The sequence below is a fragment of the Hevea brasiliensis genome, chromosome 14 (genome assembly GCF_030052815.1).
Source record: "Hevea brasiliensis isolate MT/VB/25A 57/8 chromosome 14, ASM3005281v1, whole genome shotgun sequence".
NCBI classification, from domain to species: Eukaryota; Viridiplantae; Streptophyta; class Magnoliopsida; order Malpighiales; family Euphorbiaceae; genus Hevea; species Hevea brasiliensis.
In genome coordinates, this window is record NC_079506.1 from 73,021,845 (window position 1) to 73,093,933 (window position 72,089).

Below are 72,089 nucleotides of genomic sequence, written 5' to 3' on the forward strand. Positions count from 1 at the left end.
TCCCTAGCAGCATGGTGTACGCAGGTTCAATATCCATCACTTGGAATGCGACGTTGAAAGTGCATGCTCCGATTTGAAGCAGCAAGTCGATGTCTCCCAGCACCTCCCTCCTTGTGCTGTCAAAGGCTCTTACCACCATGGCACTTTGGCGTATGTTTGATCGATCGACAGGTGGTTTTGCCAAGGTGGCATTAGGCAAGACATTAAGGGCAGATCCGTTGTTAATCAGAACTTTGGCGACTATGCACCCCTTGCATTTGACAGTCATGTGTAAAGCCTTGGTGTGCTTCAAGCCAACCGGGTCTATCTCCTCTTCCGAGAAAGTGACAAAACTGGATGCCTGAATTTGTCCTACTATTTTCTCGAATTGCCCCGGTGTGATATCAGGGTTTACAAAGGCTTGATCCAGAATCTTTTGTAGGGCTTGGCGATGCAATTCTGAGCTTAAGATTAATGACAGCAACGAAATTCTAGCGGGCGTTTTCCTCAGTTGCTTAACAACGTCATATTCACTTTGCTTCATTATCTGAAGCAACAACTCCTCTTCTCCACCCAATCCAGCAGGCTCTCCTTTCTTGACTTTCTCAACCTCCTCTTCTGTATTCTCTTGTGGCTCGCCCATTTTTACTTTTCCCTTTTTCTTTTCTTTCTCATCATTCCCGTAACATCTCCCACTTCGGGTTATAAATTCTACCTCTTGCTCAAGTGGGGAGGTGTTGCTGGTTGTGACAGGTTTGGGATTTGATTGGGGAGTAGCATTGCCGGAGGGTCCGGTATAGCCATCCCCAACCCCTAAGGGCTAGGAAATGGCCACTGAATAGACTGAAGAATGACTAAGATGAGGCATTTTTTCCCTCTCACTTACAAAGGAGACGAGAGCTCCCACTACTTTGATCTTTGTAATCCATTTTCAATATTAGAAAAAAAAATTCAACATGTAAATCATGCTCATTATTTTAGTTTTTGGTAATTTAAATTTATAAGTAATCCATTTTAATTATAAGGAAGCATTTGATGCAAGGTTAAAAAATTAAAAGTTAAGTGTTACTTCTATATAGGAATGAAATGAGTCGGGTATTGCAGGTACCTGACTCAAACGAATTCTAATAGAACAAGTTTAGATAGTATATAATCAGATTTAAGACGGGTTCAAGTTTGAGGAATAATACATGTGGTGGGTTCTGATTGGGTTTGGAATTTACATATTGAGTACTTATTATCCAAACTCGATTATATTAATAATTAATTAAATATAAAAGATATGTTTTTATAGTAATATACATATATTTTAAATAAATAGAATTTAAATATTTTATAGAATTATTAAATTTTTAAAATATAAATTATTGAGTAAAAATATTTTTTATGTGGATTACTAATTAAAATATAAAAAATTAAATGGGTTTAAATATTTTTTTGGTAATAATAATTGGTCTAAAATGGATTCAAGTAGTTAAGGATAAATTTTAATTGGGTTTAAAATGTATTCAGGTAATGTAAATATTAATTAAGTTCGAATTCAGGTAAAAAATTTTCTTGAGTACCTCACCCATTGTCATCCTTACTTCTATAAATTTTAAAGGAGTAACTATTAAAGGGAAAATAATTAATTGAATAAAAGTTGATGATGTTTGGTAGGAGAAAAAACTCAAAATGAAAGTATAAAAATATCTATCATCATATTTTATTAAAAAATATCTAAATTATTATTTTTTTGTTTATAAATAATTTAATTTTCAAAAAATTTATGAGCTCCATTTTTACTGTCGACCATGATAATATTACACTCAATAATTAGCTTTCAACTTATATACATGGGCAACTTGAAAAAATATTGATAAATGTGCAAAATATGACCTAATTAGTGGATTAATTATTTAAATAATATGTTTTTAAAAACTTTTTACAACTTTAACTTGAATTTAAAACTATTTATAAAATAATGTTTGTTTTAAAAAATGCTAATTGAAAAAGTATATTCAAGGTTCAAAAATTAAACAAAAATCTGCTAATTGAAGAAGTGCTTTCAATGGTAATTTTAGTTCTCATGTTAGGGTGTGTTGATGCTCACAAAATAACTAGTTAAAATGGTGTTATTAGGGGTTGTCAGATTACTTAAGAAAATACTATTTAAAATAACATTTTTTTAGCATGCATCAAAATATATCAAATCATAATAAATAAAAATGCAGACAATTTATTCTAGAATTAACACTTAATCTATAAAGATGTGATAAATGTTAACTTTTTCAAAAACTAAAGTAAACCTCTAATTAGCATCAAACAATAGTAATAATTAGTTAAAATTATAAAGGTAATAATTAGTTCTCATTAACTTTTGACCAAAGATCCTACTAAAGAAAAGGTCAATAAATATTTAGTTTTGATAAAAAAAAACCAATTATGCAATTTTTTAATTCATATTGTAATTTGTAAGTCTCAGGTTAAATAATTGGTCTAAGGTTCTGTTTGTATTAAACTTCACGACAAAAAATGATTTTCAGTGATTGCATAATTTAGATATTGTTAGAATAAGTGGTTAAGAAAAAAAAAAAAACTATTTTGTTATTAACATTTTTTAATAGTTATTTTGATAAAAATATTAAATAGGCTTCAATTTAGTTTTTTAATTTTTAAATAAATTTAAATATACTTTTTAAATAATTAATAATTTTTTTAGCAGCAAGGCAAATAAGTCTTATGCCTTTAATTTTTGAAGTAATGAATAATTAAGCTATATAATATTTTTTAAAATTTTAATTATTTCAAAAAGTAGAAAAATTAAGAATGAATCAGTTACGCTAGTTTTATAAAAAAATTGAGGAATGAAGTTTTATGTTTTAGTTTTTCAAAAAAAGAGTTAAAAAAATTAATTAAAAGATTTTTTTGTTTGGTCAAGAAATTTGATTAAAATTTGAAATATAATTGTTTATAAGTTATTTTTTATTAATTAAAATTAAATAATTATTTAAAAAATATTTATTTAAGACAAAATAATAAATAACTCACTAAAAATATCTAAAATAAAATAACTCATTAAAAATATTTAAAAATAAATAAAATTTAAAAAATATACTTTATAATTTATTTTTAAAATGCTAAAAAATATGAGCAAATTTTTAATTTTTAAATTAAAAATGATTTCTTATTTTTAACGGATAAATACATATTTTATATTTTATATTTTATATTTTTTCATAAAAAAATAAAAATAAAAATTTTATTTAAAAAAAAAAGAAAATAAAAAATACACAAAGCAGAGATGAAGGCAATGCTTTCTCCCGTTTTTTGGTAGAAAATGAAAACCAGACAACTGCACACAATTGAAACACAGATCGCTGTGGGAGAGAGAGAGAAGTCGAAGAGCAAGACCTGCCAAATCTCCTCCAGCACCTGCAAGCGTCGACTCCATTCTGTATAAATCAGATCGTGAATTCCAAAGAAAAGATTGATTGAAGAAGAAGAAGAAGCAGAAGCAAAATGCTGCGTTTGAGGGCATTCAGGCCGAGCAGTGAGAAGATAGTGAAGATTCAGTTGCATCCAACGCATCCATGGCTTGTTACTGCCGACGCCTCTGATCGCGTATCTGTTTGGAATTGGGAACACCGCCAGGTTTTTAGCTAAACCCTTCTCTTTCTTTAAAATTTTATGTTGATTTTATATGTAAATTTCTGACTTATGATTTTACGTGTATATAAAAAAGATAATATACGAGCTAAAAGCTGGTGGTGTTGATGAGAGGCGTTTGGTCGGGGCTAAGTTGGAGAAGCTTGCCGAGGGTGAATTAGGTTCTGATCTGCTTTTACTCTCTACTTCGCTCTACAGTTTGTTTGAATTTCGTTTTTGTTTGGTGAAAAGTGTGATTGATTTGTTTGGCATGCCGAGAAATGTTGGGATTCAAATTTTTATTTATTTATTTATTTATTTTTCTTAATTTTGCCTTTAGCAGATTCCAAAGGTAAACCCACAGAAGCCATGAGGGGAGGCAGGTAATTCCTCTTTTTATATTCTTCTTCTTCATTTATTTTTTATTTTTAAATTTATCTGTTGACCCTTTTTTTTTGTGGAAAAAGTGTTAAACAGGTTAACTTTTATGATGATGATATACGGTTTTGGCAACTTTGGTGTAACCGATCTGCAGCTGCTGAAGCTCCCTCTGCTGTAAATAATGTTACTTCAGCTTTTACTTCCCTGGCTCCATCAACTAAAGGAAGGCACTTTCTTGTCATTTGTTGTGAAAACAAAGCCATTTTTTTGGACCTGGTTACAATGCGTGGCCGTGATGTACTCAAGCAAGAGCTTGACAACAAGTCACTTTTGTGGCAAGTCCCACCTTGAGAAATCTCATTTTCTTGTGATATTTATTTCGCGTTCACACACACACAAAATTAATATACTTAACATGCTCTGAATTCTTATTTGCTACTACTTGCTGATACGTATGGCTCCTTACTTGAAAATCAAATATGGTAAATTCCATTTGCTAGCTATAAAGTTTTTCACTGTACGCAGCTATGCAAAAATATGGCATTTTCACTTTTTCTTATGTTACATATGATATAAGAAGTGTCTACAAAGGAAATCAGTGGTTGCAAATTTGTGTAGAACTCAAGTTTTACATGTCTAAGTGGATCATATTCATATCGCTTCAATAGATGTTGAATCTGCACTAGGAAAACAAGCGTTGAATACACATAAGGAAGTCTCTAAGAAGCGCCTATATCAATTATAGATAGGGTGTAGTTGTTGTAGTTGTTCCCTACATAAGTATCTATATCTATCTTTAATTCCTTTCTCTTTGCAAAGCAAAAGTCTATGATCCTTCAAATGAGCATGTTGAAATCATGGCCCAAGGACTGTAGATTAATAAACAAGTAGGCCTCCATGTTAGTCTGGGTGGAAATTGGGCTCCCCAACACCTTAAGCCATGTTAGTTTGGTTTGGTTTGGTTTGCCAACACTTATATGCCTGTTTATTTTCTTGTACATTGCCAATGTGAGCTTATTCTTGCAAGCCATATTCTAACAATTCCCCTCAAGTGAAAGTGAAACTGGGTTTGACTTGGATTTCACAAGCCCAGTTGTCACTTGGAATTGTATGGGTGGCCCATCTAACATGGGTTTTGGCTTTCCTCTTGGCTTTGTCCTCAAACTCTAGCTCACTGGGCTAGCTCATGGATTCACCTGAGTTTGTTTCAATTAGCTCAATTCACGGGTCTGGGTTGCTACGGCTCAACCCATTAAGCTTTTAGGCTGAAGCCTATTCCCTGATCTATGGTCGCTAGGTTGAAGCCTATTCTTCCCCATAGGTATGGGCCTAACTTTTGGACCAAGCTTGGGTGTCCAATTTGATTAATATATTTTTATGTCTTAAGTAGGCTGCGCCTTAAGGAAATGAATGTGCAAGAATGGGTCGATTTGTTGTCAAGTTTGGCTGGGCTTGTTCAAGCCTAAGGGGAAAAACTCTAGTTTAAACTTGGCAATTTTGTAGGATTGATTGGGTGGGGATTAAGGTTTATGAACAATTTTATGGGATTGGTTAGGTGAATCTTTAGGAGTATTTATTTGGCATGTGTAATATTGGGACACTAACAAGAAAATTGATAGAGCTTGTGGACACAATGAGTTTTAGGGGAGTTTATATTTTCCACATTTAGGAAATAAAATGGGTAGGAAGGAAAAGCTGGGAGGTTGGGAACACAATTTTGATAAGTAGGTAATGAAAATAGCATTAATGGTGTGTGGTTGTCATTAATAAGTTTTTTAAAGATGAAATGGTTTGGGCAAAGATGATGGGAAATGGATTATCTTGGTTAAGTTAGTCCTCCAAGAAGGGAATTAATTTTTTCAATCTTGTGCTCTATAGGTTGAATTGAACAAGGGAAGTAAATAGGAATTCTTAGAAAAAAAGGATGGAATTATTCAAGGGACACTTAATGGTGAAAGTTCCTTTGTTTGAGATAATAGAGCATAGGTTAACTTGTTAAAATATCTAATATCCAAAGTTGCACAATTTGTAATTATATGGATAAAGTTACTAAACTTTGGAATTGTGGATAGAGTAATAGAGCATAGGTTAGGTTAAGGTATGAAAATATCTAAAATCGCTTGGATTTATGCTAGCAAGTTCAAACACAGAGGTCATGAATGAATTAACTGAGCGTATATAAGAGGAAACACATTGGTGCTTTTTTTATTTTGTTGGTGACAGTTTTGGTAGATGAAACTCGACAATAATGTTAGACCTTATAATGTAGGTTTGAAGTTAGGAAGAATTAGAAGAAGCTGTGCAAAATGCTCACCCATGATGCTTAGGTATATTATATAACTAGATAGTGAGAATAAGGAGAATATCATATGACTAAAGTAGGATTATTGAAATGGGTGTTTAGATTGGAAAAATTTCATTAAGTTGAAGGTGAAGTATTATCATATTGCAATTGTGTAGGCTTATGGTGAATAGTTGAGTGTTGGGTGGTAGAAAAAAAATATGTTCACAAAAATGTCCATGATAGAAATGGTGATAATAAACTAGACTTGTGGAAATATGAGAAATGATTGGACACAATTGAATGCTTTTTTAGAAAGGTGAAAGTTGCACTAGTTGAAAATAAGTTGAGGAGGGGCAATTGAAATATTTGGTTATATTTAGTATATATTGACAAATGAACTTGAAAAAGATTCATCATATCAAGCTTACAAGGGTGAAGAAGACCAAAGTTGAATTCATATTAGAATTAAGATTTAATGCAACTCGATCGTTGAACCGCTAAACTGAGTGGAGTCGATGAAACAATCCACACAATAGTCTTAACTAGATTGGGATTAAAATTTAGTTGTCAGGGTTGTAATGTTAATCTAGTTTATTAAGTGATTTATTGGCATATTTTGGAAATGATCAAACGAGAATATAACTACTTGAGTTTTGAGCGTGAGAAAGTCATATGCTTTCCTCTCTATAAATTATTCTAAGGAACTCCACTGGTGTTGTTGCTAGTTATTCAAATTTTTCTTATTCTCTGTTGTTAGATTTAGACCTTAGTTTCTAGGGGTGGAGCTAGAAAAATCATTTAGGGGGGCCAAAACAAAAGATATCATTGAAATAGTTTTTTGTTCACATGATTGGGATCTTTTTCCTTTCTCTTCAAAAGTGAATCAATAGTTGTAGACTTCAACATTTTTTAACTTCATAGAAGAAATTTAAAATTAAAATCTTTGAATAATGAAATTGATGTCATTGAAATTAAAAAAGTATATTAATTTTAACAAAATATTAAACAAGTAACTAAATATGTAAATTAAAAATCTAAACCTATTCACTCAAAGGATAATCTCAACTTTCATCAGTTATTCTCCAAACATTAAATTCTTGTTATTTGTATGAGTGGATGTTGAAATGGAAATCTATAAATATATCAACTCACATGATGAGGGAAAGAAAAATAATAAACTCTTAATTTTTGTTCAATTGCATAATAATAAATAAAAAATAGTCTTATACGTGTGAAATTGAAAATCCTAATTTTAAAATAATAAGAATAAAAAAAATGAAGGATATTTAATTCGAGTAAAACAGATTTACCCATAGAATAAAAATAAGCAGAAATTCTAGATTGGAATTCAAGTGTGGATGGACCACTTTTCCTTTAAGAAACTGGAGATTGAAAGATGAGAGAAGAGAGAGGCCAAGAGAGTGTTCTTTGAAGGAGAAAAATTAGACCCAAAGACTTGATTTTAATGTTTCAAAATATGTATTATTAAGGTTTAAATGTTGCCCATTAATTTTTTTTGGGGGTGGCAATAAAAAAATGAAAAATTATTAATCAAATAGTACGTATATATAATAATTTTTTTTATGAAGTTTGGGGGAGGGGGGGGGGGGGGGAGGCAAGGCTCCCCTTTGCCCCCTTCCTTCGCCATTGTTCAACAATAGCAACGATAATTAAGCCTGAATCCTAAACTAGTTGGGGTTGGCTATATGAATTAGGGATGGCAACGGGTTAGGTATTTGTGGGTACTCGACTCGACCAAACCTTAATAAGATGGGTTTGGGTGATACATAATTGGATTTGAGATGAGTTTGGTTTTGAGTAATATTATTCGTGATGGGTACAGGTTTTGCATGTTGGTTATCCCTTACCTGAATCCGTTTATATAAATAATTAATTAATTATAAAATATATGTTTTTTTTTATAACAATGTTTATAAATTTTTATATTTTTTATTTTAAATCAAATAAAATTTAGTTATGTTATGGAATTATTAAATTTTAAAATATAATTATTAATAAAATATATTTTTATATATAAATTAAATGGGTTTGAGTATTTTTTGGGTAATAATAATCGAGTTTGGGATGGGGTCGGCTATTGAGAACATTAATCGGGTTCAGGTTTGAGTATAGTGATTTTTGTAGGTACCTTACTCGTTGGATCACTAATATGGATTCTTTTTCGTCATGCAGCTCTGTTTGAAGCCAATTCTTCTTCAATATCCAAAAATTGTAATATTTTACTTTCCTCCACTTCATTTTAAATCTCCCCTTTTCCATTTTTAGTCTTTCTCCACCGTTAGTTTCTAAATATTCAAACCCTAATCCTAAATGCCGTCACCAAAAGATTTCCCCATTACTCTTTGCAAGCTATTTTCTAAATTATTTAAGAGATCGTCCACATAGTTAAAAAGTATTGCCATAAATATTGTTTTAGCAATAGCTAGTTGCCTAATATCATGGCTCTTTTGTAGGATATTTGATATTTCCTTTTTTGCTTCTCCCCTAATGAATTTATTGTTTGTCTTGAATACAAGGCATGGATGTCCTTGCTTTTTTCCTTTGCACTCTTATCATGTTTGTTTTTATGTTTATAATATAATATGATGATTTTTGTTGTCCTTTCCTGTAGTATGGAATTTCTTTGTAGATCTACTGCTAGGGATGGTCCTTTGGTTGCTTTTGGTGGATCAGATGGTGTCATTAGAGTTCTTTCAATGATTACATGGAAGGTTTGTGGGTTTTTTCCCCCAAAAGGTTCTTCAGTGTTGTCATTATTGTTTCTTATGTTTTGTAATATTTGTTTTTCTGCAGCTTGTGCGTAGATATACTGGAGGTCATAAAGGATCCATTTCTTGTTTGATGACTTTCATGGCAGCTTCTGGTGAGGTACTTCTTTCGTTCTCACCTAGTATTTTCATTCAGCTAGCTTTAACATTAAACTTGGTTATCTGGTTTTGAATGTTTGTGCAACCTACTTGAATAGGGTGCTTTCTTGCTTTTCAAGGGATTTTGTAAAATTGATGAGTTGTTCCCTTTTTCTGTAATTTTTGTTCTTTGGTTAATTTTATTAATGATAAGTATCATAATGGGTAATTATTTTTCGTTGCAATAAGTGAAAATTTAGTATAAAAAGTTGAAAAGAATGTAGAGAAAATGGATCGGGTCTAACTCTACCCCAAAAGCGAGCTCCAGGGGAGAAGGTTTGCCTAAGTTTTATATATAGCTCAAATACTTTATTCCAAACTAAAGTGGGATAACATACCCCTCTCATGTTCAGGTATGAACATCTAGAGCCTGAAGTTTGTAGGCAAACACTCCTTCAACCACGTGGTTGCACTTGAGGGGGAGTGTTGGGAATTCAAGTCCCACATCGGGAATGAACAAAAATTAAAGGGGTGAATATAAAGTAGTTGAGTTGCGATATTGAATTGACTAGTCATTTTAATGTGTAAAGCAACTTAATCACATATATAAGCTCGAATTGAAATGAATTAATATGTAATTTGATAAGCAGTCTTTCCAAATTTAACATGGTTTTAGAGATTGGATTGGGTTATGGGTTTTAGCTGCCTATAAGTTTGTATAATTGGGCCCATATTGGGTTAAAGATACAAACTAATTGTCAAGTAATAACCATGTGGTTGCATGCACTTGAGGGGGGAGTGTTGGGATTATAAATCATGCATCGGGAAAGTATAAACATTATAAATGGTTAGTTGTAACATTGACTTAGCTAGTCATTTTGATGTGTAAAGCAATCTAATCAGTTATAAAAATCAGAAATAAAATGAATTAAATTGTAATTTGATGTGCAAAACAACATATATAGAATTAGTGCCCTTTTAGGTAACTCAACAATTTTTGCATGTTATCATATGATGTATGTTCTCGGAGTGTTTGAGATGGAAGTTTTAGAAAGATAATTATGCCCTAATATTGGCTCAACATCATGGCTACCTTATAAGCATCATTTGCTCGTGGATAGAGACATATTAATCTGCTAATGAGGGTCAGTTCAATAGTGTGCATTGAAAGTTCTCGCAAGACTTTATAAGGAGGTGTCAGATGGTATAGTAATGTTATATAAGTGTAGGCATTGGTTTTTGACATAGTTATTAAAGGCGTGTCTCGGGTACACCTCAAGCTCAAGGCTTACCAGGCTCGAAGCCTAGCGTCTTATGCGTCTAGGCGTGTGCATTTGTTTCAGGCACAAGGTTCTAGAGAGATATGCCTTCTTTATTTCAACCTTTAGTGACCACTTTAATTGGCAAAAAATACTACCACTTAAACTTGATATTTGTCAATTTATAAGAATTCTATATTGACACAATGGGAAGTTTCTAGAATTAGTATCACTAGTAATAACTAGTCATCAAAATCTCATAAAATCAGCACACCCAGCATCACAAATTTGCCAAAGGAAAAAGGAAAAGCATCACTTTTAAATTTTATGAATTAAATTTTTTTTTTTTTGCTTTTGCCGCTCATTGCGCTCAGGCGTGCGCCTATGTCTTGTTCCTTGGCGCCTTAATGCGTCTTGAGCCTTTAGCAACTATGGTTTTTGAAAGGGTATGATTTTGATTATCGCTAGAAATAGAGCTATACATGAGTCGCTTTGGGTGACAAAGTAGGTTTTCATAGTATTCAAACTGGAACCAACCAATTAAATTACAAAATTACATATATTCGGTTTTCACATTAAGCAGGTTAGGTTTGATTTGGATGGTTTTTACTATCTTTTAACGCTTTTTAGTCTTTTATAATTTAACTTTTATTAAACCTTTTTCATATATATATTATCATACATTAATTGAAAAATAAATATTAATTTAAAATGTATTGTTTAGTAAAAATAAATAAGAATAAAAAATAAAATATGGTTATTCACATGTTTCTTTAATACACACGCACATTCGGTTTGTGTTAAACTTTTATTATGTTAACCTAAACCCAAACTAAAAATTCGATTTATAATTATTTTCAAATTATAATCAACATTTAAATGTATAAAACCACTAATTTCATTTATGATTTATTCGGTTGATCGGTTTGATGGTTTCTTTATACGCCTCTAACTAGAAGTAAAAGGATATATGATGTAGAACACAACAATACACTTAAAGAGGATGAGAAACAATTCTCATATTTTGTAGTAGTTCTCAATATCAATTATCAAATTGTCAATAATAAAAGTCTACAAAACTACTAAAGGACATAGGTATTTATAATATAATTAATAATCTTACTAGTATTAGGATTTGGAATCCCATACAAGAAAATACTAATTAGAAATCCCATTTCAACTCAACTTCTTAAATAGCATAAAATACTATTTCCTAGATTTTTTCCTAAAATAAGCAGTCCTAAAATCTTTAGAAGACAATCTCGTATCATTCCCCCTTGGTTAAAACTAAGTCGATTCTGGAGAGTTGAATTGCAAATAAATCAAAGGGAGAAGGTTCCAAAGTTTGAAATTCCTCTTTAGTAATCCAAGTAGCATCATAATTATAATGTCCTTGCCACTTGACAAGAAATTTGCAGAAATCACCTTGAAAGGAAGCAACAAATTCATCATCAAACACAGTTTCAATGCCATCTTTCTGATGACGAAGAGATGGCAACTTTGGCACACGTTGACCTACATAAATGGTAGAAGGCTATGTGGGAGGCTCAAAAGTGTCTTGGTAAAGTGATAAATCCCCCACATAGAATACATCACTAATATTCATATAATTAGGCAAGTCAAGTATGTATTTGATCTTAGTTTTTGCAAAATGGAGAATGGGCAATAGCTTGAGCATGCAATTTCTTTAAGGATTTTATATGGCATCTTTAAGGGTGAACATAAAACATGACACAGTTACCAAATTTGAATTCTTTATTTGTGCGATGCACATTAGCAGCAACTTTATAATTTTTATTACATAAAATAATTTTTCATCCAATTTCAACATGCAAATCATAAATATATTGGGCAAAAGATTCAACAGGCTGTGAAATGCGAATTTCAAGTGGAGAGGAACAAGGTCAGTGGGGTGGCGAGGAGAACAATCAATAGAATGTTTAATATCTCTCATAGGTGATAACTCATTAGGCTTATGTCACAAAATTGACCTAGCAAGTGACTCACCGCAAGAAATTAGTCAAGATTAGATTCTGGAAAACCATGCTAAACTTCTTTACTTATCACAAATAAGCAATGCTTACTTTCCATCTTTACCTTTTCAAAAGCTCAATGACTTAAAATGTTGAGGTGCTTTGGAGTGGGAGGATTAAGGGAAGGCTTAGGCTTTAATGAGTTCCTTTTGAAAGGCTTGGGAGGTGTTAATGTGATTTTATTTCCTTTGAATTTGAACATGTGTTTTCCTTGCTACGGTTAATCACATCACGATCATAAAACCAAGGGTGATCTAAAAGGATATGAGCTATATCCATGGGTACTACATCATAATTAACCTCATCCTTACAATGACTAATTTAAATGGGTACAAGACATCTCTTAATGACAAGTACAGTCATGTTGTTCACCTAAGCAAATCGAAAAGGTTTAGGATGCGGCTACTGGCTTGGTTTTAAGGTTGAGTCTATCAATGGCCGATTTAGATATCACATTCATTATGCTTCCACTTACAAGACCTATCGCATCGCCACTCCTAATGAAAGTATGAAAAATGTTTGTATGCTTTCATTCGTCATCCATTATATTTGACTAGAGACATCAAACAGCATTGACATGCTCTTCAACTAAATCTAGCTCACCTCCATCCAAAAATGTTCTATAGGTCCTGTAATTTCTTCCTCATTGTTAGAGGAATCATTATGCTCATTCTCTCTCATGTTCGCATGCTTCCTCTAAAGCTAATGCACAATGTGAACATTGAGAAGCATTATGACCTCTATCTTGATAATGAAAACATTGCATGAAAGAGTTACTAACATGAGACCCACTAGATGCACCAACAAAATGAGAGAATTGGAAAAGACTAATATTTTACTCTTGTTAGTGAATTATTTTCTTTTACCGTTGCCATCTTTGGAATTAGATACTGATTTTGAAAAGGATTTGGATTGGTGTGGCCTTACGGATTGTGAAGCTACATGAAAAAAAAGAGGAGATTTTGTTGTACTTTTCTTTAAAGCCTTTTGATAGGTGTCCTTCATTGTATCAAGAGAATGATTCATCATTTCCCTTTTAATATTTGCTCTAAAGTCAACTCATTAACAAACCTATTAAGTTTAATAAAAGGGTCCTCCATCATATCACAGCTCAGTAAGAGTTCATCAAATTTATCCATGTAATTTGTCATAGTAGAATTTAGTTGCTTAAGATTTAACATTTCGTCTGCTAGACAAATATTCCTTTAGTTTTTGTTTCATGACCACCCATAGAGTAATGGGTGGTTCATTTAAATGCTCCTTGTTGTGTTGAATACTTTGGTCAATACTTCTTAGTAGCTCCAGTCAATTTCATTTTGGCAAAACAAATATAGAATTATCATTTAGCTAATTATAGAAGTATGCTTTATAATAGGATAATATATTCTTATTATGTTGGATAGTTTTATGTTATAAATTATGTTTGTAAGCAATGATTATCATTGTGTATGTGTTGAAACTATCACATAAATTTGATCAAATAATTAAATAATAAATGAAAGGTCAGGATATATTAATATAAAATGTTATAATTTGACAACTATAATTAGAGGAGTAAATTAACAAAAAATAAAAAAAAGAAAAAGAAAGAAAAGGGAGTGGGAAAAGAATGGATGGTGGAAGAAAAATATCTAGAAGAAGGTTTTATATGCACTTCTCATGGTAAATATAAAATAAAATCGTAAATTTTGAAGCTATAGGGTCTAACAACCCTTTAGAAAAAGAATCAATTGAACCGGTCTGTACGTATCAATTCACTCGATTCATTGTAGAATCGAATGATTCGGTCACGATTTAGGAACATTTGCGATTCACTCCATAGTTTCAAATCGCTGCAATAGGGAATTGAATCGAATCGAGTTGAAAATTATACGATTCTAACAATACTGTTCAGGAGCATTAAGTTTGACCTTCTTAGTGATATCAACATGTTACTCATAATCATGTCTAGGATTTTGGCTATGGCTTCTATTAGAGGCTCTACCATAAGGACTAGCGATCCCATAATGGTGGTCTTGTATATATTGAGTGTGTGGTGCTTCAAGAATAGGTTGTCCATACCCAAAATGTGCCTTATCATCCTTATGAAGAGGAGATTATCAATAGGTGGAAATCTCACATACTTTGGTGCTACATTACTTGTCTTATCAGATGCATTTTGTGTTCTTGGGGTGTAAACTACAGCTAGGGTAGACTCAACAGATTGAATTGAATCAAATGGTTGCCTAATTGACCCTTCTTCATCCATATGATGCTTATCCCAAGCTTTGTGAATTTGATTAATTTGTTTAGTGAGTTTTGCTACTTGTGTCATAAAACTTAAGTTTGTCAGGTTAGGAGTCTTTGTGTGGAGTGGAGGTATGGTGATTATTAGGGCTGTGTGGTTCTAGTTTTAGTTCGGTTCTTTGTAAGAATCAATACGAAAACCAAATTTCAATTCTTTCATTTTTTGGAATCAAAAGAGGAATCAAATTTCGGTTTTGGTTCCAATTTGGTTCTAAGTGCTTTTGGTTTTGGTTCGGTTCTAGTTTCGATTCTATTTTTGGTTCTAGTTTGGGCTCTGATTTGATTCAGTTATCTTTTCTTATACTTAAAATTGTAGTATTATTGTATTCCTTTTAAAAGAACAAAAACAATTATATATTTCATCATCAAAATATCAATAAAAATAATAATAGTAATATCAAAATAAAATATCAATGAAGTAACATAAATATAATAACTTACTCAAGTGAAATACTAAAATTAAACTAATAATTCTCATATAAAAATACAAGATAACAAATATTCATAATGTTGGCACTGAGTGGGGATAGCTCAGTGGGTCGGCATCTTGCCTAGATCCTTTGGACCCATGACGCTTAGGCTGTTACACTATAAGAGGTTAGAGTTGTGTTTCTGCTAAAAGTTTAAGCTTTTAGCACGGTGGTAAGTGCTTGATCCTACAATTGGTATCACAACCAAGGTAATGGGTTTGAATCCTTGGCAGGTGCTGGGGGTGGATTGTTGGCATTGAGTGGGGATAATTCAGTGAGCTAGCATCTTGCCCAAATCCCTTCAGTCTATGGTGCTTAGGCTACTATGCTATAAGGGGTTAGAATTGCACCTCTGCTAAAAGTTTAAACTTTTGGTATAGTGGTAAGCGCTTGATCTTACACATAATAAGTTATATAACATTTCCATGCAAATTATAAAATAACAGCAAATCAACGAGGATAATATGAGTTAGGATTAATGTAACCTAAACCAAAAGTACAAAACTATGTAACTTTGGCTTTAGATAAATTTTTTATTATATTTTCATTCAACTATTTAAAGTTAAAATTTTGTTGGACTATATACAATTTTTACTAATTTAAATTTTAATTCAGAATAATAAGTATTAAAAGTAAATTTAATTTTAATATAGTAAATGTTGTTTATAAAAATTTGTAAATTATAATTGAAACTTTTTTAAATTAAAATTAAGATAACTAATGTAATATTAAACTTAGTGAATTCAATTATAAGCACCGACTCTTAAATATTGTTTTGGCTCATATTCTCCACTATGATCACATGCCTCACAATATATTTTATTCGGATCGCACCATTGACATTTTGAGTGAGTCATAATTCAATCCCATGAAACAACACATACATAAATTAAGTCACTTCATAACATGTCTTAAAAAATATATTCTATTATTTTGTATATATTTTTCAATTATATTATTTTTAATAAGAAAGTATACTACATGATGAAAAGGTGATTTACTAAGATAATTAATGACTATAAAGTGATTTAATGTATTTATAATTAAAAATAATAAAAGTGATTTTTCGATTGCATATAATATATATAATTTTATTGAAATTATGTAATAAATCTAAAATATGTAAAACATAAATATGTAAAATCGATTTTTCGATTTCGTTTTGGTCTGGTCCCAATGTGGTCCAGAACCGAACCAAAACAGTAAAATAACTTTGGTTTGATTTGGTTATTTTCTTACAGTGAGGGTTCTTTAGTTTCGGTTCAATTCAAATCGGTTTAGATCCGCCAAGAATCGTACATAGCCCTAGTGTTTATTGTTGATCATGATGAACAATGAACGATGTTGAGAGACTAAAAATTGCCCAAACTAATGCAAATAACAAACTTGATGAAGACACACACACCAATAAAAATGTTAAATTCAATTTTAAGTGTCATGTCAAAGTTGTGAATGAATGGATTGATTGGCGAAATTGAGCAGATGTAAAATCAAAGGCAATAAATTGAATAAGGCTAGTGTTTGAGTAATTCATAGCAAATAATTTCTTGGACCTAGAACACTTTTTCAACCACCCAATATATATATATGAATTAAGTTTCAAGTAGAGAAGTGTACTTCATCGAAAACACAACTAAAAGGCAAAACTCTTACTATTCTTAAATATTTGCTTTTGCCAAAATGAATTTCAAAATTGGACGGGTGAAGGATTCTGCCAAAAATTTGTAGACGTTTGCTTGATGTGGCATTTGCGTGTTGCTTGATATGGCAGATGATGTGGCAGGCTCAAGAGTAGATGCACTCTTGCTTAGATATTTGGTTGAGAAACAATTCTCAAAATTTGTATTAATTTGCAATTGCCAAATTGTCATTAATAAAATCTACCAAAATAACTGGAGTACATAGGTATTTTTTATTGTAGAATTATTAATCCTACTAGTATTAGGATTTGGAATCTCAAACAAGAAAATACTATTTAGGAATAATATTACTTATATTTCTCCTAAAATAATTAATCCTAAAATCTCTAGAAGACAATCCTGCATCAATATTGTTTTGGTGGGAAATTGAGTCGGGGGATCTATGTTCTGAGAGGTTGTTCAATTTCTGACTTGCTGCCTTGTGAAGTGGACTTAGCACTTTGCCATGCTCTTGACGTGGTGATAGATAGGTGTGCGGGTAGTTATGCATCAGATGTTTTAATTGAAAATCAGACACGACAGACAAGATTGTTTGTTTGTGATCATAAGAAGTTAGTTTGTGTACATGTGAGAGATAGAGAAAGAACTTGTTTCAAGTGAGAGATTATATAGGTCTGAGTGGGAGAAAATAAAGCAAAATTTGTCTTGGGGATAAATTAAGGAGTTCAAGTTTTAGAGGGATACAGATGGAAAGTAGATGCATTGTGCCATCACACGGGGAGAGAGAGATTACTAATTTTAAATAACAGCTGTGTATCTTCTAACAGGATATTCATTGACTTATTGTTGGAGCATATTTTGTTTGAAAATCATCAACAAAACAAGGATCTTTATAATTTTATTTGACTTCAGAACTGAGTGTGTGTCCTCAAGTATTTGAATTTTGGGCCAGTTGGACCTTAGAAATGCAATTGTTGTGGGTATTTGACATCGAGCATGCATAGCGTATATATTGATGATATTTGGATGCTACTTGATTAGAAATGACTTTGACTAGTTTGTTGTGGATGAATTCAGTGCTGGTCATATCAATATTGTTGCAGATGGTAATGAGAAATTGAGATGGATCAATAGGGAGACTGATTCAATGCATCACAAAGAGAATTCCTGTGATATCAGATCACAATAAGGTTTTTGTAGTAGGCATCATACTTAGGATTAGGTTGCAAGTTTTCTAACATTTGTGCAGTAAGTTGAAGGTATAACTAAGCTGTCTAGATAGTTCATGAATCCAAGTTTAGTCATTGAAAAATTTCTACGAATTTATCTTGTGAAGGATTGTTTCATCGTATTCTTTCTACCATTTACGGGATCACTTTTCTATAACATGCTTCATTAGAAGTTTGGCCCCTATCGTATTGCATCTAACATGTTCTCCCTTTTTTTTGTTATTGTGAAATAATACATGCTTATCAATATGTACATGCATTACACATGCTTTTTACTTATATTTATCATAATGCTTTTTTAGTTTGCTTCTAATATTATGGGAATGTTCCTTGTGTATGCACATGCACGTGCATGTTCATGCTTATGTGAATTTGTCACTACTTGCTTTGTCTAATTTTATGCTTAAATTGGATTGTAGGCACTTCTTGTCTCAGGTGGTAGTGATGGTTTGCTTGTACATTGGAGTGCAGACCATGGTCAAGATTCACGAGAACTTGTGCCCAAGCTAAGCTTAAAGGTTGACCTCTTTCATCTTACCATGTGCTCCACTTTCATTATCTAATGAAGTAATTCATTCCTTGGTATGGATATTCATACATGTTTATCTTTCCACTATGTGAAAGCACTCATGCTACACTGATGTCAAGACATGTTAAAATGGCTTTTCTGTTTAATTTCTCATGGTACTTTAAAAGTTGCAATAAATTTTACCTAAAATTTCTTTGCCAAGTCTTTTTGTGTATTGTAGTATATGTATGCATGCATCAATTTAATATTTTTCCAATTTATAGATGTGAAATTCATTCTGCTTCTTTATTTTGTGAAATTGAGGGCAAATTTTAATACTTTGTTTATATACCATACCTTTAGGCACATGATGGTGGGGTTGTGGCTGTTGAGCTTTCTCGAGTGATAGGAGGTGCTCCACAACTTATTACCATTGGTGCAGATAAGGCATTAGCTATATGGGACACAATTTCTTTCAAGGTATTGTATTTTGTGAAAGGACTTCATATTGATGGCTTTGACATTTATATTCTTTCATTTTATTATATACTTGATCTACTTTTTTCCTTCTTTAATCTTGATTATGTATGTGTCTCTGCATGCAGGAGTTGCGGCGTATTAAGCCTGTTCCAAAACTGGCTTGTCACAGTGTGGCCTCTTGGTGCCATCCTCGAGCTCCGAACCTTGATATATTAACTTGTGTCAAGGATTCTCATATATGGTATAATTTTGTCTCTTAACAATGTTAGTTGCAAGTTTTGTATTTCTTTATGGCTTTGGCCTGTGGGCAGTAGGGTATTGATGATTGGATTTGTGTGGTGGATGCCAAAATGTAAATTAGTTTGTAACTTCTTGCAGGGCTATTGAACACCCCACCTATTCAGCTCTCACAAGACCATTATGTGAGCTTTCTTCGCTCATCCCTCCTCAAGTTCTTGCACCAAACAAGAAACTTAGAGTATGTAATTAATTTCAGTCTTTTTTTTCTTGTCTTATAGCTTTAGTTCGGCATGCAACATCTCTTGATACTAGCACAACAAAGCCTCCCAGTTATTATGATTAGTGGTTGGAGAGATAAGAAAGATTCTTTTCCCAAGAAGTAGCTTTATTTTAGATTTAGTTATTTTGCTTTTCTCTTATTCTTGACTCTCCTACCCCCTTTTCCCCAAAAATAAAAAGAAAAAAGAGATTTGTTCTTGGTCTACTATGAATTCAACACTCATCATCATGGATTTAAATTGCAATTGTGGCTGTGTTCCTAGTTGCAGTCACGGATAACAAAAATAAGCATGTAATGGCTGTAATGTAATGGTAATGGCTTAGCTATGCAAAATTTTTTGGGTAAATTACAACGTAGTCCCTCAAGGTTTGATGCATGTTGAGAATTTCGGATCCAGGAGTTGAATCATCAAACTGACAGGGTTACAAGCTGAACTAGACTTGAAATTGAGCTCCCCATCATCAAAATGGCCTAAGCCATTTTGATTTAGTTTACCAACACTCATGTCCTTTGATTTTCTTGTACATTGCTGATGTGCAGCTTGTTTTTACAAGTCATATTCTAATGCTCCCTTCAAATGCAACTGGGTTCAATTCAAGTTCACGGGGCCAATTGTCACTTGGCATTACATGGGGTGGCCCATCTTACTGCCCTCAAGGAGCTAGCCTATGGATATAGACCTGGCCAATGGCCGATTCTAAGCTAGAATCGGCCTGGTTTCAAACAGTTTGGAATGGTTTTGGTTCATTGGCCGTTTCGGTCCTATTCTTGGCCTGTTTTAAAGTAGTTGCAGTTTTGGTTTTTGACAGTTACAATCTTGGTTGGACCCTAATTCAACACGGTTTGTTCCAGTTTCTGTACGAATTTGGAGTCAACATGAATTAAAAATTTAATACAAAATTACAACTAAAAACTAATGAAGTAAATGTGTGTGTGCGTGCGTGCGTGCGTGTGTGTGTGTGTGTGTGTGTGTGTGAATAAAAAATGAACATTAAATTTTATTGATATACTAATATTTATTGCGAAGAGTCAAAATAAAAATCGGAGAAAAATGAAACTATACAAATAGATGTGAAGAGAATATTTTTTTGTGTATTTTCTTGAATGAGATACAATGTATTTATTTACAAAGAATCCTATAATTAAGTATTCTAATTGGAAAGATATCCCAACAATTATGCTAATTAATTAAGAAAGAATATTATGTACATAATTATAGGATTGACTTTCTATAATACTCTCCCTCAAGTTGGAGCATAGATATTAATCATGCCCAACTTATTACAAATGTAGTTAACCCGAGCCTTATTCAAAGCTTTTGTGAAAATATCTCCTAATTCCTCCCCGGTTTTGACATGCTCTGTTGAGATGATCTTAAGTTGAATCTTTTCTCAAAGGAAATGACAATCAATTTTAATATGCTTAGTACGCTCATGAAACACTGGATTTAAGGCGATATTAAGAGCGGCTTGATTGTCATACCATAGTTTGGCAGGAGATGAGGTCTCAAGACCCACTTCTTCCAATAACTGACGTGTCCACATAACTTCACATACAGCTTGGGCCATAGCTCGATATTCTGATTCAGCACTTGAATGAGAAACTACAGTCTGTTTTTTACTTCTCTAAGGTACTAAGTTTCCTCCAACAAATACAATATCCTGTAATGGATCTTCTATCAATCTTTGAACCTGTCCCATCTGCATCTGAAAAGCACTCAATATTTAAGTGCCCATAATTGTTATATAAGAGGCCACGACCTGGAGCACCCTTCAAGTAACATAAAATAAGCCCCAAAGCTTTTCAGTGGGTACAGTAGGAGAGGACATTAATTGACTTACAATACCAACTGAATATGCAATATCTGGACAAGTTACTATGAGATAATTAAGTTTGCAACCAATCTCCTATACATCTCAGAGTCCTCAAATAGTTCATCTCCTGCTGTGAGCTGAAGATTGGGAGTCATTGGTGCACTGCATGGTTTGGCACCTAATTTACCTGTTTCCAAAGACATACTTCCTCTGAGATAAGAAGATGCCTTTTTTCCACCTTGAAACTTCAATGCTTAAAAAAATATTTCAATAAACCCAAATCTTTTGTTTGAAACTGAGTATGAAGAAATGACTTGAGTGAAGAAATGTCTGCAGAGTTATTTCCAGTAATGACAATATCATCAACATATATTATAAGTAAGATTAGTCCAGCTCTAGAATGTCTAAAAAATATCGAATGATTAGACTTGCTCTTTTGTGTACCAAACGGCTGAACTAGCTTATTGAACTTGCCAAACCAAGCTCGAGGACTCTGTTTTAAGCTATAAAGGGATTTTTGAAGCCTACAAACTTTGCCTAACTTCCTTTGAGCAACAAAACCTGGTGGTTGCTCCATAGAAACTTCCTCCTGGAGATCACCATGAAGGAAAGCATTTTGATATCCAACTGATGTAAAGGCTAATTATATCTAGCTGCTAAGGAAACAAATAAGCGAACAGAAGCTAGTTTAGCAATAGGAGAGAAAGTGTCAGAGTAGTCAGTTCCATAAGTCTGGGCATATCCTTTAGCTACAAGGCGAGCCTTGAGATGAGCCACAATACCATCAGGTTTCATTTTCACTATAAAAATCCATTTACATCCAATAGCTTTCTTATTTGGAGGCAGATGAATCAATTTTGAAGTACCATTAGTATCTAAAGCCACAATTTCTTCTTCCATTGCGGCACGCTGGCCAGAGTGGGACAATGCCTCAACAACAATTTAAGGAATGGAAATAGTGCCCCCACCCGTATATGGACTCCGAATCTAAAATCTCTGTTTTCAAAGTGGATTTTAATTTTTAAAAAATGGTTTTCTTTAATTTCCCTCAAAATTAAAGTGGCGTCTCATCATTTTTCCCACTTAGGTGACAATTCGCCCGGCTACCGCAAAACCCTTGCGACAGCTTGGCGACTCCACTGGGAATTTTTCACCTTAACCCTGGTTTAGAGGTCCAAAAGCATATTTAATTTTATGCTTATGTACATTAAAACAGTAATTAGGGGGCTTGACTTACAAAATTCGAAAGTCTTAATATATTGATTATTGTTATCATTTCTAACCATTTTGCTTCTTTTGGTTATCTTATTTGTTATAGCAATTTTCGTCTAAATTCCCCCCGGTACTGGAAAGAGGTAAATATGTCCCTTCACACACTAATCACTTACACGATGTCCTCACACACTTCAGCCCTATACCCGTGCTTTCTTACCCTTTTAGGAAATAGAAGGGAGTCATGTAGCAGTACCCGTGGGTTTTACCCTGTTAGTATCCGTGAAAGCTTTTGCTCAGATTGAAACTTGTTCCATCTACTGTGATACTCGTGGAATTCTCCCGTTAGTATCATGGTGGTGGAATGAGGCTCTACTGTTTATAGTAGGGACGATTTGGGAACCTGTGGCTTTAGAAAATTAGACCTGGAGCTAAACTATCACAATAGCTGAAAGCCATAGCAAACTACCTCGTAAGATGGAACTATCCGATTAGATAGTATTTACTTGGTATTAGGACTCTCCCTATTCATAGGACAAAAGGGACATACTTGCTTTCACCTTATTCTGTTTATATTTTTAAATTTTTCTTAAATAACATACAAAGGAAGAGATGGGATAAGTACATTGACGCTTACCTTTGCGAAGAGAATGGAAAGATCTAAGTCAGATTGAGGAGCAGTGGATGAAATTGGATCTTCTGACGAAGAAGCTGGTGGAGGATCTGAGTCAAGAGTCTCTAATCTCCTGGAATAAACATGAACAACAGGTGGACGATGAGGTTGAGTAGGTGCTGGTGCAGGAGGATTCTGAGGACTTGGCTGAGGACTTGACACTGGATGGGCAGAATAGACTAACAGATCTTCCTCCTTGTGACTCTCATAAGTAGGAGAGAGAGGAAATAATGGAGTAGATTCAAAAAGGGTAACATCAGCAGACACAATATAACGATTAAGGGTTGGAGAAAAACATTTATACCCTTTTTGAAGTCGAGAATAGCCAAGAAAGAGACACCTAATAGACTTAGGATTCAGTTTAGTTCGACTCAGTTTAGTAACCTGTGGATGAACATCTCTTACAAAACAAGTACTACTAAAGATACGAGGTTTAATAGGAAACAAAGATTTAGAAGAAAACCAAATGGTATAAGGAATGTCACCGTTAAGTACAGATGATGGCATATGATTAATCAGAAAACAAGATGTAGAAACTACATCATCCCAAAATTGTTGAGGGACCTTCATTTGAAAAAGGAGTGCCTGTGCCACCTCAAGAAGATGTCTATTTTTTCTTTCAGCAACTCCATTTTGGGATGGAATATCAAAACAAGATGTTTGATGAAGAATACCCTTTTTTGACATATAGGCTTGAAAATTGCCAGAAAGATATTCCTTAGCATTATAACTTCTCAATATACTCACATAAGTATTCAATTGAGTTTGAATCTCGGCACAAAAGGCACAAAAAATAGAAAACAATTTCGAACGATTCTTCATTAAAAATAATCAAGTAACACGAGAATAATCATCAACAAATGTAACAAAATACTTGAAACCAGTTTTAGAAGTAATAAAACTAGGACCTCATATATCAGAATGAATTAACTCAAAAGGGGACGAAGCCCGTTTATTGACTCTAGGTGTAGAAGGTAAACAATGGTGCTTAACAAACCGATAGTGAAATGCAACCATGTGACAGTTATCACTGCATGAACAAAATTTACCTGTCAATTTTTTTTGGTAATTAAATAATATTTGTTAAAAAAAAAAAAATCCTATAATGGTAAGTGCATAGCAATGGCATGGGCAATTTTACTTTTATGATGCAAACCTGTATTTTTTCTTGTCGTGCCTGGTTCACACTAGTATTTGGTTTGATATACACTCTTGCCTCCAAACTAACTCTAGAATGCTGGAAATCTTAATGTTTTACAATTCAGTATGTGTTACAGTTTAGCATTTGACTACTAGTAGTCTTTTGCATGTTTGTTTGTAATGAAGGCAATTGTATCTCATTAAATCATGCTTCTTTACCTGTAATTTTTTTTCCCGTGCTTTGTTGAATGTATAACGATATCTTGGACCAAAAGAATAAAAATGTTTGATATGCATAGGTTGTCCACATTGCAGGTTTATTGTATGGTTGCACATCCTTTGCAGCCTCACCTTGTTGCTACTGGAACCAATATTGGTGTTATTATTAGTGAGTTTGATGCCATGTCTCTCCCAGCTGTAGCTCCTCTGCCAACGCCATCAGGAAATAGGGAGCATTCAGCTGTCTATGTAGTCGAAAGGGAATTGAATCTACTAAACTTTCAATTGTCCAACACAGCAAATCTCTCTCTTGGTAGCAATGGTTCCTTATCTGAAACAGGAAAGTACAAGGGAGACTCAGCTGAAACATTGCATGTCAAGCAGATTAAGAAGCACATTAGTACACCTGTTCCACATGATTCATATTGTGTTCTTTCTGTAAGCAGTTCAGGAAAGTAAGTTTCTTTTCTTTAATGCTATTGATGTATTAGACATGGACATACTTTTGCAGTGATTTGTTTATTATTTCTTATTTGTTATTTAGAAATATGAACTGCAGACATCATCATTGTTTATGCAATTAGCAGGCAGCTATGAAAGTGGACTATTAATGGTTCTAAATAACTTTTGATATGACATTTTATAGTTTTCAGCTAATTATTCTTATTGATGTTTTAGAGATGTATGAAGTTGCATTTATTTATTTATTTTTCCTCCTTTGCAAAAGGCCTATTGTGGCCCTTAAAGTATGAGCCAATAGTTATACAAGTCCTTAAACTTTTTTGAGATTTGAACAAGCCTTTCAAATTTTAAAAAGGATCAAATAAGTCCTTTAAATTTTAAAAATAGATCAAATAAGTCCTTAACAAACAAATAAGCCCTTTAAATTTTAAAAATAGATCATATAAGCCTTTTAATTTTTAAAAATAGAGCAAAAGGGACTTGACTTTATTTGCCTCTAATATAAATCTAGCCAAGCTCGGTATCTATTGCAGCCTGGAGTAAATTGATAAGTTGTTCTTTGATGAATGGTTCTAGAAACTTCTTTATGGGTTTATCATCTTTGTCATAATTTTTGTAGAGAAATTTTTTTGAACCATTTGATAAAGAACAGCTTATCAATCTGCTCCAGGATATAGTAGATATCCACCGGGATGTTGCAAATCGGATATGCAAGATAGCTGATTAGGACATAAATAGTGGTGGCTATAAAAGTGGATCTACTTGTGCTGTTTTTCTGCATGTCTTAGCTTCTTGCATTTAGATTTTTCAGCTGGGGCTGCTGGGATGCTTTGTCATCTTTTATTCTTCCATTAGTGGGTTTGGCATTCCTACTTTGTAGCTGGAAATCATCGTGGCAGTGGAGTTGCTTTCTAACCACAAATGTTGTTTGCAGATATCTCGCAATTGTGTGGCCTGATATTCCTTACTTCTCTATATACAAGGTTAGTGATTGGACCATCGTAGATTCAGGCAGTGCAAGGCTTCTGGCTTGGGATACCTGTCGTGATAGATTTGCCATACTGGAATCTGCATTAGCTCCTAGAATTCCTATAATTCCCAAGGGGGTTTCCTCAAGGAAAGCGAAGGAAGCAGCTGCAGCTGCAGCACAAGCAGCAGCAGCTGCAGCTAGTGCTGCTTCTGCTGCCAGTGTGCAAGTTCGTATCTTGCTTGATGATGGTACATCAAATATCCTGATGAGATCCGTTGGAAGTCGTTCTGAACCGGTAATTGATGTCTCTCTCTTGTTCCATAGTGGATTTGAGTGGCACTTAATCTATGTTCATTTTTTGTGAAATTGTTCCTGCAATCAAATGCAATAGGATTCAGGCTTATGACTTATTTGTCGCATTCTTAATCTTTTTACATTGGCAGTCGCTGTTTGTGTTAATATCTGCTGAATTGCTATTGTATCTGCATCACATACAAAATGGATAAAGGTTCAATTTGCCCCTTCATTTTGGCAACAAGGTTCAATTTAACACAAAATGCAAAAATTGGGTATTTAGACCCTGAAATTGGCAAATTGGGTCAATTTTCCACAAAATGCATTGCAAGTGCATGAGGAGACGGAATTTAGATGGTAAATTACATTATAAACCTTAGGTAAATTACTATTTAGTCCTTGAAGTATTTAAGTAAGTCCTTATATTTTTTCAAGAATATTTTTTAAAACTATTTTTTCCAAAGAAATTATTAAAAAAAGGGAGTTTTTGATGTTGGAATGTTGAATGTTTGTTCGATTTGTTGATGTTGTTTTTCAATTTTGACATGAGATTGAGAGAGGCAAAAATAAACTGATGGAGATTTTTTATTTTAATTTTCGACTGAATTTTGTTTTCCACCATTGTTGTGGTTTTTTTGGGATGCAAGGAGAGATGGAGTGGTAAGGAACAAAGAGTAGAGAGAGAACACATAGAGAGGACCAATTTGTAGCTTTTTATAAACTTCAAGGATTAAATCGTGAAATGCCAAAATACGGTTTTATTCTTTCTGTGAAGCGGGTTCTGCACAGCCCAAATTTGTGGCAAATTGACCTAATTGGCCAATTCTAGGGTCTAATTGACTCAACTTTTGCATTTTGCCTTCCTGTCAAGATAAGAGTGCAAAGTGGACCTTATTCCCATTCAAAAATTTCCCAGTTTTTCACAGTAATCCCAAAAAGTAAATACAAATGGAATTGACACTTTATATTCAGAATTTCCTATAATAAAATTTATAGATGTTTTGCAGTGAAGCAACAGTTCCATGATGCCTCTTGATAATTTTACTGAATTTACTTTTATCATTTGTTAATAATTAAAATGTTTCAGAACACCACGGGCGACATTGGAAAATCATATGTACTTCATGTTGTATGTCTCATTGATTTTTCTGCAGGCTCCATTATAATTTGAAGCAAAGATTGTTCATTATTGTTCTTCCCTTGAGTAAAGTTGTCCTTTAACTGAATATGATCTCTTCTAGGTCATTGGCTTGCATGGGGGGGCACTACTAGGTGTGGCCTATAGAACTTCCCGGAGGATTAGCCCTGTTGCAGCAACAGCTATATCCACAATTCAATCTATGCCATTGTCAGGATTTGGAAGTAGTGCTGGTTCTTCATTTAGCTCTTTTGATGATGGATTTTCTTCTCAGAGATCTCCTGCTGAGGCAGCCCCTCAAAACTTTCAGTTGTATAGGTGAGGGTCGTAGTACTTTTCTGTTGTTAATTACAAGAGATTGGGACACCAATAAGCACTTAATAATACTACCTTTTCAAGTATGTACAAGTCACATTTTCCTTAGGTTGCTTCGTTGTGTAAGTGTTGTGCCATTAGGTTTCTAACATACATTAATTGTGTATTGAATATGAAAGTGCGACTGCTGCTAAGTGCAGCATTTAGTAATTTGTCTCCAAGTAGATTAATTAATTTTTTCCTTTTACCTTAGGGTAAATAAGATCTAAGTCCTTTTGAACCTTTTTAATGCTTGATTAAAGTTACAATTTGCAGTTGGGAAACTTTTGAACCTGTGGGTGGTCTGCTTCCTCAGCCAGAATGGACTGCATGGGATCAAACAGTTGAGTATTGTGCTTTTGCCTATCAGCAGTATATTGTCATATCTTCTTTGCGGCCTCAATATCGATATCTGGGAGATGTTGCAATTCCCTACGCTACAGGAGCTGTTTGGCACCGGAGACAGCTTTTTGTGGCTACACCAACTACTATTGAGTAAGTTTTTGTTATTGATTAATGATTTGTCTTTTTCTTTTATTATTATTTTTATTTTACTTTTTTTTTTAAGTTGGACTCCTGGTTTATTTAGAAGACGCTAGATTTTTCTTATATCTCTGATTAGGAATTCAAACCTAAATTAGTATTGCTTGTTGTTTGAGGGAAATAATAAGTTTGACCAAGCTTAGTTGTTATTCATATTTCTCTGGATCATAATAGTGTATTCCATATATCCACTCAAAGGAAAAATGGAGCTTGAAACAATTACCTGTTGATTTGCAGTGGAGATCCAGATAATTAAAGGAAGAAACATCAAATATATGACAATATATCAGTTTCAACTTGGCTGGTGACTTGAAATATGATTGCTTATATTCCATGCAGTGGAGCATTTATAAATATGAAGATAAGGACAATATTATGTGCATAACAATTTTGGACAACTTCATCTTGCACCAATGTAGCATTAGGTGACTGATTTCGTGATTTTTATGCTGTATACAGTGGGAAATTGACACAGTAAATAAAATTTCTTCAAGGTAGATGGAATTATGGATTGAATTTTGTATATTCAATCAATTTTGGAGGAAGATTATGCTAATAGTTGTTCTGGTGCTATTGTAGATTAGTACTCAGTAGGGCCTCTGGTACAGTAATGCATTAGTAGGTTATCAGGAATTCAGGAATAGGATTCCATTTTCTGGTTTCTAGTGCCTGGCCCCATGTTGGTGTTAAAATCAGGTTATTAACCCTTTTGATTCCTGTTTTCTTCATTCTAGGTCAGTAAAAACTCAGGTAATAGTAAAAGCTCTATGAGAAAGTTCTTCAGTTGACAGTGTCTATAAATTCTTATTTATTTTGCCACACTTGGGTCTTGGGAATTGGTTGGCATTAGTTGATAAACAGCCACTTCATGTATAGGGTCCAAGAGTCTTTTGGAGCCATAAGTAGTTTTAGATTAGGTACAGATATGGTTTAGGTGCTTCAACAATAATCTACTGGTGGATGTATTTTTGCTTGTGAGCTTGTTTAGTCCTTTCAACTTTTAAACGCTTTTCATAATGGTCTTGTGAGAAGTAGAGTTCTTTAAGGCTTGTTTCTAGCTCTAGTCCTGTTTAGTCTGAGCAAGTCAAGTTGGTTGATAAGTCAGTTTACTGCAACTAGCTTTTAGATGAAACTTTTCTTCTTCCATGCCCAATAACCTAAATAAGTGGATTTTTATTTTATTCGTTGAACAACCTTTATAGTATCTATTTCATATCCTCCCAGTCATTTTGTAATACAGTTCAATAATAGAATTCTGAAAAATGTGGTCACATCATGAATTTCTCTTGGAGTTCAATGCCCATTTCTCTAACTTATCATGCTTTGTATTTTTCTCTGAAGAAGCTGAACAATTATGAGGTTGAAATAAGTATGACTCAAGGTGCTCCAGGTGTAAAGAGCACCATCCTCTTGGGGAATGTGAGGTATACATTTACTAAAAGTGCCTAAAATTACATAAAAAAATTGCATAAAATTCTTTCTATTTTCCTTTACATATGTATATTGTTTCACTCATTCTTTAGTGATTTCAAAATGATTAGATCATTGATTTTTTTTTCAATGCCAATTGCTATGCAGTAATTTCATAAGAATTCGATACAAAAGTTTAAGTGAATTCGCTATTTTAGAAGTAATTTTCTCAATCGATATCAATTTTCTAATGATATATATATATATATATATATATATATATATATATATATTTTAAAGTAGATAATTGCAATTTGGTTAGTGCCTAGTTATATTTTCTTACTTCATTCTTAGCATTTTTTCATTACCACTCAACAAGTTAATAGAAAAAAGGAAAGAAATTTTCTTAGGGATTGTAATTGTGGCACTGTGGTGTGTCTAGATGGGGACTGGTGCTAGAATTTTCAAGGTCAACATTTATATGTTATGTTACTCTTGGATAAGTATTGTTCTTCTTCTTATTCTATAAGTTTATCTTCTGATGAAGCTTTGCTTACTAGAATATTTGAAAAAAAAAAGGAAAAAAGAATCAGTTAACCTCAGTTTTATAGGGCAAAGGTCTTATGAAAATTCTGCTGGAAGCAACTGAAGCTAGCTAACTGCATTCTCTCCTCCTTCCCTGGCTTATCGGCCTTTGGAAAATACATTTGCGATTCGTAGTGGCTGGCTGAGGAAAAACTTAATTTGAAGTGAAATTTATATTCTTCCGAGTGATTGGATTCCAAAGAGGGCCATGTAACAACAACTGCAGTTCTGTCAAGTTGCCTTCCATCATGTATTCAGCTGCCACAGCTTTTTCTTAGTTCTTAGTGTTCTTGAAACTTTATTCTTTAGGCATTGGTGTTCTTTGATTGTTTATCTTGATGCTCCTTGATTATTCAGTCTCCTTTTTTCCTGTTCTTTTTCTTTTTCCTGAAGATATAGATTTTGTGTATGGGCATGGTTCCCTTTAGTAATTATTATCATTTACTGTTCTTGGAATTTTTATTTTAAAAAAGAATAATTGAAGAAGAAGGAAAAAGAAGAAATGTATAATAAATATCTAACATTCAACAATTTTCCAGATGTGTTTTTGTGGATGCTGGAGTTGCAGCGATTGATATAGAAACAAGAAGAATGAAAGAAGAGATGAGAATGAAAGAGGCACAGGCCAGAGCAGTCGTTGAACATGGAGAGTTAGCCCTAATCACAGTAGAAGGTCCACAAACTTCTACACAAGAGAGAATAAAACTAAGGCCACCTATGCTACAGGTTGAGAATTCATAGTATACTTTGTGCTTGTTGATACTGATAGACATTATTTATTTGATTCACAGGAGGGATAGGGTAAAATAGAGGTTTGAATGAGGGTTAAAAAAAATGACATGGGATTTCATGTTATGTCCATAATGGAACAAATTGGATGAAACATTTGATATGCACCATATAGAGCTTTATTAGCTGGGCATTGTCTGCAGGAAGATGCATCATCATAATCATCATCATCATCATCATCATATTTTTCTTCTTCTTTCTTTCTTTCTTTCTTTCTTTTTTTAAATAGCCTAATGTGGCTTCTGTTCTTTTTAAAGTCCTAAGTGTTTAGCTACCTTTCTTTTATTTTTATTTTTATTTTTTGATTTATCACTGCAGCCAAGAGGAGAGCCAGACCCAAGTATGGGTCACCCATTGCACCTTTTTATTTTTTGGGTTGGGGGCGGGGGGGGGGGGGGGGGGGGGGTGTGTGGTGGTGGAGTATGTCTTACATCGATAGTGTACAAGAAAATTAAAGGGCATGGGCGTATAAATGTTGGCAAAAAATGGATTAGGCTATTTTCCTTGCCCATTTATTAATGCACACTTCTTGGCCTGTGATTTCAACTGTATTAAGTATATATAAATATGTATTCAATTGTTGTGAGAATATATTAAAATTCAGATTCTTCTCCATGGACCAGTAGTCCTTAAAAATCTAGGAATTGTTTAAATACTTTGATATAAGATGAAAGTCAAACTAGGAATTGTGTAAAGATCTGTCAATGCTGACTGAGTTTAGTTGGGGTAATGGTTTAATTACTTGAGTTGAATTTGTTTGCTTTAATGTATATTTTGGCAGCAAGAGATCTAGTGCTAAATTCTTTTAGTTATGTACTTATATATTTATTTTTATAATTTTCTGGGCTTAAAATATCATAAATAGATCTGGATTGAAGAATTTATCACCTTCTCCCTTATCTGAATCAATGCGTTTTCTTTGCAGGTGGTTCGTTTAGCTTCTTTTCAGCATGTTCCTTCTGTGCCACCTTTCTTGACATTGCCAAAGCAGACAAAAGTTGATGATGGTGATTTGGCAATGCCAAAGGAGATGGAAGAGAAAAGGGTTAGTGAGATAGCAGTTGGTGGTGGAGGGGTGTCTGTGGCAGTTACTCGTTTTCCTAGTGAGCAGAAACGACCTGTTGGACCTCTAGTAGTGGTGGGTGTAAGACATGGGGTTCTTTGGCTTATTGATAGGTAATCAGATGATATTTGTTCAAAGTCGTATTATATTTTGTATTAAGGAAAGAAGATAAAATTGTTGTTTCTACTCTCATCTTTCTTTATCATTTACCTGCAAACAATATTAGTTTCAAGTGTTAAAGTTTGATCATCATGCCTGAAGTTAATTCTTTCCCCTACATCTCATAGTTTGCCTCTTCATTTCTATAAAGTTTATTGGAGTATACAAATGTCTCAGCTAAAAAGATTATTATGTTTTGGCTGGTTATTGGTGGGTTTTTTTTTTTTTTTTTCTCTATCTAGTTGATGATAGGAAATTATCGTTACCAGCTCATCAAGACAAATAACAAGTTTACTAGTTTCTTCATAATGACAATTTACATGTATTTTGTGCAAAAGTACTAAAGCTTATGTAGAGCTTGAAACACAGCTTCTTTTTCATTTTGAAATGAGGGAGTTCCTCTCTTCATTTGTCTTTAACTTTTTTTTATTTTATTTTAATTTTTGCAAATTTATCATGCCTTACTATGTATTGCAAGAAAAATTGATACGAAACAAGTTCTTTTTTGATAGATATATGTGCGCGCATGCCTTATCCCTAAGTCATCCTGGTATTCGTTGTCGGTGTCTTGCTGCTTATGGAGATGCTGTTAGTGCTGTTAAATGGTACTTTACTCTTTCACCTTTCTCATCTTATGTTACTACAAGAACTGGTATTACTTTATGTATCATCTCAAAAAAAAAAAAAAAAAAAAAAGCTTACATAACCTTTTTTCTATTGTTGATGCACTTTCTTACACAGGGCAAGCAGGCTTGGTAGAGAACATCATGATGATTTGGCACAATTCATGCTGGGGATGGGCTATGCTACTGAAGCTCTTCATTTGCCTGGAATATCTAAGAGGTCTCCTGTGCATAATTTTAGTTTCTCCACTGATTTAGAATCGCATTGCACATGGCTTCTTTTTATGTTGGTGGTTCAAACCTGTTGATGGTATTCTTTCTAGGAAAATTTGTCTTCGCATACAAATTTGTGTCCATAAGATGCATTTTACATGTGTGCTTGTGAGCATGTCTGCATGCAAGCATACACAATTGCATTGTTGGTTGGTACATCAGACATCTTTTATGTGTCGGGTTAAATGCTTATAAGTTCTTCTGATGATCAATAAAGTTAAACTAATCCCATGCTGTATCTGCATCCTTTAAAGTGCATTAAGAGCACTTTATTGTTGCATTCTAATGCATGCTTTTCTTGTTGGAAATCTAATTATATAGTCTTTTTCTTTAGGTTGGAGTTCGACTTAGCCATGCAGAGCAATGATTTAAAAAGAGCACTTCAGTGCCTTCTTACGATGAGCAACAGCAGGGATGTAGGGCAAGATGGTACTGGTCTTGGTTTGAATGACATTCTTAACTTAACAGCAAAAAAGGAAAATATTGTTGATGCTGTTCAAGGAATTGTGAAATTTGCAAAGGAGTTTTTGGACCTCATTGATGCTGCGGACGCCACTGCACAGGCTGACATTGCTTGTGAAGCTCTCAAGAGGTTAGCTGCTGCAGGTTCTGTAAAAGGAGCTTTGCAGGGTTATGAGTTAAGAGGACTTGCTCTACGCCTTGCAAATCATGGGGAGTTGACAAGGCTGAGTGTATGTTTTCACACTATTATACTTCCCGTATCTTGACCTTTGGAACTTTTTGATGCATGCTAGAAACTTTTAAGTAACCTCTATGCTTTGTGTTGTCTGTTGGCCCTTCCATTTTGAAAATTCATGGTTTATTCTTTTATAAATGTATTTGTGATAAAAAAAAATTGTAGTGATTCTGCATCTTTTGCATACTGATTCTTGAGTTGTTTAACACATCCTAGGAAAATTTGAAGAATAGTTAGAATATTTAACTGGCATATTGTTTAATTATAACTATCTATAACCATAGGGATTAATTATGGACTAGTTTTAGAGTCTAAAAAATAACCCTTGATTTGTGGGATGATTAGGGAGAATTTGAATCTCTTGACCTTTGCTAATGGGGTTGAATGCAATTAATATATATTTGAAGACATTTTGGGCTTTCATCTTACTTTTGTGATACCTAGAAAACCTATCCATCTGGGATTTTCCCACATGGCGTTAGATCAATGTTTCATAAGCTATCATTTTCACTATAAATACTTCTGATATTTCTTTTGATGGATTTCTTTTGTTATATTTTTTCAAGTACACACACACACACACACACACACACACACACACACACACACACAACAGTTCCCTTGCTCAAGTCTCATTTGGATATCATCCGATGCTTACTCATAACATTCCTCACTCCTTGAAGTCATTATTGTCCTCAAGGATGAAGAAAATGCTGGACATTGAAATAAATTTGAGGTGCCACCTTCTCATAAACTGAAAAGAATGTGAGAATCCCACATAGCATCTTTTGCTTGCCAGTTAATCCCTTGAATTTTCAGCTATCAGCTCAGCTCAACTGCATCTTCTTATTCTGCTCGCTTCACTATACAATTACAGCCATTATAACACTGAGAGGAAAGACCAAAAATCTTGAATTGGTAGATGAAAACATGCCCATATATGAGTAATTTCCTTGCTATTTTTATTATAAAAATGTTGCCTCCATATCCAGAAAATGACCATATATTGTAGCAAAAATAACTAGAAAGAAAAGAATTAAAATTTTTAAGTGAATTTTTTTTCCTTCTCCAAATTTCCTACGCTTGTTCCTTCTAGCTCACAATACTGTTTGATGGCCGAGCTTTCTTCCTTTCGCTTCTTGATATTTCCTATTTATCTTCCATGAGACTCATAGGATTCGAACAGCTAGACTCACCATTTTGGTTCCTAAAATTTTGCCACTTGCTGAAAGTATCCACACTTTTTGCAACTCCTTTATCTTTTTGGTTTTCAAGAACATCCCTAAGAATTTTTGTAGCAAGAAATTTGGGTTTGACTTCTGCATTCCCCACAGCAAACTCTAGTTTCCAATCATCACCATCTTCATTCTTCTCCTCCTCATATTCCTCTCTTGCATTACACAAATCAGAAATAAAATTCTGCCTCTGCTCCATGTTAGTGCACTTGTCTTTCTTATTGGAAGTTCATCAAGGGCATCTTGTTCTTCACTTGACTTTTCAAGAATTAGATCCTCATTATCGAAGATTGCAACATTCTCCTTTGCCACTTGAATTACTTCAACCAATTTGTCCATTCTCTCTTGAAATGACTTCTCATATTTCTCTAATTTTTGTAATAGCAATTCTTCCTGCCCTTTTAATCCTCTATCGACAATTTCCATAATTCTATTATTTAACTTTTGTTCCCACGGTTGTTCTTCCATGATTATCTTGCAGAAGGTTGGGTCGGATGTCGAAAAATTTTGCTTTTAAGAGAAGAAAATTATAGGGACAAGGGAAGAAAAGTTGAGGCAGAAATAAAGATTTCAAGAATTTCAAGAACTTCAGGAAAGAATAGAGAAAAGAAACCCTAACAGAGCCCAAGAATTGGAAAATTGGGAATAAGAATTTAGATGTAATTGTTGCGAAAGATTGTGAAGATAGTCGCAAGAAAGGAAGAATATACGAGAAAGAGAAATTAAGAAAAAAGGAAGAAGAACAGAAAAGAAAACCGAACATAGAAAAAGGAAAGAGAAATAGAAGGAAGTAGAAATTCAAGAATTTTAAGAAACGGTTTTCTTGGTTGTGTTTGTTTTGTTCATAAGTCACATATTGGAAAATTAGAACCTAGAGCTATGAAATTTGTGTTTGTAGGTTGTTCTGGAACTCAAAAGGGGTATAAGTATTATCATCCTCCTTCAAGGAAATAGTTTGTCAGCATGTATATCACCTTTAGAGAATCTGAACCTTATTTCTAGTCTCCTTTTCAAGGGAAGAATAAGAAGGAAGAGTTTACTCGCCCTACACCTATACCTTTTAAGGGGGAGCTTATTAGACTTGAACCTAATCTGAGTATTTAGGATAAGGACCCACTAGTTACTCCTTAGCCCAAAGAGAGACTGAATAGGTTGGATTTAAGAACTTGATACTTGTGAAAATACAGATACAGTCATTAAGCATGATACGCTTGATCAGTCAAAATCTCTGGATTTGGCTCCTGAACATCCTATTCCTGAAGAGGTATGTTGTGAGTCCCCTTCCAATTCTCACTCTCACCTTGATTCACCTGATAATAATCTTGATCTTCCTATTGCTTTTAGAAAAGGAGTCAGGAATTGTACAAAACACCCTATATCCCATTTTGTTTCCTATGACTGTCTCCCTCCTATGAGGCCTTTGTGTTATATCTTCTTTTTTTTTTTTTTTTCTTTTTATTTTTATCCCACAGAATTAGGAGAGATCATATCATAATCCAAAATGGAGAGCAGCTATGGAAGAGGAGATGAAAGCTTTGGTAAAAAATGAGACGAGATCTTGTTACTCCTCTAGTGGGGAAGAAACCATTTGGATGCAAGTGGGTATTCACAGTATTGCATAGGATAGATGGTTTCATTTAAAGATATAAAGCTAGATTAGTAGCAAAAAGACCTGTGGGGTGGACTATCAAGAGATTTTGGCACCTGTTGCAAAAATGAATACTATCATAATCTTGTTGTCATGTGTAGCAAATCTTGAATGGGACCTGCAACAGTTTGATGTAAAAAATGGTTTGAGGAGGTGTACATGGAAATTCCTCAAGGATTTGATGATGAAAAAACCAAAGGAAAAGCCTGCAGTTTAAAGAAGGTATTATATGGTATGAAGCAATTACCTAGAGCATGGTTTAATAGGTTTAGTAGGGCTATGATTTCCTTTGAATACTATCAAAGCAATGCTGATTATACCCTATTTATGAAACATCGTAGAGGTATAATTACACTGCTTATTGTTTATGTTGATGATATAGTTGTGACAGGGGTGACGAGGAAGAGATTGCCACTTCAAGAGAGCTCTTGGCCATGTATTTGAGACTAAAGACTTGGGTAAATTAAAGTATTTCATTGGAATAAAGGTGGTTAGATCAGACAAAGGAATCTTCATTTTTCAAAGGAAGTGCATATTGGATCTCCTAGAGGAAATTGGCATGTTAGGCTGTTAAACTGCTGAATCTCATATTGAAACTAATCACAGGCTGCAAATAGGAGTTGGAGAATTAGTTAATTTAGGAAGATATCTGAGGTTGGTTGGGAAACTAATTTCTCTACATACTAGACCTGATATATCTATGCAGTTAGTCTAGTCAGTCAATACATGCATGATTCTTGAGAATCTCACTTAGAGACATTCTTTCGTATCTTGAGGTATTTGAAATCAACTGGTGGAAAAGGACTTTTTTTTCCAAAGCATGATCATCTCCAGATTAAAGCCTTTACAGATGCAGATTGGATTGGATTCCTTGATGATAGAAGATCAACCTCAGGTTATTGTACCTTTGTTAGCGTGAATCTAGTCACTTGGAGAAGTAAGAAGCAAAATGTGACAGCAAGATCTAGTGCTGAGATAGAATATAGAGTCATAATACAAGGAACCTATGAGCTATTGTGGTTATGAAAGTTGATGGAAGAGATGAAGTTGTCAGAAACAAATAATTTATCCTTATTTTGTAACAACAAAGCTGTTAACAATATTGTGCACAATCCAGTTCAGCATGATCGAATTAAGCATATAGAGATTGACTAACACTTCATAAAGAAAAAATAGTGGATGGATCTTTGAGTGTCTCATGTGTCTTCAAAGGAGCAATTGGCCGATGTGTTCACCAATGGTCTAAGTAGCAAATTATTCCATACTCTAGTTTTCAAGTTAGACATGTGCAATATATATGAACCAACTTGAGGGGGAGTGTTAGAACCCTGTTAATTTTGCATATTCCTTGTTTATAGTGTTGTATTATAGGTTTTTATTCTTTCCTATTTATGTTTGGTCTTCCCTTCTAAATGGGATTACCTTTCCTTGTGTATTTAGGATTCTTTCTTTAGATTTATTCACTTGTATATAAATACAACATATGTATACAGATGATCTCCCAAACTCATTATTTCAACAAGTAGCAAGAGAAGGATTTACGTGGTTTGGCTATGGAGATTCTACATTCCATAAACACAAAACCTCAAAAGGGTTGCATTTTATTCACTTGTGTTTTGTGTCTTACATAATACATAAAACTTCATAGTTATAATGGAAGATACATATAATATCGTTCTATAAATTACTCTTATCCCTTGAATTATAGAGACAACTCATTCCCTAAATTAAGGAGTAATTTTCTCCTTGAATTAAGGAAAGTCTCATGAATTCTACCAATAACCTACACAAAGGAGATGGAATCCCTAGTGGGAATGGGAAATGAAATATGCTAGTCTTACTTTTATGGGAATATTAAACTCATTCTTGAATTTTGTTAATTCCTATCATGCATCATGCTAATATTGTTGAAGCTTTGAAATTCTTGTTCAGTGAAGCACATAGGATACTTGGAAGCCTAAAAAATAATTTGGACTAGAATTGTAATGACCCAGCTTAGAGGTCATTACTCTAGGAACGGCAGTCGACTTATAGCTGCTAAAGCGCATAGCAAGCCCAAAAACCTGATAAAAACATCACCTTATTCCATTTTGATATATAACTCAAAGCAACTCAGACAATACTACACTTTAGCATTTGTTCTTGTAGAAAGAGATGATTCTCATTGATTTCAATTAATCTGTACATGGGTATATATATACAATTGATTCCTATAATTGTGTTCTACTAATTAGGAAGAAATCCTAAATAAGAAATCCTAAATAGGGATACAGAATACAGAATACACAGAGAAATAATATAGTGATTGACTTTCCATAACACTCCCCCTCAAGTTGGAGCATAGATGTTAATCATGCCCAACTTGTTACAAATGTAGTCAATCCTAGCTCCATTCAGAGCTTTTGTGAAAATATATCGTAACTGCTCTCCAGTTTTGATGTGTCCTGTTGAGATGATCTGTTGTTGAATCTTTTCACGAATAAAGTGACAATCAATCTCAATATGTTTGGTCCGCTCATGAAACACCGGATTAGAAGCAATATGAAGAGCAGCTTGATTATCACACCGCAATTTCGCAGGCAGGGAGGTCTTAAAACCTGTCTCATCTAGTAATTGAAGTATCCACATTACCTCACATACTGATTGTGCCATGGCTCTGTATTCAGATTCAGCACTAGATCGAGAAACTACACTCTGCTTCTTGCTTCTCCAAGACATCAAATTTCCTCAAATAAAAACGCAATATCTAGTAGTTGACCTCCTGTCAACCTTAGATCCAGCCCAGTCGGCATCTGAAAAACATTCAATATTCAAATGCCCATGATTACCATATAGCAAATCTCTTCCTGGAGCGCCCTTCAGATAACACAAGATTTGTTCCAAGGCTTCCCAATGAGCAACAGTTGGGGAAGACATAAACTGACTTACTACACTAACGGCATAAGCAATGTCAGGACGAGTGACTGTAAGGTAGTTCAATTTTCCTACCAATCTCCTGTATCTCTCTAGATTTTCAAAAGCTCACTATCCCCTGCTAACAGTTGTAAAGTTGGAGTCATTGGTGCGCTACAAGGCTTAGCACCTAATTTCCCTGTCTCTGTCAATAGATCGAGGACATATTTTCTTTGAGATAAGAAAATACCCTTCTTACTTCTCATAACTTCGATACCCAAGAAATACTTTAACAATCCCAAGTCTTTGGTCCAGGCGAGTTTGGAGGAAGGTTTTAAGAGATGAAATACTGCAGAGTCACTCCCGGTGATGACAATGTCATCCACATAGACTACCAAGAGAATTAGACCAGACCTCAGTTGCCTATAAAATCTTGAGTGATCACACTTACTCTTTTGCATACCAAATTCTGTCTTGCTTCCTTTGAATCTCCCAAACCATGCCCTAGGACTTTGTTTCAAGCCATAAAGAGACTTCCGAAGCCTACAAACTTTACCCAACTCCCCCTGAGCAACAAACCCAGGTGGTTGCTCCATATACACCTCCTCCTAAAGATCACCATGAAGGAAAGCATTTTTGATATCCAATTGATGCAGGGCCAATCATATGTAGTCTAAAGAGATAAACAAGCGAATAGAAGTAAGTTTAGCTACAGGAGAAAAAGTATCAGAGTAATCAACCCCATATGTCTGAGCATATCCTTTTGCTACAAGGCGTGCTTTTAACCTAGCCACAGAACCATCAGGATTTACCTTTACTGTAAATACCCATTTGCAACTAATAGCTTTCTTACCAGTGGGCAAAGGCAATAGTTTCCATGTACCATTAGCATCTAAAGCCTCAATTTCCTCTTTCATAGCATCACACCAGCCAGGATGAGACAGTGCCTCACAAACAGTATTAGGGATAGGAACAGAGTCTAAAGAAGTAACAAAACACCGAGAACAAGAAGACAATTGATTATAAGAAACAAAAGAAGAGATAGGGTAAGTACATGAACGTTTACCTTTACGAAGAGCAATGGGTAAGTCTAGATCAGAATCATGATCAGTATGAGGTACAGGATCTCCCAACGAAGTAGCTGGTGGAGGATCTGAGTCAGGAATCTCCAATCTCTTGGAATAAACATGAACAACGGGAGGTCGAATGGGTCCAGAGACAGAAGGAACAGGCTGTGGGAGAGGACTAGACATTGGTTGGACAGTATATATTAAGAGATCATCCTCCTCCCCCTGACTCTCATACACAGATGATAAAGGAAAAAATGGAGTGGACTCAAAAAATGTGATATCTGCAGAAACAAGATAACGATTAAGAGTAGGAGAGAAACAACGGTACCCTTTTTGGAGTCGGGAGTACCCAAGGAAGACACATTTGAGAGATTTTGGATTCAATTTAGTAACCTGTGGACGAACATCACGCACAAAACAGGTACAACAAAAAATACGAGGTTCAATAGGGAACAAAGATTTTGTAGGAAACAAAGCAGTATGAGGAATATCCCCATTAAGGACAGAAGACGGCATACGATTGATAAAAAAACATGCCGTAGAAACTGCATCCGCCCAAAAGTGTTTAGTTACTTTCATCTGAAAAAGAAGAGCACGAGTTACCTCAAGAAGATGCCGATTTTTTCTTTCGGCCACGCCATTTTTGGATGGAGTATCTACACAGGAAGACTGATGAAGAATGCCATTTTGTGTCATATAAGACTGAAATTGTGCTGAAAAGTATTCTTTGGCATTGTCACTTCTTAATATGCGTACAGAATATTAAATTGAGTTTTGATTTCATTACAAAAGGCACAAAAAATAGAAAACAACTCAGAACGATTCTTCATTAAATGTAACCAAGTAACACGAGAGTAATCATCAACAAAAGTAACAAAATAACAAAATCCAGTTTTAGAAGTAACAGAACAAGGACCCCAAACATCAGAATGAACTAAGTCAAAAGGGGATGAAGCCCGTTTATTGACTCTAGACACAGAAGGCAAACGATGATGTTTTGCAAACTGACACGACCCACATTCTAGTACTGATAAAGACTGAAATTGAGGACACAGCTTCTTCATGATAGACAAAGAAGGATGACCTAATCTACAATGAGCTTCAAGAGGTGTTAAGGTACTGGAGCAAACAAGCGACCGTGGTACATGATTTTCCAGAATGTAGAGACCACCTGACTCGCGTCCTCTACCAATAATCTGCTTCGTCGTAAGATCCTGAAACAAATACTGGTCAGGAAAAAAGGAAACAGAACAATTTAAGGTACGAGTAAGTTTACTAACAGAAAGTAGATTAAAAGAGAATTTTGGTAGACACAAAACAGAAGACAAAGAAATTGACGAAGTCGGGTTCGCAGTTCCAGAACCCATGACACAAGAAGTAGAACCATCAGCTAAAGTAACAGTAGAGGAAGTGAGATTAGACTGAAAAGCAGATAGAAGACTAGAATTACCTGTCATGTGATCTGTCGCACCAGAATCAATAACCCATTTGGATGAAGAAGACACAAGGCATGTAGTGGATTTACCTGACTCAGTGATCGCGATGTGAGGAACTGGTAGGCTTTAGAGATGCCTGATACTGGGAAAATTGTGCAAAATCCTCTGCAGATACCAAAATAGTTTTCTCAGAGGAAGATACTGTAGAATTCTCTGCTGCCATATTTGCCATCTGTGATCGCTGATTTTTCCTCTGAAGTTGCGGACAATTATATTTTGTATGGCCAGGCTCATGGCAATAATAACAAATGACTCCTCTTGAGTCCTGATTAGAACTAGCCTCTCCATTACGCTGATTACTTCTGTTGCCTGTAATTCCTCCTCTACTTCCTCTTCTATTACCCTGTTGTCCATTTGGATTACGGCTAATAAGAGCACTACTGGCAGGCTGTGAAGATTGAGTACTCTCTGTACGAAGGACCCGTGTGAACGTTTCATGCAAAGAGGAAATCTCAGAACTGGAGAGAATCTGAGATTTAGCAGTCTCATACTCTGAAGGAAAGCACAAGAAAACTCATAACAGTTGCTCCGTTGGGCTCATGAACTTTCACATCAGCACTAAAGGCTACAATTCATTAAGTTCCTCTTATACCCGTTTAAACTCCATAAAATAAGCCGTGAGAGACTTATCCTCTTCTCAAGACGGTAGAATGCCTTACAAACATCATAAATACGGAGATATTCCCTTTACGAATCTGAGAAAATCTAAGTAATCCATCAATTCCTTAACAAATTCACAGTGATTAATTAAACTAATTACCTCACTGTGAATCGAGTTACGAAGCTGCAAAAACAACCGAGCATCCTCCCTTAGCCAAGTTTGTCGTGTATCATCAGTGGGAGGATCTTTAGTAAGGTGATCATCCTTATCAAAACTACGCAAATAGACCCTAACAGTCTTACTCCACTCCAGGTAATTCAAACCATTAAGTTTGTATTCCGTGATCTTAGTCATCACCGGAATCATATCAGAAATAACATTCTTATTGTCTGCCATTTGTTGAGACAAAGAAAACTAACCGAAACGCTAATCCAAAGTGCTTATAGCAGCAAAATAACCCAAAATCACAAATCAAGCAAATACCGAAATAGGATTTGAGAGCCAAACCTCAGAAGTCCTTTAATGGTGTACTGGATCAGGCAACAGCACACAGTGGTGGAATGAGGGGGTTGAAGCGACGCCGGCGATGTTGATCGGGGTCGAAACGGCCGGTCGGCGGCCAAGGTCTCTCCTGAGCTGGATAGTGAGAACAAATAGTCACCCTAAATTGATGACCTGCTCTGATACCATGTAGAAAGAGATGATTCTCATTGATTTCAATTAATCTATACATGGGTATATATATACAATTGATTCCTATAATTGTGTTCTACTAATTAGGAAGAAATCCTAAATAAGAAATCATAAATTGGAATACAGAATACAAAATATACAGAGAAATAATATAGTGATTGACTTTCCATAACATAGTGATTGACTTTCCATAACACTTTTATGGGAATATTAAACTCATTCTTGAATTTTGTTAATTCCTATCATGCATCATACTAATATTGTTGAAGCTTTGAAATTCTTGTGCAGTGAAGCACATAGGATAATTGGAAGCCTAAAAAATAATTTGGACTAGAATTGTAATGACCCAGCTTAGAGGCTGTTACCGGCTCTAGGAACGGTCAGCTTATAGCTGCTAAAGCGCATAGCAAGCCCAAAAACCTGATAAAAACATCACCTTATTCCATTTTGATATATAACTCAAAGCAACTCAGACAATACTACACTTTAGCATTTGTTCTATGGCACAAAATATTTCATTTAAAAGTAGCTCCAAATTTTAGCCTTTCTGCAACATAAATGAGTGCTAAAGTCTGGTGCCATCATTCTTAAACATATAACATAAAGAGTGCTTAGAGTTTAAAGAAAAACATAAAGGTCATTCAGGTTGATGACATATTACATAGCTCATTATGAAACTAAAGCCTAGCACAGTAAACTAAACTGTTAATAATTACATGTCCACTAACAAGGTCCTTAAGTCATACATATATTTAGTTTGCTAAAACTCCGTAGTTTGCTGACCACTCTGATGATGTCTTTAGTACTACCCCTCTTCACTTGGGTTAGAAAAAAGGGGTTAAGCTTGGGAAAGTTTAGTGAGAAAACTAACAGTTAACATAGTCTTTACTTTCATTAATTTCATACACATGGAATGCAAAAGGCACATGAGTTATCACAGCATAAACTGTTCACATAAGATAGATTTGTTACCAGTGATTTTCCAAATCAAGTGCTTGGCTCATAAAGATACTCCTCAGAACTTACTCTTATCACACATCATTTACTAGTATGCTCGGCTCATAAAGATACTCTTTGGAACTTCCTCTTTACATAACAGTGCAGCATAGACATAACTAGTCCTCACTTGGACTTAATAATCTCATAATATGAATGAAGATAACATATTCGTATACATAGGGAGGGAATTCAGTGGGTTATCCAATATCTATCAAGCATGACTAAGAATTTTTGTATTAATGCAACATCTTCGTGTTTTAGATATATACACCTTAAAATAACGTGAAATCATGCATGAGAATGATCATAGTGCATTTACAGATAATTAAATTCATTATTGTTCACTAGGGTTAATTTTACTCATCTCTTGTAGCCTATCAAACACCAAGCATGTGCTGTAGCTTTGCTTTTAGTTGCATTCTTCGGGTCCCTCAAGTCCGATCCCATAAAAGACGAACCCTAATGAGTTCTTCTCCATAGGTCTATATGTACATTCTACCATTAGTTCTAAGGTTATGGTGGCTCATAAAAACAAGTTTTGGAGCTCGAAAAACAAAAGGAAAAGCTAGTAGGCAGAAGCAATTTCGGCTACCAAAGTCCAAAGCTCAAAGTGTTCTTGAGAAACACTAGCTACTTTGGATGCTGAAGTGGGGACTTTCAGCACTCGAACCTGGGAAAATACAGAGTGCAGAGTCGACTTTTTACAGCCCCAAAATAGACCAAAACCTGCTCCTTTTCCTTTCCCAAGCTCCAAACTTAACTCCAATCATATATACAAACCATAAATTAACTTACTCCAACAAACCTAGAATCACTACATGCATCCATCAATTTATATAAGAAGACTAAAATCAAATTCCTTGAAAATCAACAGATGGCACCCTTGACTTGTAAGAAAACCTAGAATTTCCCATAAATTTTAATAAGGTTGTAAAAAGAAAATTTATCATAATAAATTCCCAAACTAGCTGCTAACTTCCCATGTGCACATAGACTTGAAAATATCTACGTGCAAACTCTTAAAGGTCAAATTCTCCCCCAAAAAACCTTCTAGAAACATGAAATTTTTCATTGCAACAAACCAAAGAACTACCAAGAGAGGGACACAAATTCTAAACAAAAGAAAGGGCAAGTGCTTACCTCTAGAAGTAGGATTTGGCAAACCAAGAACGCCCTTTATTGCATGCCCTAACTACTAGCTATCTTGAAATTCTAGGACCTCATTTGCACTACTAGCCTGGAAGGCCCAAAACTTGATCAAAACTCAGCTTTATATTTAAAAGAGGAAGGAAAGAAGGCTTTTGAGGTTCACACTTATCGAAATAGAGATAAATGGCAAGCCTTGCTTCTAAATCTCGTATATTACTCCCTTTTTGTACCCTCAAGTTAGACCGAAAGTCTTTTTGGTTCCCCTTCTCTTTTAGAGCTAAACTCAAAACTGATAAGCCCGACATTCTAACCCTTTAGTACTCTACTCAAACACTACCAAGACCCTTATCATTATGCCAACTCATCCCCGAAACCCTAGGTTTCGCTGGAGTTCCCATGCACGATAGGAATTTCCAACACTAGAAACTTGGAGGGTGTTGCAAGAATCCATTACCCTTGGTTGTCCTTAAAAATTGTGACTTATCTTCTATCCTTTTTATTGGTTTTCTTTATAGATAATATTAATTGCATTAGTGTTTGCCTTGAACATTTACCTAAATAAGTTGTTGGGCCTCTCAAAAATGGAACTTTTGTGCTTTTGGAAATTACCAGGTGATCAGAAATGAACACCAAAATTTTGAGAACAACGTGAAGTCAAATATTTTGATTATGAGATACAAATATATCAAATGAATTACATCAAACATGTATATGTGATGTTTACTTATTTCAATATCAATGTCCTTGTGATGTCTTTTTTTTTTTTTTTGTCTCTATTTTCAAAAAGTGATTCTATTCTGTGTATGGCTGCAGGGTTTGGTAAACAATTTGATTTCAGTTGGCTTGGGACGTGAAGCAGCATTTTCAGCTGCTGTTTTGGGAGACAATGCTCTCATGGAAAAGGCTTGGCAGGACACCGGGATGCTTGCGGAGTCCGTACTGCATGCCCATGTATGCATTGTTTTATTTACGCAGGTTATTTCAAAACCTGAAATTAGCATCTAACTAGCTCCTATATGTCTCCAGGCTCATGGGCGACCTACACTTAAAAACTTGGTTCAGGCTTGGAACAAAATGCTACAGAAAGGGGCTGAGCACAGCCCGTCAACAAAGACAGATGCTGCAGCTGCATTTCTGGCTTCCCTTGAGGAGCCCAAGCTTACAAGTTTGGCAGATGCAGGGAAAAAACCAACACTTGAAATTCTTCCTCCGGGGATGCCATCTCTTTCTGCTTTAGTTACTAGTCAGAAAAAACCTGGTCCTGGTACACAAAGTTCACAGCAGCAAGCTAGCAAGCCATTACAATTAGAGGCACCACCTGCTGTTATTTCTGAACCAGCAACTGCATCAATTACTGCCACAACTACTGCTACAGCACCAGAAAATGCACCTTCTAGTTCTATGGCAGATGTAGAAATTGCTCCACCCCAATCAGAAGCAGGTGAACCCCATGGTTCTGTTGATGATAAAGCCCCTATCCCATCCTCAGGCAGTAATCCTGATCTGGTTACTTCAGGAGAAAACGCTGCACCAACATCTACGGGTAACACAGAATCAACTGAGGTAACACCTCAAAAACTAGATAGCCAGGGTTCACACATCACAGGTACCGTGCCCTTGAGTGATGCCTTTGCTTGAATATCAAGTTTGAAACTCGTTAGAGGAAAGAGCATGTTGGAAATTCTTTGATGATTCTTTCATCTCTATATGAATTTTGAGCGTGGACCATTACTGTGTCTACAATGCTAAAAGAATAGAATTTGGACCAAGAGATTAGTTTCATTGTAAGTTGAATCCTTATCTGTATATTTTGTTGGTGTTGAGATCTTGTATGCTTATGTGATTTTTCTGAGAACTACTTCATGGCATTGAACGTTGCACTTAGTGTTTTTTTTCTGTAACTATGCCAAAGACAAAATATAGCCTTGATCTGCCAGTGTTAAGGTTTACAGTGTTGTACTAACGAATTTTACCACGTTTTTTTAGTTTTACATAGTAGCTTAGAATTTATAAACAGGTTGAGTTGTAAGGTGTCTGATTTGTTTACGATCCAGTTAATGAAAATTCTTTTACTCTCCTTTAGCTGGGAATGGAATGTTCTTTAATTCAATACTTTTCACCTTTTAATGGTAAAGTGAGTTTTGAAAGTGTTTGATGAAAATTCATTCAAATTTGATGGAATTGAACATCATACCAACCATATTTTTCTTTTGTGAAATTGTAAAGATGGGGAGAAAAATTATTTTTTATTTTTTATTTTTTCGCAATTTTTTCTTAATGTCCATTTTCCTCTTCCATTATGTGATACAGTTTTGTTTAATTTAGAGGTTCTAAATTCTCATGAGTACTTACCAGATATTATTATACAGTGGAAAATGTTTGTAATTGAAAATATTTAGTAAAATATTTTGGTTATTTGACTGTAATATTAAATTAATGGTATGTATTTATTTTATTTATATATAAATATTTTTTTTTATTTTAATAGGATTATTAAAGTTTAGAAAATAAAAAAATTATTATTTTTTTAAAATAACATAATTTTTTCTTTGATGAGTAAAATATTTTTGGTTAATCAATATTCCCGAGTGTTCCAAGCATTATTACTTAAATGATTTTTCACTATTGCTACGACTTGCAAATTGCAATCAGAGGAGATTAAGTAATTATTTAACTTGCATCTACTGTGTAATAATAATTCTCACTAAAACAATAAATGTCAAATTATATTTTTTCTGTAATGATAAACTATAAATAAAAGGAGTTCATGGAATCTTTGAGTTCGTGTGGCATTAAGCATTCGATCACTACATTAACAATACAATATTTATTTATTAGGGGTGAGCATTTGGTTCAAATTGAATCAAACTAAATTGAATCAAATTAAATTATAAAAATTGAATTATAAATTTTAGAAATTGAATTGAATCGAAATGGATGAAAAATTGAATCGAATAGATTTATTCGGTTCGGTTCGGTTCAAACTGATTGGTTTTGATTTTTGATTGATTTTTTAATTTAGACTTGATTTTCAAGTTATTTGGTCTAATTTTAATCTTGATTTAAACCAAATAACTATTAATCAATGAAATTAAACAATTTTTATATATATATAAAATTACATATAATTCATAAATTACCCATAAAAATAAATTAAATAAAAAATCAATAAAATTATTAAGTCCAGATCGGTTTAACTGATTTTTTCTCTTCAAAATAGAACTGAACTGAAATAATCGAAATTTTAATGATACAAAATTGATCCGAATTGAATTATTTTAAAAATAAAATCAAATTACTGAATTAAGACGATTTGATTCGATTTATTCTATTTGAACTGAATAATGCTTACCCCTAATATTTACTCATTTAATTATTTTGCAAGTAGTAACAACTCAACCTTATTATTTTGCCAAACAGGAGGAAACTCGCTAACTGATAAGTTTTCTTGTTAGGTTCAAACACATACTTATGAGGGAATCTTTAATAGATAATAACTCAGGAAACTCTTTCTTCAACTTAATGCATCCAATTGATTTTTCTTTCACTGTGAAATAAACCAACTTGAAATTAGAATCAACACAAGTCTTATATATATACATCTCCAAAATCTCATTACGCCTAGATTTGTGAAGTTCCATATTCCTGTCAAGCTCTTCTTCACTATCTCAATTGAAAAGGGAATGAATTATAGCCATTATAATCCGTTGTTAATTCTTAGTTAAAAAAAAAAAAATGAATTTTGGCGACAAATTTTAATGCATCACTAAATGTATGGGAGACATATAGCAACAGATCAATGACACATTAATATTATTAGCGACAAAATTTAAATCTATCACTAAGAGGTGGATGATCAGATTATATTGTAATCATTTTATTAATAAATATAAAAATAATATAAAATAAAATATTTAATATGATTAAATAGGGCTACATAAGTGTCAGGGAGAAAAAGAGAGCAGCAGAATACATGTGATCTCTTCTGCCCAAGCCAACCCATATTGTAAAAGAAGGAAAGGTGGAATGGAGCTGTAAATATATATATAGAACATATTTGGTAAATGTAGCAGTTACTTGAGTTTCCAGCTGATAGTAAATGTAGAGGTTGAAAAAGGCTTTTCAAGTTTCTTGAAATGAACAACACTACAAGAAAGAAGACATAGTCGAGAGGTGAATAAGAGTCCATCAAAATTAAGTTATTTTAAATGAGGTACTTAGAGATCACAATGGTAAACTTTTTTTTTTTCCCTTGCCCAATTGCGGTGGATGATACCAATTTTGCGGAGTTGAAAGCTCTCCAAAAGGTTTTGGAATTATCCATTGCATTGCCTTCTGTATGGTTCTGCCTTCTTTTATCTTCATTGAATCAGATTCTAAAAATGCAATGTGGGGCAAGCTACCATTTTAACATGTGAGTGAAACTTATTTTGTATTTTATCAACTGTATATGATCAGATCCAAATAAAAATTATTCATTACATGTATTTTATGGGTTATTTTTATATTTTTGTTGTATATTTCAATACCAGATCTTATTTTTTCTGATAAGTTTAATTCTATTTAGCTCATATCCTCAGTGTTAATTACCCTTGATATTGTGCTATATATGCTCAAGAAACGCCTATTCTCATAAAGGAAGATCAATTTGTTACGATTTTTAGCTCCTTGAATAATTTTTCTAGAAATTCATATGATTTTTGTTTTCATTCAAAATAATAGCAGGAAATATAAGCTCATTAATTTTCTTCCACACTATTAATTAATTCTACTTATAACCCTTAGATAGGAATAGCAACGGGACGGTTCGGGGGCAATTTATGCCATTCCCATTTCTGCTTCTTTACTAATAAATTTGTCTTCGACTCTGCCCTATACCCCGCGGAGTAATAAAATCATTATCCATATATATATATATATATATATATATATATATATATATATATATATATATTCGGGGTGAATTTGGAGCAGGTTTTGGGGTAGGGCGCTTAAATATCGACCCTGTACTAACTCCGGTGATATATTATTTGGAGCACCCAAAACCTGATCTGAAATCTGATTAAACGTTGGAAAACTTGCCCCAATCGAAAGGGGGTGGGGCGAGTCCTATGGGTTTGGAGATTTTGCCATCTCTAACCCTAGAACTTAAAATTTGTAATTTGATGAGATTAATTACTTAATTTACATTTATTATTGAATAGTAATATCTTTTAGTATAAAATGATAAATGTAATAATTATATAATTTTTTAATACAATAATAGAGTTTGTCGAAGAACTAAATCTTTGAGCTCATGCACAATAAATAACTATACATAATAACCATCATGCTCATAGTTTAGGAGAGAACAACTTATATAGATGAAATTTATTATAGAATATGCAAGATATAAATAAATGGGCAGCGTTTTAAGTTAAGATGGATCAAATTTAGAAAATATTTTCCTAATTAAATATTTATATTTTATTATTCTGAAATAGTAGCAGCAACTTGACAACCTTAATATTTTGCCAACATGAGGAAACTCCACTAACTGATTAAGTTTTCTTGTTGGGTTTAAAGACATACTTAATGAGTGAGTCTTTAATGGACAATAACTCAGGAAACTCTTTCTTCAACTTAGCTGCATCCAATTGATTGTTGCAGCGGGAGGCAACAATAACTTTGGCTTGTTCTTCCACTGTGAAATTAACCCACTTGAAATTGGGATCCACATAAGTCTTATACATCTCCAAAATCTCATTGTGACTCACCACGCCTGGGTTTGTGAAGTTCCATATTCCTGTCAGGTTCCTCTTCGCCATCTCAATTGAAATTGGAATGAGTTCGTCCAAGACACTCATGCTGTTTGGAATGTTAACAACTCTTTTGTATGTTCTAATCTTAAAGATGAAGTTGCGAGGATTGTCCAGATCTGATGATATTGGCATTCTGAGTCTAAGGTTGCAAACATTGTCATATTGTCTCACAAGCACATCAACCTTGCACAAAAAGTTCAGGAATTCATAAGTTATGCATCCAAACTAACCAATCCCATGTAATAATTTCTCAAAATCTTAAGTAAACTCATTTTAAATTGACAAAAATAAATGGAGGGACGAAAGTGTATGAATAAATTAAAACTTAGTAATTTATCTTAGGAGTTAACAATGTATACGTACCATGGCTTTGGTTAAAGAAAAGAAAGAACCAGAGTAATTGGATACGTCTTCCTCAGTGAATCCCATACCTGATCCTAAAGGATGAGAATCATCATAATCGAAAATACAACCACTAGTATAGTTCACCATTAGAAGATTATGCTGTTTGCAAACGTCAGCCAGTGTTAGAGCACCAACAACATTGCTGCGAATTGTCTCTAACTTGTGAAATTCACACCAATCCACATTGGGTCTACCAGTGACTCCAGCAGCATTGAACACATGAGTAGGCCTAACAGCTTGAATATCTTCCAAGATCTCTGATCTGTTCTCCAATCGACCTTTTCCATAACTGTAAGGTATTCCCTGCTTCTCGCACAGCTTTCCAAGCATTCCCCCTATCCAACCTGTTCTTCCGTAAATCAAAAATTTCAGTGATGGCTTCTGTCCTCCGGAGGTACTGTTGGTTTTTGGCACTGCTGCCATCATTATTCTGCTAAATGATCAAAGCAAGTGAAAGTTGTTATGGATAAATTAATTAATTAACATGGTAGCTTCAAGTTCTAACAATTAATTAATATTAGCTTTAGAGTCCCAAATTTTGATCCGACGTAGTTAAGCTTTTGGAAAGCATGCATAGGATTTAGAACTATGATTAGCGGAAAAGTGTAGCAACGCATGATTAGAGAAGGCCATGCAGATACAGGAGCTAAAGCTGGAAATTAAGCATGATTTGTGAAACCATATTGCAAAAGAAGCAAAGGTGGAATGGAGCTATATAATATTACTGTGGTTTTGAAGATTAAAAGAGCATAGTTGGTGAATGTAGCTGTTACTTACTTGAGTTTTCTAGCAGATAGTAAATGTAGAGGTTGTAAATGGGTTTTTCAAGTTTCTTGCAATGAACAGCACTATAAGAAAGAAAAGAGAGTGGAGAGATGAGGAAGGATGTTAGCCAACTTGCGTTATTTATAGAGGAGGCAATTGAGTCCAGGAAATTCAAGTTATATTAAACGTTTCTTTCTTTCAAAACTTAATTTAGTTATGCAAGTAAATTCTTATCTAAACCTGATCTATCATGAATTCAAAATAAATGATATATGGGGGATCTACCTATTAAATACATAAATTTTCACATATATATATCTTAGATTCACGATATTTCGAATTTAGATAAGAAAAATTTCAGTTGTGCAATGTATTTATGAAATAGAAAGTATTTCAATAATTTTTAACAAAGTTTATGGGCAGAGGCAGAGCCTCTCAGGGACCTTGGGGCCATGACCCCCAAAAATTTTCATAAAATTTTTAGTATATAATATATTATAATATTATATAATTATTTTAATATATTTTTATTAATTGCCCTTTAAAATATCTAATTAAAAATATTATTATCGTTTTATTTTATATTTACTTTAAATTGGGAAAAATATAAATATTTTTACTATAATGTGTAGATATAATGCGTAAAATTCAATTTTAAATTAATGTACTCTAACTCAATCTATTGGTTATATATATATTTCAATATTTAATTATGAATTTAATTTTTTAAAATAGATTAATAGTATTTTAATTTATTTGACTAGTTATTTATTAATTAATCCAAGCTTTACTCATTAAAAAATTTGTAAATTCTTGATTACAATATAATTATATTACGATAAAATTTTTCATATCACTATAATCATATTATAGTTTTCATTTGGCCCCCTCAAAAAATAATTCAAACTCCGCCGCTAGTTATGAAAATGATGATATGCAAGACTTCAAGTTCGAGTATTATCAATTGTCTCTCTTTTGATGGGTAAATTGTAAACTTCAAAATAATCACTCATTAAAGTTAATAGTATGCCTAACCTTAAGCTGGGAGTCCCTCTCACCTAAACTTTCATTTACCATAAAAATTTATAGATATTGTAGAAGGTCAAATCCCTCATCAATAATTTTTATACACTTTTTGAAAAGAAAATTCTAATTAACATTTTAAATATTTTTTTGACTAAATTAATCAGCACACAAAAAGAATATACAAGTTTTCAATCCACAATGTACAGTTTTTTAATATTAACTATTTAATAATTTAATATAAAAGTATTTAATTTTAACAAAAAATTTTGATAGCCTCTTATCACACATCGCATGCTTATAGACGTTACAATCCCTTACAACCTATCATCTCTTTAATTTTAACATCTGGGTTACAAGATAGGATGTATCAATTCTCCTGAATTTTCAGGTTGGAATTAGTTTCTAATAATTAGCGAATTTGGCTGCAGCAGTCTTATGGGAGATCGAACGAGAGAGCAACAGAGTACATGTGATCTCTTCTGCCAAGCCAACTCATTTTGGATTTGGACCCGTCAAATATAAAGAACATAATACCTTTGTTTGTTATAGAAAACAAAAAGAACATAGCAATCGCAAAGTGGGGCAACCTACCATTTTAACATGAGTGTGAAACTTGTGTTGTATTTTTTAAACATGTTAAAATTATTCGTTATATATATAGCAGTAAAGCTTTGATTTGGGTACAATTGTGGCTTTTTATATCATTGTTGTGCATTTCAATAAGAGCTCTTCATAAGAGCTATTTATGTCATATACATCCTCGATCAGTATTAATTAACCTAGCCATTATGCTATATATACTCGAGAAAAGACAAGTGGATCAATCAGCATGACTATGATATGGTTTATCCAAATCTTAATTATCAAAAGGATTCACTATGATAAATCTTAATTATCCAAATTTATTAAATTTTATTTATCTGATATATATACTGTAATAAATTTTTGTATAATCTTATCATACAAATTCTTATGAATATTGTTCTAACTTAATAGAATATATTTAAAAATGTTTAATGTGATATTAAAAAAAAAATTAATTTTCAATTATATGCGCTCTTTTTTTTTTATTATTAGAATATCTCACTATGTCTCTTTTGCAGGTCCATAGAAAACTAATCTCTTCATAGTTCGTGACGCTCCTAATAATATCTTCTTCATTGATCAAAACTGATTTATTCTTAAAAACAAAGTGGGCTTTACCACTTCACAAGCCATTTATTGATTCAATTATATGTACTATTAATAGCTAAGAGATTTAAATGGACATTTAATGGATTTTAATACTCAAATTATATATATATATATATATATATATATCGAAATGGGCTGCTGAAGTCTCAGGGAGAACATGAGAGCAGCAGACACATGTGACCTTTTCTGCCCAAGCCAACTCTTATTGGACTCAAGTTCATGCCTTGCATTTGCTGTAATTTTTATCGAGAAACTTCATTTGTTAAGGTTTTTTTTTTTTTTTTTTTTGAATAATCTGAAGAGTAATTGCAGGAGATTATTTGAATTTCCTTTCATTTGTTAGTCACAAGGCATGCAATAAAGCTTAATAAATAAAAAAGAAAAAAAAAACCTAAAAAATTTGTTTAAATAATTCAATTAAAAATACTTAATTATAACTTTCAAGATAACTTATGAGTGTGTATATATATAAAAAAGAAATTAATTAATATAATATTTTATTTGATTTACTAAAAATGATCATCAATTTTAGAATATTGCTAAAATTGATTTAAGAGACAAAAGGTTGGGCTAATGTTGATAATGTAGGAAAATGTTTGAATTATATTTTTGTTAATTGAATCATCCAATTAAATTAATTGCCAAAATAGAAATTAATATGAAAGTTTGAAGATTAAATTAATAAAATCAAAGGTTTAGTTAAAATTAAAAAAACTTAAAAAAGTTTGAATTTTTTTGGTTATTTAGCTTAAAGATAATATCAAACCAACTAACGGAAAAATTAAAAAAAAATGCTTTTAAGGGTTTTATGAGAAGAAAATCAGTGGATTTCGGATCACATTCTTTGGAGAGAATGTATGCGAGAACAAGAGTTCTTCGGAGATAATTTCACCGCTTTTAATCTTGTTATTCTTAGCCTGTACTTAATTATAAGCGTATTACTATGTTTGGTTGATTAAAATTGCTTCTGGTTTGTTTCCGTGCATTTTTTTACTCATTCTTGAATTTTGACTTAGTAACAATCAGCTTCTATCTTTTTAAATTTTGACTCATTCTTTGAACTAATTCAATAACTTTATAATTGCATTAATTTCTACAATAAATGTGGATGGAAAAGATAGCCATTTGGAGCCATTTACTCCTTAGTGAATTGACAAGCATGAACAGGATTAGTCCCAATCCATTAGACTGAGAACACCTATAAAAAAAAAAAAAAAATATATATATATATATATATATATATATATATATATATATATATAAAAGAATCTACAACAAATGCGGTATTTTTTTAATAATTTGTAAAATTCACTTAAATTTAATTTGATTTTATAAAAATTACTATAACAGGAAATTGAAGGTTTTCCAGGAAATTGAAGGTTTCCAAATTAACTTGTTAACTTGTAAATTATTTTAGAAATAAGATTACCTTATTTATTAGTTTCTTAAAAAAAAAAATTAAGATGCATAAAAATGTATCGAGCTATCCCCTCACCGTCAAATCTTTCTCCTTTCTCTGTTTCTTCTCTATCAGCAACTACTAGTTAGGTAATTTTATTTTTAAAATAATTGACAAGTTACTTTTAATTTTCAGTTAATAATTTTTATGAAATTAAATTAAAAATTAATAAATTTTATAAAAAAAATTAAAATTTAATAACTTTTATGAAAATATTTAAAAATTTGAGTAGGCCTTTTGAGATAATAATGCTAACTCTTTTATTATGTGAACTGCCATATATATCATATCTTGAATTTATAATAACCTAATCTGCATAAAAATTTTCCAAAATTCATATACGTTTTATTTGAACTTTGGAGCTGCTAAGTGTACTTCTATCCATTTCCCTGTTTTTTGGAAAAGGACAATGCCAAAATAGTAAACAAATGTCATGTGTAAATGGATATGATATTTTATTAATAGATATAAAAATAGTTAATAAATTTTAATTTAATATATAATATATATAGTATGATTGAATCGCCCAAATAACCTGCTGAAGTATCAGGGAGATCACGAGAACCGCAGACACATGTGATCTCTCCTGCCTAATTCAACTCACATTGGACCCTATAAAAAATGAACATAATTCCTTTCCTTGTTATATAAAAATAAATAAATAAATATATATATATATATATATAAAGAACGTAGATATCGCAGTGTGGGGCAAGCAAGGTTTTAGCAAGACAAAAATGTGTATATATATGTCTTTTTTTAGAAAAAAAAAAATTCATATTAGACTTTTCTTTCCTATACTGATTTAGATGGGTTAAAAGTATACAATACATGCAATGGCAGATTTGCATGTAACAAAGAGGGGTCGATTTGCAATTAAATATTGTCTCCATTTGAAATGGATGGGTAAATCAGCCACAAGTGATCTATATTTGTGACTCTTTATGGACCTACTATGGCTAAGTAGTAGGTCCCCTGTAAAGAGTTAAATTAGGGATTAATAAAATCATTTAACTGTGGATCCTAAATTTAAGAGGTAATGATCGTCACATTTGAAAAACTTTTTTTTTTTGGCGACCAAATTGCAGTTCAATGGTTGAAGCTAGGTTTCATAACCTGTGATACTCAATCTAAGTTTTGTGTCTTGTTGCTATTTCAAGACCTAAACAAGTTCCATTCATTTCTTTAAGCTGGCACACAGTACTATAGCCATAAAACAACTTAAATAAACTCTATTTAACTCAATTTAAGGTTTTATTAACATTTTACCCTAAACCCTAACTTTTATCTCTTTTAACTAAAACTCATTAAAACCCTTCTACACTTGCATAATGCATCTAAGAAGGAAGAAAAGAGTGTAGAGAGCTTAATTACTTAACTCAAAACTCTTAGGGTTAGCTTAGAATCACTATCTCCCTTTAGCTTTTATTAGACCTAAAGTGAGAAATGAAAAGAGACGAAGGTTTCTTTCTTTTAATGAAGCTTGAAGAAGCCTTTGGGTGTGTAAATTACTTGGAAAAGGAAGATTTAGGAGAATGGGGGAGGAGAGTGGGAGAGGCTATTTTTGAGAGTAAAGGTCAAATGTTAGAGTGTCGGTAGGAGAAAAATAGGACAAAGTGAGATTTCTTTCCCTTTTTATATAAAAGGATCTTTGATGATTGAAGTTGTAAACTTTGGCTTTGGTAGTTGCCTGTGACAGCAACCCCTCCCTGTGAGCCATTTTCTCTTCCCTTATATTGTTAGTCTCATCTCTCTCCTCTCTTTGACAGATGTCCCAACTCCAAACACCTATCCCGCCCACCTCGGGTGGCTAGTATTACATAACATATCAAATCTATAAATCTCTTTATTTTTTTAAATGAGTTTGCGCATTTAACGATAAGTAATAGACGATTATTCAATCTTTAAGTTATTATATGAATATTGCAACATCCAAAATTTTAAAATACATTTTAAAGATTTAAAAGAAACTAATTGTTAATATTTTATTTATTTTAATTTCATTATCATTTTAATTTATTAATATTTTAGGTCCATTAGTAATTTAAAAAAAATATTATAAATATTTGTGTTAATAATATTTTAATTGACATTAAAATTTTGTCAATGATAACGTAAATATTTTTTATGAATAAAAAAATCTTATAAATTTTAGGGGAAATTTAAAAAAAAAATCCTAAACTTTTAAAAATTTGCAATTCCACCCTAAACTAAAAAATTGCCAATGCTGACATGACATTTCCATTAGGAGATATTAATTGTAGGGTGTGATTAGAAAAACATAAAAGTATAGGATTTAATTGATAATTTCCCCTAAATTAAATTAAAAGTAAAATAACCAATTAAAGACATTGTATTTTTATTAATTATTTTTGAAGAAGTTGTCTTTTCTTTATTTTTTATTAAATTTTATTTGGTTTTATAATCTTATGAGGTTTTTACAAAATAAGTTCAAGTTTGAATCCACATAGAAATTTTCAAATAAAAATTTAATATTAATATCTCAAAATTATGAGATATTGAGAATTAGTATGCTCATTTTCTTAGTGAAGTACATAATATAATACAATGGCGGATAAAAAAATTTTCTAGGGTCAAAACATAATAAAGTATTATAAAAATTTCTTACAATTATATTAAATGAACATCATAAAAAATTAAGAATTACATTATTATTAATACTATAAAATTATACATATGAATTTCTTAAATATATTGTTAACATAATTATAGTAATTAGCATAATTATATTCTTTATTCTAACATATACGTTAATTATTTGTGCAAGTAAATAAACAATGAAAAGAGAATGTTGCATAGATGAGAAAGAGATTGGATGAATATTTCAAATTAGAATTGTACTACTAGTGACTTTTGATTAGCCCATTAATTTTTTTTATTTATTTTTTGTCACGACCCAACCTATGGGCCGGACCGGCACTAGGACCTGGGCCAGCTTAAAGCCCCCGAGGCCCGTAGTAAGCCTAACTGTTCATTAACCCAACTCTAAAGCCCATTTGGGCCCAATATCAAGAAAATAAACGGACAGAGTCCGGCCATAAAATGGACTTTCCAACGGGGAGTTTTCGACTCACTCGACCTGTAAACACAATATATAGTCAACTGGGGAGCTCAGCTCACCCTCCACATACTCATCAACATAATAATAAATGGGAGCTCAGCTCCCTCATCCAATCCATCAAGACAGACATAGAATATTAAGTTTACAGGTCCAACATGATAATAATATTACAGACCAAATTCAAATAATTACTGCTAACACATATGGAAATTCTAGGAGTAAATAAAATTACACAAATATTGATAACAACCTGCGAGGTAGAAAAGCAGGTTAACCCAGAATAAAATATCCTCCTGCGGCCTGTAAAAATTTTTGAACAGGAGTGAGCGTTCGACTCAGAGAGTAAAATATCAATCTTAACTATAATCTCTATAACTATCTGAACTAATGCACCCTGTAGAGTGAAATGCAACATAATCAATATTTTCACATCATAGCATCAAAAAGGTAATTTGGAGCACTCACGCACCCTGTAGCATCAATCATAACATATTGGGAGCTGATCCCCTATACAGCTCTCTTAAATCCAACCTGGTGCCAGCGAAGAACTCAAGCCGGACTTTCGCTTAATAAACCAAATCGAGGGTCTCAGCGAAGAACTCAAGCCGTGACTACCCCTCGAAGGAACGGGTCCCAGCGAAGAACTCAAGCCGTGACTACCCCGTCCTATCCATAGTCCACACCACATCACACGCACACCAACGCACGCACACTGCTCCAAATTACCACAACAACACTCATGGCACGTTAACAGTTATCAATGCATCATAATTCGTGCCTAGAGTTTAACTACATAAATATATGCATATAAGTGATGCATGGGCATGCTGAACATATAATAATATCGAAATTACAATTAAAATTAATATTTTACTCACAAACTTGACGACAAATTACTGTGGCGGCTGGGCGGAGGAAGAAGGCTGTCCCGGCTCACCTGACAATTATATTACAATTATTTAATACAGTCTGACTCAATACAAACAAAGAAAAAGATCAAGTACGTCTAAGTCGTGCGAAAATCCGTGAGTCTCCCCTATACCTAGGACCTACCCAACTGCAAAAGGGCTAAAAACGCACTTCTATATTCACAATCCATATATCAACGATTCGGTCATATCACACGGCCCTCTCCGCCCATCAAATCAATCATCCATCACAATACGCAAAATTTCAATTTAGTCCTTATTATTGATCATTTTTGCAAAACTGCCCAAACAAGCTCTAAAAATTATAAAACTTTGCCCGCGGTCCTTAGCAATATTACTAAGCTATTGCAAAAGAATCGTAATTTTCTAAGCTACCACGAATATTTTATGGATTTTTAATCCTTTTTAAGCACTAGAAAATTACGAAAAAGCAAGGTTCGGGTTTACCTTTGCGATTCCGACTTGAGAACGCTCGGGACGTCGACAATGGGGGCTAGCCAAAACCTCGGTCCAATTCGGAGACTTTTCGTGCAGTGCATGCGGCGGAATTTTTGCGGACCGGTCAAGCTGTCAATTTCCGAATCGAGGATACCTACACGAAGCCCATAACACGGGGTTAGTACATAAATTTTTCAGAATTTTCTAAGCTCATTTAATGGTCGAAAATACACCTGCGAAGTTAGTGGGACCCACCAAAAAGCGGTGTCGGAAAAATTCGAAATTTATGTCGTTGCGAAGCTCTCGGCGAATGGAGCGTCTGGTGGCCTCGGTTTCCTCGTGGGATTCACGGTTTTTGAAATCTAGCCCAAAAGTCGAAATGGGCTAAAATCTTCGAGCTAAAATCGGACAATCCGCTCAATGGATTTCGGCGTTCTTGGTGTCTATGGAAAGCTCGCCGAGTAGATGATTTTGGACACAAGACCCGGTCCAATCGGTGGCCGGATCGGCCGGATTTGGCCGAGGAAGCTGAAGCGGCGCGTGGCGCAGCGCGTTCGCTTCCGTTGAGCGGCGGCCGTATTTGGGTTAGGCGGCGCGCTGGCTGCTTGGTCAGGCCGGTGATGGGCCGGCCGGTGGGGTGGAGAAGAGAGAGAGAGAAAGCGAGAGGCAGAGGCGCGAGAGAAGAAAAAGGAAGAAAGGAAAAGGGCCGGTCCGATTCGACCGGTCCGATCCGGTCCGGTTCGATTCGGCCGGTTCGATTCAGGATACAAAATTTTAAATTTTTACTTTGCCTCGGGACCGAAAACGAGGTCCAAAAATTCCGAAAAAATTCCATAAAACTCAGAAAAATACGTAGACTCCAAATATATTTTTAGTTTTGCCACGTGGTCTTTAAATTAATTTTTAAAAATCATCAAAGTTTATATTTTCGAAAAATCGAACCCGATTTTTAAAATCCGAAAAATCTCAAAAAAATTCCTAAAATTCAAATAAAATTAAAATACCAAAAATACTCATAAATAATAAAATTTCGGGGTGTTACATTTTTTAATTAGTCAGATTGGGAATGATGGGATTGCAATCTGTTCACTGATCTTCTGCTAAATTGCATTGTGGCCCTCTGAGATGATGGATAAAAATATATATATTTATTATATATTTAATTTCAATTTCATTAAGAAAGATATGGTAATTAAATTTATTAAGAATTAATTTAAATAAATATAAATATCAAAATTTTTAATAAAAATATACTCATATATATATATATATATATTAAACATATATATATACATATTTCAAAAGAAAAGTTTAATTAACCCTTCATTTATTTAAATACGTCTGCGACTGAATATATTATTACAGTAATATTTAGTTAAACATCTATAATTCACAATTACTAAAGATAATTATCTATTTTAATTGTATGCTGGAGAGAATTTAATGCGAGACAAATGTATGAATGCATCAATGAGAAATATCATATACAAAAAATTTAACATGTTGTTTATATATTAGAAATAAATTTTTATGTTTGAAGAAATCATGATGGGTTAAAATTTTTAATTTTACTTCTTATATATAAATAAAAAAAAAAAGGCAAGAACACTTTGTATATATATTTTAACATAATGTACATTATGAATATACTATGGCCAATAAAAATTTATAATATCGTAAAAAAAAATCAGAAGACATGTATAAACTCTACAAATGAAGAAAATTATTAAAAATGTGTCGTTAAAATTAAAACTTATATTCTTTTATTATTTTTTTAATTATTTTTATTATAATTATTTTATGGTTTAAGATAATTACATTTTTAATGAAATTGTAATATAACAATGGAATTTTAGGTATTATTAAATTCTTTATTTTTTTTTAAATTATATTAAAATTTTTAATAAAATAATTATATTTTAACATTATAAATTTAAAAAGCACTATTTATTAAAATATGATGCACAGGTTATGTATAAAAGACTAGTTATTCATAAAGGTTGGAAAATATGTGCATCATATTTATAATGGTGGGAAAATGTGTGCATCATATTTATGTTCATTATTTTATTTGTCAAATTGTTTTGTTTATTATTTACAAAAGTAGGAAAAATGTGTTCAACGCAGCATAATTGCAAGACAATAGGACCTGTTATTATAATAACTAAATCATACTCAACGGATCTTATATTTACTATTTTGATTCTATTTTTATTTTTTATTAAAAACAAAACTGAAATTAAGTTGAAAAATCGATTTTATACATAGAATTTTTAGATATATTTTATAATTTCAATATATATATATATATATATATATATATATATATATATATATTAATTAAAGATTATATAATTAAAAAACATATAAAAGATAATATAATATTTTTATTAAAAAATATATTTTTATATTAATAATAATGTTTTATTATTATTATTATTATTATTATTATTATTATTATTATTATTATTATTATTATTATTTTCATATTAAAAAAAATTAAGATTGTATTTTCTATTTGAAAATAAACACAAGCATATTGTAATTTTAGGCGTAAAAATTGAGATTTGAAATGAAAATAGAATTAAAATTGAAATCAAAATAGAACCAAAATTAGAACTAGAATCATACCAAAATTGCTTAGAACTAATCAAAATCAGAACCAAAGTTTGGTTCCAAGTCTAGTTCGTAAAAGTCAAAAAACTGAAAGTTTGATTCCGATTCCAATTCTTAGCTGAAACCATACTACAATCGGAACCAAACACCCCTACTGCACAATATGCAAAAATATTTTTAGGCATAAAGCATTTTTGGTTGTTCAATTTATACAAAAGTCACTTTATATTTTCACCTTTTAATTCCATCGCATTTGATGCTTGCTTAACTTTATAAAAATGTAACTATTACATCCTTAATTTATCAAAGTGTAACTATTGAACCTCTGAACTTCATGAAAATGTAACAAAATGTTAAAGTATTTATAAGTCATGCTCCCATGTTCATGAATCAAATGGATTAAATAGTTACACTTTTACAACGTATAGGTGTCAAATGGGATGCAACTAAAGTTATAGGTACCAAGTGACTTTTCAAGTAAACAAGCTTTCATACTCATCTGCTATGATTAACTGATTATTCAGTGTTGCTTGTGTTTGGATGAATGGTGGTTGGGCTAGGATTGGGGATGAGGGATTGGGAAATAGATAGGAGAAGTGAAAAAACAGTAACATTTTTGTGAAACGCAACTTTTGGCCTTGTGTAAGGAATCAACGAATTAAACCTAACTAATTTGGTTCCTCTATCATTTTGGTTCAATTCAATTTTAATTTAAAGGATTTTGGTACTTCATTTTTAGCAATTCGGTTTGGTTCAATTTGAACCAAACCAACAATTGCACACCCCCATTTTTGGCATGCCCATGCATTCACTTATATATGTATTTAGTTATTATATTAGGTGCATCCTAAATGTGATATATGTATATATATATTAGAGTTAAACTAGGCTTCCCTATATATTTATACACATAACAATTTTTATCTAGCCCTATGTTTAACTCAACCTCAGTCACTCGAGACAAAGCAAGTTGTTCCTCACAATATTTGATTTGCTCCATAAAGTGTGGAATCACCTTATAATTAGTGGGATAATCCTTCCAATTAATCCATTAAAAGAAAGTACAAATTTTTGTTTCAAATTTACCACAATCTATACTTCCTTTCCATGTTATTGTCTAACCATGCGATCCTCACTAGCAAAATCTCCCCACATTTGCATCTCAATTGTGTGCTTCGTATTGATTCACTTCATATTGATCAACTTGAGAATAAACCTTGCAATCTTAGGCTCTGTTTGTTTTGTGAAAAATATTTTCTTGGAAAATTTTTAATATTTTTTAGGATTTAGGGCACTCAGGAAAATGAATTAATGAAAAATATTTTTATGGTCAAAGAAAAATAAGCCATTTTTAGGCTCTGTTTATTTCATAGAAAAAAAACTTATATATTGATATCATCGTGAGCTTCTTTGACCAGTCCTAGTGTCATGTCAACCTATAAGATAGAAAGAAGGTGACGTTAATAGCCTAACGGCTAGCCACTCTAATGCTCAAGTTAGATATTGGTTTTTAGAGGATATGAAGGGGTAGAAATTTGACCGTCTTAGTAATGTAGAAAAAGCATACCTAATTAGAGCATTATCCTCTATTTTATAATTTGAGGACTTTAGAGAGCTGTTGTGAGATCAGTGGCTAGAATCTCGGCATGCTCGGCCCTTACTCCGAGATTCACGCTTATGAATCTTCTTTAATGGTTGACTTTTCTTATTAGTGCTTGGCTAGTTATTGTTTAGGTATGCTGGATAAGCATGTGAACTAATGTTCAATAACTTTTATGTGTGCTGATGCTTGACTAGGTTTTGTCCAAGTTATTTTAATGCTTGGTTTGAGCTGAGCAGCATGATGCTCGATTGAGTTACTTTTCATGCCTTATTGATTGTGCTGACTTTTTTACTGCCACATTAGCTGCCATGCTTTTTGACTTAGTTCTGGGTGGGTTATATTATTGGTTGCTGCATACTTGAGTTTTGATTTGTACAGCCCTTCAAGGATAATTCCTATTCCTATGCTAAATGAACTTTAAGCCTTGTTTGCCCATGCATTCCACTATTCTTTTGTTGATGTTCAATCAGTATTAGGGATCTGAGTAAGCTCTGCTACAAAGTCTAGCAACACTTAGGCTTTGAGCGCTGTCCTTGGGACATAAAGGATGTCATATGCTCCAAGGATCACTAACCATGTCACTAGCCGTCCTGATGCTTCTGGTCAATGTAGAATCTTTCAAAGAGGATAGTTCATCCGAACTTCTATAATGCAGGCTTTAAAGTAAGGCTTGAGTTTTATTGTAGCAGATAGCATAGCGAAAGCTAGCTTCTCGAGGATTGGGCAGTTTAGCTCTAAACCCTTAAATACTTGGCTAGTGTAATATATTGGCCTTTGTTTGCCTGCTTCTTCTCATAGTAGAACCAAGCTAACAATTTCTTGAGTCAGTGGCACTCTTCACCCCATTCGAACTTCTTCCTTACTTTTAATGCTTGGAAGAATGGTAGGCATTTGTAGGCTAAGCAACTCATGAATCTGGTGAGTGTTATTATACTTCCATTTAGTTTTTGGATTTCTTTGATATTGCTCGGTGGATGCATGTCCACGATAACTCAGATTTTTTTTGGGTTTGCTGTTATTCCTCGCTCGAGCATGATCTTCGATTCTTTTTTATTTGATGATCATCCCATCCATATAGATTTCCACTATTCGCCCTTTTAATTCTCCAAAGATGTTGTCAACTTGTCATTGGTATATGGCCCCTGCGTTTTTTAATCTGAATGGCATTGCTCGATAGTAGAATACTCCAACATCTATTATAAAGGCTGTCTTTTCTTCATCCTTGGGATCCATCTTGATCTGGTGGTATCCTAAAATGGCATCCACCAAGGGCACTATGACATTTCCGACTGTCGCATCTATGAGTTTGTCAATTGTTGGTAATGTGTAGTGGTCTTTTAGGCAGGCTTGGTTAAGTGTGTGTAATTAATGCACATTCACCATTTTTCATTCGCCTTCTTGACTAGGACAACATTGGCTACCCAAGTGGGGTATTTCACTTCTTTTATTAATCCTGCACCCAATAATTTTTTAATTTTATCAGCAATTACCTCTTGGTGCTCTAGTGCAAAGCACCTCTTCTTCTACTGTACGAGCTTTACTTTTAGATCAACACTGAGTTTCTGAGTCATAATGATTGGATCAATGCTTGTTGTTTCCTTTAGCGACCATACAAAAGTTCCCATCCTGTCTTTTAGTGTTTGGATTACTGTATCTCTATTTTGTCTAATTAGAGCTATGCCGAGACAAATCTTCTTGCCTTCAACTAGTTCTACTTCTGCTACCAGATCAATTGGTATGGGTGATATCTGGCTTTCTAGTTTTTCCAATAATTCGATCGATAGAGTAATTTCAGTAACTATTGTAGTGGACTTTTTATAGCACTCTTATGCTGACCTTTGGCTCCCTTAGAAACTAGCTATCCCTCTAGGTGTAGGCAGCTTCAAACAAAACCATTCCATGCTAATAAGTATCCCATTGTTGTTCAAGACTGGGCGATCAAGAATCACATCATATGATAGTGGGATATCCATTACTACGAACTCAGTGTAGACCTCATGCTTAAATCCTTCATCACCCAGGACTACTACCAAGTTTATTATGCCAAGGACAGGTATTGTCTTGTTTATGAGTTTGACCAAAGGGTACATGAACTTTGGTATAGGCAGCTTCATACACAACCATTCCATGCTAATAAGTATCCCATTGTTGTTCAAGACTAGGCAATCAAGAATCACATCATATGATAGTGGGATATCCATTACAACGAACTCAGTGTAGACCTCATGCTTAAATCCTTCATCACCCAGGACTACTACCAAGTTTATTATGCCAAGGACAGGTATTGTCTTGTCTACGAGTTTGACCAAAGGGTACATAACCTTTGCCAGGTTTTCCTAATTGTGTTTGAGCTTTTATAGAACCTCTTGGGTGATCAGGCTAACCAAGTTTCCATTGTCTATGAGGACTCAGTGAACTGTATATCTGCTCATCTCCGCAGATATAACTAATAGGTCCAAATGGGGCTAATTTACCTTGTGGTCCTTTGGACTAAAAGTGATTGGCTTGTAGCTTAGTTCATTCCTTTCTACTGCAAGGATTGCTTAGTTACTACTTCCTTTGACTGTCCTTTTGTTACCCATTTTTTTAGTGTACGGTCTGCCGATGATGACGTTTATCACACTTGTTAGTTCACCCTTCCCAGTATTATCTGGGTCTTTGTTGTGGAAGGTGTCCCTTATCTGTCTGATGTTTGGTCACTTCTATATTTAGTGGCAAACTTTCTGAGCCAACCATCCCTTATCAGTCGTTTAATCTCATCTTTACATTATTTGCATTCATCAATTATATGGTCATAATCTTCATAGAACCTGCTGAACTTGCTCTTATCTCTTCTTTTTTTTTTTTTTTTTTTTTGAGGTGTCTGGATTGAGCCTCTTTGGCCATTTTATGTTTTCATCATTCTTTTTTATCCACATGAAGACTTTAGATCTTGCTTCATTTAAGGGTGTATAATTTCTTACTTTGTCTTCTATCATTATTTTTTCTAATTTTTCTTTCTTCCCATAGTGCTTGTTGTTCATCATCCAATCTTATGTATTTCTGGGTTCTCTTCATCAGCTGATAGTAATTTATTGTAGATTTTTAATCAAGGAATCTACAAATTTGACATTCCTTGTTCCCTTCTTTAGGGATTTGCATGTTGGCTCATGTTTTAAGTTTTCCGCCTGTATTGATTTGGCATTGAACCATGCAATGTAGTTCCTTATGGATTCCCTCTCCTATTGTCTAATTTTTTTAGAGGTCAAAGAGAGCTTTTTTAGGGGAATGCAGGATATAAACTTGTTTCTGAACTCTGTGGTGAGCTGATGGAAGGATTGAATTGGCTAGTACCACTTCTATGCTAATCTAGTTAATGTTGTTAGTAATACTTGGCAGAGATAATAGTCCTTCACATTTTGCAGCACCATGGTTATCTGAAAATTGGCCATATGACTAAGGATCAGTCATCCCCTTATATTTGTCAAGGGTTGGCAGCTTGAATTTTGGCAGGCATTGTTCAACCAAGATCACTTCAAATAGAGTAAAGGTGTCCCTGATCCCAAAGTTCTTCTCTTCAGCTTATTTTTGGTACCTCTGAATGGCTTTGACAATTGCCAATCAACTTTTGGCCGAGGGGTCTCATTAGGCTCCTTTTCTTGTTCTTCTATTTTGATTTGCTCTGTTTTATTTTTATTGCCATTTGCCAAGCAAGGTTCTCTTACTACTTTAGAACCTGTTGCTCAGACTGTGGTGGGCAATGCAAGAAATGTATCTCTAGCTGGTGCACTTGGAATCGGATCACCTTTTGGTGCTCTAGGTGATGCACTGCAACTTAGGATTAGTCCTTTTAGAAGAGTGATCTGGGCCTCCATCTCTTTGATGCACTAAACAACCTACTCTGGTGTGAGCTCTTTGGGCTAATTTTAGTGATCAGCCCACGTTTAAGCCCCCACATTGTGTGGGAAAGTATGTTTATTGGTGGAAGCAATATGTCCCATGGTGTTGTAATTAGTCCTAGTCATTGGTGGATTTGTCCCCATGACATTGGTGGTCAACCCCTTTTCGGTATTACGTGGATTTACTGCCATTAATTTAGAAAATAATAAAAAAAGGATCAAGATTGGAAAATTAAATTCATGAAACACAAAGAATTGAGAAAATGAAGTTTTGGATATGAATGATTCTTAGGATGTCAGCTGATATTTATTTGCTTTTTACCCACAAACAGCACCAATTGATATTGTCGTGAGCTTCTTTGACCAGTCCCAGTGCTAAGTCAACTTGCAAGATAAAAAGAAGATGAGGTCGATGGCCTAACAGCCAGTCATTCCAATGGTCAAGTTAGAGATTGATTCTTAAAGGATATAAAGAAGTAAAAATTTGATAGAATTTTAGTAATGTAGAGAAAGCGTACTTGATTGGGGCCTTTTCCTCTAATTTATAGTCTGAGGACTTTGGAGAGTCATTATGAGATCAGTGGCGAGAATCTCAAATGCTCAACTCTTACTTCAAGATTCACACCTGTGAATCTTCCTTAATGGTTGACTTTCCTTATCAGTGCTTGGCTAGGTGCTGTACAATTATGCTAGATAAGTGTGTGAACTAATGTTCGATAGCTTTTATGTGGGTTGATGCTTGGCTAGATTTTGTTTGAGTTGTTTTGATACTTGGTTCAAGCTGAGTAGTATGATACTCGATCGAGTTACTTCTCATACCTTATTGACCGTGCTAACTTTTTGACTGTCATGTTGGTTCTGCTAACTTTTTGACTTGGTTCTGGGTGTGCTATATCATATATGGAAAACATTTTCCAAGAAAATGTTTTCCATTGTTTGGCTGTAATATCAAACTAATTGTATGTGTTTATGTCATGTGTATAAGTGTTTTAATATTTTAATAAAATTATTAAAGTTCATTAAATGACTTTCTCAAGTCATTTTCCTTAAAAATAGTGTTAGTATTCTTTTGACTAAGAAAATATTTTCCGTTGACCAATAAAATATTTTCCGTTAACCCATTTTTCTAAGTGTTCTAAATGCTAAAAAATGCAAAAAATACTTTTCAGGAAAATATTTTCCATGAAGCAAATGGAACCAAGAAATGACTTACTCTTTTTAACAAATAATATTATTTTCTAGACGTTGACAATCTTATTAAAATATGAAAGCACTTATATATGTATGACGTAAATATATACCATTAGTTTTGTGACGCCCCTTACCCGTGTCTATAGTGTAGCCGAGTAAAGCGTGCCACATTCGGTACTGGAGCACCCTATCTTATCTTGTCCTGTCCGTTGTTAATTTTAAATATCATTTATTTATGTGTGGAATTTTTTGTTTATCACAATTTATTTCTATGGAAACCTAGACAGAGCATCCTCTGTTTTATTAGCATCTGGCGGATTCCAATATTTACCTGTCAATATAATCATAATCTACTCATTTTCTTATGCATCACGTCATTCACAAATTTTCATGTAATTTCAAGAAAATAATATAACTCATTCATATGGAAATTTATATACAAAAGCTCACAAGCTTTATTTACAATTCAAAATATAATTACAATTTATTTACAATGTTCAAAATGAGTTACACTGTATCTACTTATGTACAATAAACAAAATGCAAAATCTAATAACATGGGCCCTACCAAAATAAATACTGCTGAGGTGACTAGCAGACACTGGAAAATCTGGTCAATCTCGGTCAGGGCATTACTACTGCGACTGTGTCTGGTCTCCAGTACTTACGCGATGGAAAACCAAAACGCTAAGCAAATTGCATAGTAGTGCATAATTTTAAAGAAAGTAACTAAATAAGTAAAATAATTATTCTATACTTAATTTCATAAAATCTAAGTCATTTATGAATTTTCTGCACTTTGGGAACAATTAAATTTAACAGTATCTTTTCTGTTCATTTCTCTTATTTTCAGTCTTGGTTAATTTATAACAGTGCCCAAATAATCTATAACAGACCATAAGTGTTGAATACACGGGAGTATACTAGTTAAACAACCATATGTCTACCCTGTATACAACTGTCATGTCAGGAACAAGGCCAGCGGACAGGCTTTCAAAGCCAGAAATGAGATTAGGCACAATGGCCAATGGACAGGCATATAGCCTATAGAACAATCATATTAGATATATTTTATCAATCAATGATCATTCATGTAGGCGCTACTGCTATCTGTAGTCCCTAATTTGTATACCAATCGATCCAAATAATATACATAAGCTTAGGTTTACTTTGGGCAATTAAGCATTGGTAATTTCTTATTAGACTTTTCATGTCATTTTGTAGTGGGAAAGTGAGTCCCACATACCTATTTTATGTAATTTAGTGTTTAGCAACATATTAGGATTAAAATCCTACCATAAAATAATTTGTCTTATGAACCTTTCTTTAGGTTCAGTTTTAATGTCTTAACTCTACCTATCAATTTGATCAATTTGTGGCCATTGTTTGGCCATACTTCCATCATGGAAGTTATTCCTCTATGTTTTGTGTTTTTTTTCTCTTTTTGAATCATGTCATTTGGATTTCTAGAACTCAAGTTATGGTCAAATAACCGCAACTGATTCATTTCCAAATTTTGGATCCTTAGCTAGGCAGATTTTTGGAGTTACATTTTACCAATTTAAATGAACATGTTGTAGCCACTTTTAGGCTTAGTGTTTCTCATAGAATTTTTTGCCCTATGTCTTATGGTCACTTAAAATTTTTAATTGCACTTTTTCAAGTTTTGTAGAATTAATTATAGCTAAATCACTGGCCTGGACTCATGTATCCTGTACCAACAGGATTCCAGCTCAGGTCAGTGGCTTTGACTCAACCTTTAGGGTTCTTACATTCATAATTTGAGGAAAGTGTCTAAAACAAAGTTGGATCCCTGTTCCTTAGGTTTCCAGAACAATATGGGTCATCTCAATTAGAGTTTCCTAGTGGGAGATATGACTAAAAGACTGTTCTGGGGTCAAGTGGTCACTTAGGCAAATTTCCAGAATTTGCATACTA

General features: G+C 33.5%; 2 protein-coding genes across 4 annotated transcripts; one reads left to right on the forward strand and one right to left on the reverse strand.

Annotated features, from left to right (window-relative positions):
* The first annotated feature begins 3,234 nt into the window (after positions 1-3,234).
* On the forward strand, positions 3,235-47,713 carry LOC131169135 (uncharacterized). The gene is made up of 21 exons (XM_058135830.1): positions 3,235-3,612; positions 3,704-3,788; positions 3,950-3,989; positions 4,074-4,322; positions 8,904-9,003; positions 9,086-9,160; positions 18,475-18,573; positions 18,927-19,043; positions 19,169-19,284; positions 19,422-19,521; positions 24,718-25,076; positions 26,018-26,348; positions 27,589-27,803; positions 28,116-28,334; positions 30,917-31,103; positions 32,092-32,342; positions 32,901-32,993; positions 33,130-33,231; positions 33,619-33,976; positions 46,578-46,715; positions 46,791-47,713. The coding sequence occupies exons 1-21, from the start codon at positions 3,481-3,483 to the stop codon at positions 47,400-47,402; spliced, it is 3,978 nt and encodes a 1,325-aa protein (XP_057991813.1). The 5' UTR covers positions 3,235-3,480; the 3' UTR covers positions 47,403-47,713.
* Positions 47,714-51,206: 3,493 nt separating this feature from the next.
* On the reverse strand, positions 51,207-52,878 carry LOC131173186 (bifunctional dTDP-4-dehydrorhamnose 3,5-epimerase/dTDP-4-dehydrorhamnose reductase-like). 3 transcript variants are annotated; one of them, XM_058135137.1, is made up of 3 exons: positions 52,748-52,878; positions 51,929-52,400; positions 51,207-51,748 (listed from the first exon to the last, which is right to left on the reverse strand). In XM_058135137.1, exons 2-3 carry the CDS (start codon positions 52,394-52,396, stop codon positions 51,305-51,307), a joined length of 912 nt encoding a protein of 303 aa, XP_057991120.1. In that variant the 5' UTR covers positions 52,397-52,400; positions 52,748-52,878; the 3' UTR covers positions 51,207-51,304. The 3 variants fall into 3 exon arrangements, with proteins under 3 accessions (XP_057991120.1, XP_057991119.1, XP_057991121.1); XM_058135136.1 differs by having other exon boundaries at positions 51,929-52,403; positions 52,748-52,866; XM_058135138.1 differs by having other exon boundaries at positions 51,929-52,403; positions 52,696-52,826.
* Between the last annotated feature and the right edge of the window lie 19,211 nt (positions 52,879-72,089).

Excerpts from the sequence above, each read along its gene's own strand:
- LOC131169135 (XM_058135830.1), top strand. The coding sequence starts at position 3,481 with ATGCTGCGTTTGAGGGCATTCAGGCCGAGCAGTGAGAAGATAGTGAAG. Across the intron at positions 26,349-27,588 it reads TTGGAAGTCGTTCTGAACCG|GTCATTGGCTTGCATGGGGG; the intron begins GTAATTGATGTC and ends GATCTCTTCTAG. Across the intron at positions 33,232-33,618 it reads TTGCCTGGAATATCTAAGAG|GTTGGAGTTCGACTTAGCCA; the intron begins GTCTCCTGTGCA and ends CTTTTTCTTTAG.
- LOC131173186 (XM_058135137.1), bottom strand. The coding sequence starts at position 52,396 with ATGATGGCAGCAGTGCCAAAAACCAACAGTACCTCCGGAGGACAGAAG. Across the intron at positions 51,749-51,928 it reads TTTCTTTAACCAAAGCCATG|GTTGATGTGCTTGTGAGACA; the intron begins GTACGTATACAT and ends TTTTTGTGCAAG.